A 72,089-nucleotide genomic window follows, 5' to 3' on the forward strand; every position below is an offset into this window, starting at 1 on the left:
GGTAGGCGAAACAACGAACAAACGCCACCTGCTGGAGGGAGACCCATTTTCCGCCAAGTTGGGCCTCTCTCTTCCTCTTCCTCTCCTGGTGATAAGAACAGTCGTTCGCGAAATGCAGCCCATGGAACGATTCGATCTAGAGTTTGAGTTTGTTAAGCAGAGGCTGTGTACGTTTTTGTTTTACAAAGCTTTGTCCATCACAATATTCAATAATAAATTAATTGCAGTCATTCTTGCACCATGCGATCAAATGTTAATTCTAAACATGTATTTTTCCTCTCTAACTCATTGTCTATTTTTTTGCGCGCATATGACAGACGGTGGTCTTCGCACGTCTCTGCAATCGAACGACTAAAATGATCCAGTCACGTAGAAAAACGAATCATGACTCTCGAGTCAGTAAAAAGAATCGTTAAAAAAGAACGAATCATTCGCGAACTGCACATCACTACCCTATAGTAACCTCGCCCGTCACTTCCATAAACGACCATCAGTTATGCAGTTAGGCTACTCTGCTGCATCCCACACCGCTGTCAATATGCGTGTTTTGTGGGGTGGATTTATCATCTATTTCATTGCAATTTAGAACAATGGTCTGGCATCCTTTTGCTAGGTAGAAGCAAGCTAATAGGCTATGAGTCAGAGAGCTATCCGTTTGAACAAAATGATTAAACATGGCATTCGACAGAATTTGCTATGCCTTAGCACCATCACAAACCAGTTGAGTGCTGAACATATTTGAATGAGAGGTAAGTCTCGAGGATTTGTGTAAATTTAGGCTATGTGCGTTTATAATTTAAGCATACACTATATATATATTATAATAGTTATTCTTTGACATTTAAAGGGAATGCTGCGGTTCGGCCAATGCGGCGTGAACTGGCCCATTCATGTTGTTGTTGGTTACATTGTTTTACATTAACATTATGTTGCATCGATTGACTGCATGATCTTTGATTATAATGCATCTGCCGTGTAATTGCAATATTACACGTTACGTCACAGCAGATGCTGCGATTAATAGCCTACATTTTGTTGGGTGATGATTTGCAAGTAAAGACCATGACATCCAACGTATCGCCACATTTAGCAACATGGTGGAAAAAAATCTGATTTGATATGCCCGACGCAAAATAGGTTTATCTAGAAAATAATGTAAAATAAGTAATAGTTTAATACATTTGCACCAATTGGCCAAAATATTGTGGGTGTTTTTATGTTTTGTGAACAAGAACCCCCCCCCCCCAAAAAAAAAACTGCTACCATGTGTTGTCTCATTGCTGAAAATGTTAACGTTTCCCTCATGACTGCCATGCACCCTCAAACCCCCATTACTTCTTCGTGTGGCCACTCCCATGACTTATTTGAAAATACATGTAAAAGTCATTTACACGTGCTTGAGGCAGTTTGTTTTAGTTTCCTCTACCTTGTTGAGGCAACCGCATGACCCTGGATGTATCTTGACCTAGGCCAATTCCAACCTATTCCAACAACTGTCATCAGCAGCGTTGACACACTGAGTGGTAGTTATATAGATTTCATAGTGAGGCAAAAACTGTTGCTCAATTGCGCTATGGACACCATTATGCGTCAGCTGTCTCTATATGTTGACATTTGACCTCAGACATCTATCTGCCCTAGGAAGCACTGTGTGTGTCTCTGTGTCAAACCAAATCATATAACTGCCCCTGCATGTGTTTCATGTGCTGCATCCAGTTGTGTAAAGTAAATAAGTAAAATACTTTGAAGTAGGCTACTAAAGTAGTTTTCTTGTGTATCTTTACTTTACTATTTATATTTTTGACAACTTTTACTCCACAACATTCCTAAATAAAATATGTACTTTTTACTCCCATACATTTTCCCTGACACCCAAAAGTAATCGATTGTATACAAGTTAAATCATTTATATAATCATTTATTTAAACCCACTCCCCCCATTGGTGTAATGTTAGCTAGAAACCGCAAGTGTCTATCCAGTTAATGAAAAGGCACCCGCAAAAGAAAGTTCAAGGAACTTGCATTTGCGTTGTGCATGATCACGAGCAAGGTCATTGTAGCCTATCATTTCTCTTCCCCTGTGAGAACCATGAGCACGGGCTGACTTGGATTTGCTGTGCCGCAGCCTGCCAGCAGCATACCTACTAAAGGCTGCACCATGTCCATACATGTAGAAAAAACAAAGACGTACACTGCTCAAAAAAATAAAGGGAACACTAAAATAACACATCCCAGATCTGAATGAATGAAATATTCTTATTAAATACTATTTTCTTTACATAGTTGAATGTGCTGACAACAAAATCACACAAAAATTATCAATGGAAATCAAATTTATCAACCCATGGAGGTCTGGATTTGGAGTCACACTCAAAATTAAAGTGGAAAACCACACTACAGGCTGATCCAACTTTGATGTAATGTCCTTAAAACAAGTCAAAATGAGGCTCAGTAGTGTGTGTGGCCTCTACGTGCCTGTATGACCTCCCTACAATGCCCGGGCATGCTCCTGATGAGGTGGCAGATGGTCTCCTGAGGGATCTCCTCCCAGACCTGGACTAAAGCATCCACCAACTCCTGGACAGTCTGTGGTGCAACGTGGCGTTGGTGGATGGAGCGAGACATGATGTCCCAGGTGTGCTCAATTGGATTCAGGTCTGGGGAACGGGCGGGCCAGTCCATAGCATCAATGCCTTCCTCTTGCAGGAACTGCTGACACACTCCAGCCACATGAGGTCTAGCATTGTCTTGCATTAGGAGGAACCCAGGGCCAACTGCACCAGCATATGGTCTCACAAGGGGTCTGAGGATCTCATCTCGGTACCTAATGGCAGTAAGGCTACCTCTGGCGAGCACATGGATGGCTGTGCGGCCCCCCAAAGAAATACCGACCCACCGCCAAACCGGTCATGCTGGAGGATGTTGCAGGCAGCAGAACGTTCTCCACGGCATCTCCAGACTCTGTCACGTGCTCCGTGTGAACCTGTTTTCATCTGTGAAGAGCACAGGGCGCCAGTGGCGAATTTGCCAATCTTGGTGTTCTCTGGCAAATGCCAAACGTCCTGCACGGTGTTGGGCTGTAAAGCACAACCCCCACCTGTGGACGTCGGGCCCTCATACCACCCTCATGGAGTCTGTTTCTGACCGTTTGAGCAGACACATGCACATTTGTGGCCTGCTGGAGGTAATTTTGCAGGGCTCTGGCAGTGCTCCTCCTGCTCCTCCTTGCACAAAGGCGGAGGTAGCGGTCCTGCTGCTGGGTTGTTGCCCTGCTACGGCCTCCTCCACATCTCCTAATGTACTGGCCTGTCTCCTGGTAGCGCCTCCATGCTCTGGATACTACGCTGACAGACACAGCAAACCTTCTTGCCACAGCTCGCATTGATGTGCCATCCTGGACGAGCTGCACTACCTGAGCCACTTGTGTGGGTTGTAGACTCCGTCTCATGCTACCTCTAGAGTGAAAGCACCGCCAGCATTCAAAAGTGACCAAAACATCAGCCAGGAAGCATAGGAACTGAGAAGTGGTCAATGGTCACCACCTGCAGAACCACTCCTTTATTGGGGGTGTCTTGCTAATTGCCTAAAATTTACACCTGTTGTCTATTCCATTTGCACAACAGCATGTGAAATTTATTGTCAATCAGTGTTGCTTCCTAAGTGGACAGTTTGATTTCACAGAAGTATGATTGACTTGGAGTTACATTGTGTTGTTTAAGTGTTCCCTTTATTTTTTTGAGCAGTGTATATACAGTGGGGCAAAAAAGTATTTAGTCAGCCACCAATTGTGCAAGTTCTCCCACTTAAAAAGATGAGAGGCCTGTAATTTTCATCATAGGTACACTTCAACTATGACAGACAAAATGAGAGAAAAAAAATCCAGAAAATTACATTGTAGGGTTTTTAATGAATGTATTTGCAAATTATGGTGGAAAATAAGTATTTGGTCAATAACAAAAGTTTATATCAATACTTTGTTATATACCCTTTGTTGGCAATGACAGAGGTCAAACGTTTTCTGTAAGTCTTCACAAGGTTTTCACACACTGTTGTTGGTATTTTGGCCCATTCCTCCATGCAGATCTCTTCTAGAGCAGTGATGTTTTGGGGCTGTTGCTGGGCAACACGGACTTTCAACTCCCTGCAAAGATTTTCTATGGGGTTGAGATCTGGAGACTGGCTAGGCCACTCCAGGATCTTGAAATGCTTCTTACGAAGCCACTCCTTCATTTCCCGGGCGGTGTGTTTGGGATCATTGTCATGCTGAAAGACCCAGCCACGTTTCATTTTCAATGCCCTTGCTGATGGAAGGAGGTTTTCACTCAAAATCTCACGATACATGGCCCCATTCATTCTTTCCTTTACACGGATCAGTCGTCCTGGTCCCTTTGCAGAAAAACAGCCCCAAAGCATGATGTTTCCACCCCCATGCTTCACAGTAGGTATGGTGTTCTTTGGATGCAACTCGGCATTCTTTGTCCTCCAAACACGACGAGTTGAGTTTTTACCAAAAAGTTATATTTTGATTTCATCTGACCATATGACATTCTCCCAATCTTCTTCTGGATCATCAAAATGCTCTCTAGCAAACTTCAGACGGGCCTGGACATGTACTGGCTTAAGCAGGGGGACACGTCTGGCACTGCAGGATTTGAGTAACTGGCGGCGTAGTGTGTTACTGATGGTAGGCTTTATTACTTTGGTCCCAGCTCTCTGCAGGTCATTCACTAGGTCCACCTGTGTGGTTCTGGGATTTTGCTCACCGTTCTTGTGATAATTTTGACCCCACGGGGTGCGATCTTGCGTGGAGCCCCAGATCGAGGGAGATTATCAGTGGTCTTGTATGTCTTCCATTTCCTAATAATTGCTCCCGCAGTTGATTTCTTCAAACCAAGCTGCTTACCTATTGCAGATTGTCTTCCCAGCCCGGTGCAGGTCTACAATTTTGTTTCTGGTGTCCTTTGACAGCTCTTTGATCTTGGCCATAGTGGAGTTTGGAGTGTGACTGTTTGAGGTTGTGGACAGGTGTCTTTTATACTGATAACAAGTTCAAACAAGTGCCATTAATACAGGTAACGAGTGGAGGACAGAGGAGCCTCTTAAAGAAGTCACAGGTCTGTGAGAGCCAGAAATCTCGTTTGTTTGTAGGTAACCAAATACTTATTTTTCCACCATAATTTGCAATAAATTCATTAAAAATCCTACAATGTGATTTTCTGGATTTCTTTTCTCGTTTTGTCTGTCATAGTTGAAGTGTACCTATGATGAAAATTACAGGCCCCTCTCATCTTTTTAAGTGGGAGAACTTGCACAATTGGTGGCTGACTAAATACTTTTTTGCCCCACTGTAAACCCTAGATTGCCAATGCTATGTATTGGTCAGTGGGAGGCTTTGAAGCCACCGGTCGGCCATATTGGCACTCCCCAGAAGGAGCAGTTCTCCATAGGAATGACTGTAATTCTACAGTATTTCAATGAAGTGTTTAAACAACAAAATTACATGTATGAGTTTTAGGATCTCATCACGGTATCTCTGCATTCAAATTGCATTCGATAAAATGCATTTGTGTTCATTGTCCGTAGCTTATGCCAGCACAAACCATAACCCTAACGCCACCATGGGGCACTCTGTTCACAACATTGACATCAGCAAACTGCTCACCCACACAAGGCTATACACGCTGTCTTCCATCTGCCATGTACAGTTGAAATTTGGATTAATCCTTGAAGAGCACACGTCTCTAGCGTGCCAGCGGAGGTGAGCATTTGTCCACTGAAGTCGATTACTAAGCCAAACTACAGTCAGGTCAAGACCCTGGTGAGGACAACGAGAACGCAGATAATCTTCCCTGAGACATTTCTGACAATTTGTGCAGAAATCGTTCAGTTGTGCAAACCCACAGTCTCATCAGCTGTCTAGATGGCTGGTCTCCGATGATCCCACAGGGGAAGAAGCTGGACGTGGAGGTTCTAGGCTGGCGTGGTTACACGTGGTCTGCGGTTGTGAGGCCGTTTGGACATACTGCCAAATTCTCTAAAACGACATGGTTTATGGTAGAGAAACTAACATTAAATTATCTGGCAACAGCTCTGGTAGACATTCCTGCAGTCAGCATGCCAATTGCGCGCTCCCTCAACTTGAGACGTGTGGCATTGTGTTGTCTGACACAAATGCATTTTATTGTCCCCAGCACAAGGTGCACCTGTGCAATGAACCTGCTTTTAATCAGTTTCTTGATATGCCACGTGTTTTAGGTGGATGGATTATCTTGGCAAAGGAGAAATGCTCACTAACAGAGATACAGTGCCTTACGAAAGTATTCGGCCCCCTTGAACTTTGCGACCTTTTGCCACATTTCAGGCTTCAAACATAAAGATATAAAACTGTATTTTTTTGTGAAGAATCAACAACAAGTGGGACACAATCATGAAGTGGAACGACATTTATTGGATATTTCAAACTTTTTTAACAAATCAAAAACTGAAAAATTGGGCGTGCAAAATTATTCAGCCCCCTTAAGTTAATACTTTGTAGCGCCACCTTTTGCTGCGATTTACAGCTGTAAGTCGCTTGGGGTATGTCTCTATCAGTTTTGCACATCGAGAGACTGACATTTTTTCCCATTCCTCCTTGCAAAACAGCTCAAGCTCAGTGAGGTTGGATGGAGAGCATTTGTGAACAGCAGTTTTCAGTTCTTTCCACAGATTCTCGATTGGATTCAGGTCTGGACTTTGACTTGGCCATTCTAACACCTGGATATGTTTATTTTTGAACCATTCCATTGTAGATTTTGCTTTATGTTTTGGATCATTGTCTTGTTGGAAGACAAATCTCCGTCCCAGTCTCAGGTCTTTTGCAGACTCCATCAGGTTTTCTTCCAGAATGGTCCTGTATTTGGCTCCATCCATCTTCCCATCAATTTTAACCATCTTCCCTGTCCCTGCTGAAGAAAAGCAGGCCCAAACCATGATGCTGCCTCCACCATGTTTGACAGTGGGGATGGTGTGTTCAGCTGTGTTGCTTTTACGCCACACATAACGTTTTGCATTGTTGCCAAAAAGTTCAATTTTGGTTTCATCTGACCAGAGCACCTTCTTCCACATGTTTGGTGTGTCTCCCAGGTGGCTTGTGGCAAACTTTAAACGACACTTTTTATGGATATCTTTAAGAAATGGCTTTCTTCTTGCCACTCTTCCATAAAGGCCAGATTTGTGCAATATACGACTGATTGTTGTCCTATGGACAGAGTCTCCCACCTCAGCTGTAGATCTCTGCAGTTCATCCAGAGTGATCATGGGCCTCTTGGCTACATCTCTGATCAGTCTTCTCCTTGTATGAGCTGAAAGTTTAGAGGGACGGCCAGGTCTTGGTAGATTTGCAGTGGTCTGACAGTGCTCCTTGGGATGTTTAAAGCTTGTGAAATCTTTTTGTATCCAAATCTGGCTTTAAACTTCTTCACAACAGTATCTCGGACCTGCCTGGTGTGTTCCTTGTTCTTCATGATGCTCTCTGCGCTTTTAACGGACCTCTGAGACTATCAGAGTGCAGGTGCATTTATACGGAGACTTGATTACACACAGGTGGATTGTATTTATCATCATTAGTCATTTAGGTCAACATTGGATCATTCAGAGATCCTCACTGAACTTCTGGAGAGAGTTTGCTGCACTGAAAGTAAAGGTGCTGAATAATTTTGCACGCCCAATTTTTCAGTTTTTGATTTGTTAAAAAAGTTTGAAATATCCAATAAATGTCGTTCCACTTCATGATTTTGTCCCACTTGTTGTTGATTCTTCACAAAAAAATACAGTTTTATATCTTTATGTTTGAAGCCTGAAATGTGGCAAACGGTTGCAAAGTTCAAGGGGGCCGAATACTTTCGCAAGGCACTGTATATAAATAAATGTGTGCACAAAATTTGACAGAAATAAGCTTTTTATGCGTATGCAAATTTCTGGGATCTTTTATTTTTAAATATTTTTTGGTCGAGTGGTTAGACCTCCTCACTATGGTAATAACCAATATGGCATTGGAGTCCTCTAAAATGGAACCCAGGCCAGAGAGAGAAGTAGAGATTGAGTGTTTTTCAGGAAGATAAGGTATATGTCTAGCCTAGCTGTTTCAGAGATGTACATCTTTGGAGTTCGACATGGAGGGTGGTTGACTTATCCAAAAGCCAATCAAATCAGCCCTTTATGCAAATTATTCAACTGTGACAGACAGGAAAAGAGTGCAGAGGGAGCCATGACTCCCACACCAACTGCAGTAGCCTGCTGTGGCTGACATGCACTTGTTAACATCAGCCATGACACTGCTTTGTTGGCTGGGACCTTTGTTGTGTTTGAGGGAGCTGGAATTGGAGAAAATCTAGGTGCACTGACTGACTAGGTATATTTGTGAAACTTTGTGTAGGCCCATCCCAAAGTATCACATTTAACAATTCCGTCATCCTTGTTTTGTATAAAGAGTAGTCCTCCGGTGGTGCGTGTATGCATAGGTTATACAAGTAGGTCTAAGCGTAGCAATAGGATAGCCATGTTTTACAGATTCAAAAGTGGAGCATGCCTCTGTTTTTGTTGACATTTTCTCGGTACTAGGCCCACATTGAACCATTTCCATTCCAATAAGTGTCCAAGTGTTCATAGCCTATATGATATGAATACACACACACACACACACACACACACACACACACACACCACTACTAGGGCTCCTTAGTGGCGCAGCGGTCTAAGGCACTGCATCTCAGTGCTTGAGGCGTCACTACAGACACCCTGGTTTGATTCCAGGCTGTATCACAACTGGCCGTGATTGGGCGGCACACAATTGGCCCAGCATCGTCCGGGTTTGGTCGGTGTAGGCCGTCATTGTCAATAAGAATTTGTTCTTAACTGACTTGCTTAGTTAAATAAAGGTTCAATTAAAAATAATAATTTACTAATGCTCTTGATTGTAAACCACACTGATTGAACTGGCTCACTGGGAAGGTATTCAGAAGGTATCAGGAGATGTCCTGTGTGAGTGTGTGCGTGTGTTTGCTTTGCTTTCTGCAGTGCTGATGAGTGTATCTCTGAGTGGCAGGATCGGGTTGGTTTACTGCCACACACCACTGCTGAGGCAGAGACAGGCTGTCTCCTGGGTCATAGCCCCAACCGACGTTCTGCTCTACTGCTGCTGGGATCTGAGCCCTTACGGTCATGGATTCACAGTGTACTAGCCCATTATCCTATCGACTGGTATAGGCAATAATAATAATAATGAAGTACATACAGTTGACATCGGAAGTCTACATACACTTAGGTTGGAGTCATTAAAACTCGTTTTTCAACCACTCCACACATTTCTTGTTAACAAACTATAGTTTTGGCAAGTCGGCTTGGACATTGTTCCAACAATTGTTTAAGATTATTTCACTTATAATTCACTGTATCGCAAATCCAGTGGGTCAGATGTATACATACACTAAGTTGACTGTGCCTTTAAACAGCTTGGAAAATTCCAGAAAATGATGTCATGGAGTTAGAAGCTTCTGATAGGCTAATTGACATCATTTGAGTCAATTTGAGGTGTACCTGTATATGTATTTCAAGGGCTACCTTCAAATCAGTGCCTCTTTGCTTGACATCATGGGAAATCAAAATTAAATCAGCCAAGACCTCAGAAAAACATTTGTAGACCTCCACAAGTCTGGTTCATCCTTGGGAGCAATTTCCAAACGCCTGAAGGTACTACGTTCATCTGTACAAACAATAGTACGCAAGTATAAACATCATGGGACCACGCAGCCGTCATACTGCTCAGGAAGGAGACACATTCTGTCTCCTAGAGATGAATGTACTTTGGTGCGAAAAGTGTAAATCAATCCCAGAACAACAGCAACTGACCTTGTGAAGATGCTGAAGGAAACAGGTACTAAAGTATCTATATCCACAGTAAAACGAGTCCTATACCGACCTAACCTGAAAGGCCGCTCAGCAAGGAAGAAGCCACTGCTCCAAAACCGCCATAAAAAAGCCAGACTACGGTTTGCAACTGCACATGGGGGCAAAGATTGAGAAATGTCCTCCAGTCTGATGAAACAAAAATAGAACTGTTTGGCCATAATGACCATTGTTATGTTTGGAGGAAAAAGGAGGAGGATTGCAAGCCGACGAACACCATCCCATCCGTTTAGCACGGTGGTGGCAGCATCATGTTGTGGGGGTGCTTTGCTGCAGGAGGGACTGGTGCTCTTCACAATATAAATGACATCATGAGGGAGGTAAATTATGTGGATATATATTGAAGCAACATCTCAAGTCATCAGTCAGGAAGTTAAAGCTTGGTCGCAAATGGGTCTTCCAAATGGACAATGACCCCAAGCATACTTCCAAAGTTGTGGCAAAATGGCTTAAGGACAACAAAGTCAAGGTATTGGAGTGGCCATCACAAAGCCTTGACCTCAATCCCATAGAAAATTTGTGGGCAGAACTGAAAAAGAGTGTGTGAGCGAGGAGGCCTACACACCTGACACAGTTACACCAGCTCTGTAAGGAGGAATGGGACAAAATTCACCCAACTTATTGTGGGAAGCTTGTGGAAGGCTACCTGAAGCGTTTGACCCAAGTTAAACAATTTAAAGGCAATGCTACACTCAATTAGTATTTGGTATGTAAACTTCTGACCCACTGGGTATGTGATGAAAGAAATAAAAGCTGAAATAAATAATTCTCTCTACTATTATTCTGACATTTCACATTATTAAAATAAAGTGGTGATCCTAACTGACCTAAGACAGGGAATTGTTACTAGGATTAAATGTCAGGAATTGTGAAACTGAGTTTAAATGTATTTGGCTAAGGTGTATGTAAACTTCCGACTTCAACTGTAACTGTCATGTGTATACAGTAGAATCATCTGGAGATCAAAACTAACATGCTGTGTTGCCGAGTAGAAAATGTAGGCCTAATTTTAGTAGCTGCATTTTACTGCATGAAAGGTATTGTCTGCATGCATTGATATTCATAATGTGGCAATATGGTACAGAATGAAATAAGAGCCAGAACATCAGGATGTTCAAGGGTGTCCAATCGCAGCAGCACCCAAGGCAGCATGACAATCTCCACAGCGCACTGTGTGTGTGTGTGTGTGTGTAATGGCTTCTGCTGGTCTGAGCTGGTGCTTGGTTGGCTGGTGATGTTTGAGCCAAAGGCTTATCTGTATGGATCAGTGCTTTCTCTACTCTGCACGGGTCAGAAAGGAAGATTCTACAGCAGAATCCATCTCTCTACTGTATGGGGACTAAATGTACAACTCCAGACATGACTGTTGTGTGCTAAAGTTTGCCTTCTAGAATCCTGACAATAGAGGTCAATAGAAACACGCACAATTTATGTTTGTTTGATGCATAGGCCTATATGGTCAGATTTCTGAAAATTTTGCCCCAGTTACACGCACCATATCTACACTGAGTATTCAAAACATTAAGAACACCTGCTCTTTCCATGGCCGACTGACCAGGTGAATCCAGGTGAAAGCTATGATCCCTTATTGATGTCACTGTAATATCCACCTCAATCAGTGTAGATGAAGGGAGACCGGTTAATGAAGGATTTTTAAGCCTTGAGACTAGAGGTCGACCGATTATGATTTTTCAACGCCGATACCGATTATTGGAGGAGCAAAAAAAGCCAATACCGATTTTAATCGGACGATTTAAAATTTAAAAAATATATATATATTTGTAAAAATGACAATTACAACAATACTGAATGAAAACTTAATATAATACATCAATAAAAATCAATTTAGCCTTGAATAAATAACGAAACATGTTCAATTTGGTTTAAATAATGCAAAAACAAAGTGTTGTAAAAGTGCAATATGTGCCATGTAAAAAAGCTAACGTTTGAGTTCCTTGCTCAGAACATGAGAACATATGAAAGTTGGTGGTTCCTTTTAACATGAGACTTCAATATTCCAAGGTAAGAGGTTTTAGGTTGTAGTTAATATAGTATTTATAGGACTATTTCTCTCTCTACCATTTTTGTATTTCATATACGTTTGACTATTGGATGTTCTTACAGGCACTTTAGTATTGCCAGGGTAACAGTATAGCTTCCATCCCTCTCCTTGCCCCTACCTGGGCTCGAACCAGGAACACATCGACAAGAGCCACACTCGAAGCAGCGTTAACCATCGCTCCACAAAAGCCGCGGCCCTTGCAGAGCAAGGGGAATAACTACTCCAAGTCTCAGAGCGAGTGACATTTGAAACACTATTAGCGCGCACCCCGCTAACTAGCTAGCCATTTCACATCTGTTACACCAGCCATTAGGCTGATAGGCTTGAAGTCATAAACAGCGCTGTGCTTGCGAAGAGCTGCTGGCAAAACGCACAAAAGTGCTGTTTGAATGAATGCTTACGAGCCTGCTGCTGCCTACCATCGCTCAGTCAGACCACTCTATCAAATCATAGACTTAATTATAACATAATAACACACAGAAATGTGAGCCTTTGGTCATTAATATGGTCGAATCCGGAAGCTATCATTTCGAAAACAAAACGTTTATTATTTCAGTGAAATACGGAACCGTTCGGTATTTTACGTAACGGGTGTCTAAATATTCTTGTTACATTGAACACCCTTCAATGTTATGTCATAATTATGTACAATTCTGGCAAATTAGTTCGCAATGAGCCAGGCTGCCCAAACTGTTGCATATACCCTGACTCAAGAGAAGTGACACAATTTCACCTGGTTAATATTGCCTGCTAACCTGGATTTCATTTAGCTAAATATGCAGGTTTAAAAATATATACTTCTGTGTATTGATTTTAAGAAAGACATTGGTGTTTATGGTTAGGTACAGTCGTCCAACGATTGTGCTTTTTTCGCAAATGCGCTTTTGTTAAATCATCCCCCAGCGTTGCATCGATTATATGCAACGCAGGACACGCTAGATAAACTAGTAATATCATCAACCATGTGTAGTTATAACTAGTGATTATGATTGATTGATTGTTTTTTATAAGATAAGTTTAATGCTAGCTAGCAACTTACCTTGGCTTCTACTGCATTCGCGTAACAGGCAGGCTCCTCGTGGAGTGCAATGAGCAGGTGGTTAGAGCGTTGGACTAGTTTACCGTAAAAGTTGCAAGATTGGCTCCCCCGAACTGACAAGGTGAAAATCTGTCGTTCTGCCCCTGAACAAGGCAGTTAACCCACCGTTAGGCTGTCATTAAAAATAAGAATGTTTTCTTAACTGACTTGCCTAGTTAACTAAAGGTATTAAAAAATAGGCAGAATCAGCGCCCAAAAATACAAATTTCCGATTGTTATGAAAACTTGAAATCGGCCCTAATTAATCGGCCATTCCGATTAATCGGTCGACCTCTACTTGAGACAATTGAGACATGGATTGTGTATGTGTGCCATATTAGAGGGTGAATGAGCATGACAAAATATTTAAGTGCCTTTGAACGAGGTATGGTAGTAGGTGCCAGGCGCGCTGGTTTGAGTGTGTCAAGAAATGCAACACTGTTTTTTCACACTCAACTTTTTCCCGTGTGTATCGAGTGGTCCACCGCCCAAAGGACATCTAGCCAACTTGACACAACTGTGGGAAGCATTGGAGTCGACATGGGTCAGCATCCCTGTGGAGCTCTTTCAACAGTTTGTATAGTCCATGCCCAGGCGAATTGAGGCTGTTCTGAGTGTAAAAGGGGGTGCAACTCAATATTAGGATGGTGTTCCTAATGTTTGGTATACACAGTGTATGCATGCCTTTGAACGAGGTATGGGGTGGCAGGTAGCCTAGTGGTTAGAACGTTGGACCAGTAACCGAAAGTTTGCTAGATCGAATCCCCAAACTGACATGGTAAAGATGTATTGTTCTGCTCCTGAACAAGTCAGTTAACCCACTGTTCCTAGGCTGTCATTGTAAATAAAGATTTGTCATTAGCTAACTTGCCTAGATAATTAAATGCCTTCACTTTTAATATTTAACCTACTCTGTGTTTATAGTCTGTCAGTCCATATTTACTACCCATATTGATCTACTACAGGGTCTCTGGAACAATTCCTGGGGGACATTCTAGGTAAATTATTTAGTTTATGCTTTGCCTGTCCCTGGCCATAACGTATGTCAGTATAGCCACAAACCTTATATTCTCCACAGCACAGCACCACAGCTTCCTCTGTTGGTGTCAGTATGTCTCTTTGGGCCAGTATGACGGTTCATTAGCCTAAAGCACCCGTCTTCTCCACTCCCTTAGTTTAGTCAAGCCAAAGGTGAGTTCTGTTAAACATTGACTGACTTTGGATTTCCCTGACTGACACACATTTAACACCATCACACTGAGACAGTCACACCACAGTCATGCCATGGACTTGCAAGAAGTGATTTGTCTGGTGCAATTCAAATGGATAAACACAGGCTGAAGAAAATAACTTTTCTAGGATAAATAGTAGGTGAGTGAAGATCAACTCTGTTGATTTGGATTTATAAGGTTGGGCCGAAAATGTTTGTGTTCCTTACTGCCTGTAACCTAAAACTTAGTATACTGCCTGTCTACCTAGTTGTTTCCACAGTTGTTCTTTGTTTTGCCTATATGTTTTCTCAATGCAACCTATATGTGTTTTGTTGAATCTATCCAACTCACCGTTCACCTTTCACCCTCTTTCTCCCTTCCTCTCTCTCCTCCCACTCTCTCCCTCCCTATCTTCAGTGGGCTTAGGCGGCCATGGACCTGTTCAGCCAGCTCATCCTTGTCATCTCGGTCACCAGTTTCCTCTCCTTCCAGTGGCTCTTCCACCGGGTCAGTCCCTGGGTCTCCACCCGTGTCAGCCCTGGCTTCTTACGCCTTGCAGACAAGCAGAAGGTGGAGTGGAACTCAAGGTATAGAACACTGGCTACTGGCTGCAACACACACTGATAATATACTTTGTGTCAGCACATTAATGCATACATTTTAGTGGATGTAGAATAGAGTCATCGTCCATATTTCCATAATGGGCACACTTGGTTAATGTTTTCGAACGTATCCCACAAAATTGTGGGTCGGAATATTTACAGTAAAGTGTCGACAGTCTGCTAAGTTGTTAATTTGTCGTGCAGTTGTTTAACACAGTTCATGACTTCCAGTTGTTTAACACAGTTCATGACTTCCAGTTGTTTTACACAGTTCATGACTTAATGTGCCGCCATATCTCACCAGATTTACTAATCAAAATATCGGACAAAAATACACTCTTATCACACCGCATGGTACACTGTGTACCATGCACAGTTATGATATAAAATCCTTATGGTGTCAGTTGTTGTTGTTGTTATTATTACAACTGTCCATAGTAGAGTACTGTATACTGCAAAGCCACAGCTGTCTTGAAGATTACAGATTACCCTCAGATGACCCTGTCTGTGAAGGTTTTGTAGTGGTCTTGTCTTTCTCTGGCAGACTGGCAGGGAGATGTTGATGTGGGTCGTTACAGGAGGAACACAGACCTGGCTTACAGTAGATACAGCCTAACTGAGTCCGCCTGGGCGCCTGATTTACTTGACAATCTGTCTAACTTTCTCGACTGACTGACTGGCTTTCTGCCTGTCTGACTGCCCGCTTGCCTGTCTGACTGCCTGATAGCCTGCCTGTCTGAGTGACCCCTGAACGGTGTTTAATCTCCTGTTCTAATTGGGCTTAATCTGTCTGCCGGTGGCCGTGCAACCAATCAATTAATTCCACCTGCACTGTGCACAGGAACGCTTTATCTGCATCACTTATTAAAGTGTTTTATCACAGATTTGACCAGGGGTGTGTGTGTTCTTTTAGGACAGTGTCCACGCTTCATGCCCTTGTGGTGGGACTCTTCTGTCTCTACATCCTGCTCTTTGATGACGCCATCAATGAAGACCCCGTCTGGTGAGGACTCTGTCGCTTTGTTGAAGTGCATGATGGAACCAGTGTGTTGTGTACATACTATTTACCCATTTTGTGTCTTGTCCTGTCTTTTTCTGCCAACAGGGGAGATCCCACACTTGTGAAGATAAATGTTGGCGTGACAACAGGCTACCTCATATCTGGTGAGAACAAAGACACTTTAGTCTCATACCCACTTGCAAAGGTCCTCATTCACTACAGGACGTCTTGGCAATCCCTAGCCACTCTTCGGCGACATTGGCAAAATCAGTTTTGTTTTGCCCTTTTTTGTCTGTACCAGAATTTTTGTTGTTGTTGCATTTCTTAACACTTTTGTTCACCTTGATGTAATATCTTCTGTTTAATATTGTGTTGTTCTTTTCGTCTGTTCCCAGATCTGCTGCTAATATTTTACTATTGGAAGGCGATAGGCGACAAGTTTTTTGTAGTGCACCACCTGGCAGCGTTATATGCTTACTACTATGTACTGGTGAGTTCCCTATTGTCCAATAGCAGAACATGCAGGCAAGATGGGAAAGAGACGACTAAAGGTGAACAGCTGTGCCATGTCATGCTGGGTGATTGTGATGACAGGGCCGGGAGATTGGGTGTAAGGAAAGTGTGAACGCGTAAGTGTAACGCGTGAACATAGTTCTGTTCCTATTAGCTCTGCTAGGACTCTGCTAGTGAGAACATGTGGCGCTAGCCTGCCGGCACTATTTTCACCTTCTTCTAATGCATCTCATTAGCTAATCCTCAGCTGTTGAATATATGTGTATGGGAATCAATAGTATAGGGCCATACTGTTGGCTTGATAGTATATCATTCACCCAGGAGCTGGACTCTTGTGATCTCGTGAAATGTGATAGCCTATGTGTTGGAAGTTATTGGGAATTGCTTTCGTTGGTAATGTTTTGTCTCACGTGAGGGATTGTGATTGAGTTCGAAAAGGGTTGAGGTTATGATACAAGAAGAGTGCATACATTTTGGTTAGGATGATTATTAGGGATAGTTTGGATTGAAAGAATGACTGATATGTTTGTTGATTGTCGGGTATTACCATGCTTAATCGGCACTGTCTAGTCAAGGAACATGCTTGTTTGTCTGGACAGTGACAATGGACCTGGTTATAACCACTGGTTATAATGGTGAAGCAGGTTGTATGCCCAGCCATCCAGGACACTGCTGTTCACCCTTGGTCTGTAGCCATCCAGATCACCAGGTTCTGTAGCTCATAACAATGTTGGTATTTTTTGCATGGAATGCTTAATGATGGTAATGGCCGACACCCTCCTTCCCTTCTTCCTCACCTTGCCCTTAAGTCCTGCATTTATTTCACTGATCCCTCAGCCTTTTATGGAGCTGGACTGAGCTGAGCTGTGCATGCCTCCATTTGTCCTGGCATTCCCATTGTTGGTGGAGGGGTCTCCAACTACTGTATGTGCATGCCAAAACAACGTTACTGCCTCTTACTGTTTTGTGGCAGAGATGAGCTCTGCCTCCTTTCTCTCAAACTCTTGTCCTCTGCCCCACTATTTCCAAAGCTGCTTCTTCCTAGACTGTTATGGCAGACGACCCTTGAGAATAACTGAAATGTTGATGATGATAATAACACTTTGCCATGAATAATGCTTAAGTGTGTCTCATCTATGAATGTGTCCTCACTGTAATGCTTTAGCTCTGTGAGGGCTTGCCTACTTAACTTCAAGCCTCACGTGTCCCTGTTTTAAGAGTGGCTTTGTTTCAAGCCAACCCATAACCTTAAATCTTTCTACAATAAGCTTAGTTGAGTTTATCCCTTAGCGTTGTATGCAAATTGTATTCATATCCAACTTGAAGGACCAAAAATGTACAGTGTATGCATTGCAAAGCTACTCTGAGGTACAATGCATTTCAATGTACATTTGAGAGAAAATGTGAAAGTAATTTTTTTTTTTTAAAGGCCATACTGGTGTAGGCCATACGGTCACTGGACACTCACGACTGCTTAGCACAGTCATGCTTGTTATTACAAAATACAAAAACCAAGTAACTTTGGGACATACTATACACATTTGCTACAATCTGTTCAACTTAAAAGCCCTTTATAACTTGTTATACTAGTTGATGGATTTTACTTTTTTGGTCTGGCTTTCTATCAAAGCTGTTATGTCAGTATGTTGTTAATTTGGTGACTATTATTAATTGATCCAGCTGTTTTATGTAGATGTAGATTATATTAGATCATTGTAAAAACAATAAGGCTATTATACCCAGAACAAGCAAACTAATTCATAGGCTAATATTTGATTGCTGTTTGATTTCTAAAGTGCATGTTATCAATGTTGTTGCTTCTTTATGCTTCTAACTATAGTTGCACCTTTCTCTCTAATCTGTCTGTCTCATAGAGATAGATAAGAGGACTCTAGTGCCCAAAAGCCAGTTTAAGAATGGGCAGCGCCATTAAGGACATTCAACATTTTGAAGTAGTCAACTGGGTTTCACTTCCTATGGGTTAGGGTATCAGCAATGAATTATACTTGTGAGCAAACATTCCATAATTGCAGGTGGCAGTAAATTGCCAACCTTGGTTTTATACCTGTTCAAACAACCCACTCCAGGTGGCAGTGTGCACCCTTTCCATTTGTTTACCAACTCATAGAAGTGGTAGAAGAGGTAAATTGACTACTTCAAAATGGAGATGGCCTCAATGGCGCTGCCCATACTCTCACATACGCCGTAATGGGCCAGATACAACGTTGCGACCTGTAACTTTCTCTATGGTCTGTCTCTCTATCCTTTGCTAATACAGTCTCTTAAAATAATATAGTCTCACAATTACCAGCAAAACATTCATGCAAAAACTACCCAATTCAAATTAGGTTGTGTAAAATGTAAACGCTTAAGATCAGGCCTGACTCCTCGAGACTGAATCCTTCCTGTCTTGTCTGCTGTTATTGCCTTTGTGCTACACTGAGCAGATATGACCTATCTGTCCAGTAACGGTATGGATTTACCAGTACCTAGAGGTCCTAGCATGGAGATGCTGGGAAAGTTCATATCCTCTCTGGTATAACTTGAACCATGTCCATACATGAGAGTAAGTATATGCCACGTATGAACTTTTGTTTCAGTCTTATAAGGTAAGTTTCCACTTTTGGTGTGTGCTATTTGGATAATCTTGCCCTGTGTTAAGCCTGAAATACCAATAGGATATGGAAATGAGACTTGTTTTTATGAGCAGATTTGTATACCACCCGGAAGAGAGCGAGCTGATACCAGCCCTTAGATCATACCAGCACTCATGTCCGAGGGTGATAATATAGGGTCGATACCTTCCTATAACAGCTTGTGATTATAAGCATTGCTCTTATATGCATGGCTAATCATTGCTCATTTGGCTAGTAGCTGAATGTCTACACGTCAAACCCTGGCTGTGCGTGCACACTATGTTGAGGTTTACTTAACACTATGCTATTAGAAATGTTGCCAACCCATTCATGTTGTGTGTGTGTGTGTGTGTGTGTGAAGGGACTGTAATTTAGCTGTTTCACCGACACCGTAATTTTACTGAGTCACTAACTTCGTGTTTTTTTTTAGTCCTGGAACCTCATTGCTGTCATCGAGGCTGTCATCGTAAATATACCCTCAGTGATATGAATGAGCACTCCGTATATTGGGTTCTACTGAAGATTAAATAAGAACACAGACTAAATGTGGACCCTTGAAAAGCCTGAAGACGTTAGCTGAGTCTCCTGAAAAATAGCCACGGAGCAGAACTATAATCAGAAAGTGATTTAAATGATTACATTTTAGATCCAAACCCCTCCAAAATGGCTCCTTAATTAATTAAACATTTCAGTATGGTAAAAGTGAGATCTTAAGTCGTTTCCCCCCCCAAAATGTTTTACCATCATCATGTGTTCTTTTGTTAATGATGTTGGATCCATCTTTCTGTACACACATGGTGTGAAGGCCTTCCTTTAACTATACTGATGTGATGTTTGATCAAATGAAAGTATTTTGAGTCCCTTTCTTTCCTGTTTCATTGTTTCTCTCCATTTTCCTCTTTTTACCCTGTTCTTCCAGGGACATGGAATGTTGCCTTATTTTGCTAACTTCCGTCTGCTTGCAGAGTTCTCCACGCCGTGTGTCAACCAGCGGTAGGTAGCAGATGTATATAAACTCATTGAATATGTCTATGGTAGGTACCAACCACACCAAGGCCTGAGTTTAGACAGGACAGTGACACTCATGACCAATTGGCTCAGAAGCCCTGCAAAGCAGCTGCTGAAAAAATAAACCCTATTCATTTGTTAAGTAACTGTCCAGTGAAAATCTCACTTAATATTTTTCTAACTCACACCCAAATAATGTTGTTTACTCATCCTAAAACATAAACTCCACCTCAAACTTGATTCTCAAACAAATTGTTTAAATGCTTTCTTTTTCCTCATAGAGGATGATGCGAACTGGGCGATCAGCGGTCGTCTCGCGTGAATATTTTTACTGACCGCTATACGCCCACACCATTCTGTTGTTTGGGGTACGCCCACACCATTCTGTTGTTTGGGGTACGCCCACACCATTCTGTTGTTTGGGGTACGCCCACACCATTCTGTTGTTTGGGGTACGCCCACACCATTCTGTTGTTTGGGGTACGCCCACACCATTCTGTTGTTTGGGGTACGCCCACACCCACCATTCTGTTGTTTGGGGTACGCCCACACACACCATTCTGTTGTTTGGGGTACGCCCACACACACCATTCTGTTGTTTGGGGTACGCCCACACACACCATTCTGTTGTTTGGGGTACGCCCACACACACCGTTCTGTTGTTTGGGGTACGCCCACACACACCGTTCTGTTGTTTGGGGTACGCCCACACACACCGTTCTGTTGTTTGGGGTACGCCCACACACACCGTTCTGTTGTTTGGGGTACGCCCACACACACCGTTCTGTTGTTTGGGGTACGCCCACACACACCGTTCTGTTGTTTGGGGTACGCCCACACACACCGTTCTGTTGTTTGGGGTACGCCCACACACCGTTCTGTTGTTTGGGGTACGCCCACACCATTCTGTTGTTTGGGGTACGTCCACACCATTCTGTTGTTTGGGGTACGCCCACACCATTCTGTTGTTTGGGGTACGCCCACACCATTCTGTTGTTTGGGGTACGCCCACACCATTCTGTTGTTTGGGGTACGCCCACACCATTCTGTTGTTTGGGGTACGCCCACACCATTCTGTTGTTTGGGGTACGCCCACACCATTCTGTTGTTTGGGGTACGCCCACACACACCATTTTGTTGTTTGGGGTACGCCCACACACACCATTTTGTTGTTTGGGGTACGCCCACACACACCATTTTGTTGTTTGGGGTACGCCCACACACACCATTTTGTTGTTTGGGGTACGCCCACACACACCATTTTGTTGTTTGGGGTACGCCCACACACACCATTTTGTTGTTTGGGGTACGCCCACACACACCATTTTGTTGTTTGGGGTACGCCCACACACACACCATGTTGTTGTTTGGGGTACGCCCACACACACACCATGTTGTTGTTTGGGGTACGCCCACACACACACCATTTTGTTGTTTGGGGTACGCCCACACACACACCATTTTGTTGTTTGGGGTACGCCCACACACACACCATTTTGTTGTTAGGGGTACGCCCATACCATTCCAACACAGAAAAGCTGCTTTTTAATTGTAAGGAAAAATTATTTCACTCATATTGTAATTATAGGTCATATTTCATACAAACCTGGAAACACTGGACAATTAATTTCATATATTGATTTCAATATATATGATTTTTTTGTTTTTATGTCCATCTGTGAGAGATTACCCTTTATATTGTTTGAATCCCATTAAGCCCAGAGTTGTGTTAACTTCAGTTTTTCTCCTCCTCTACTTCATTGTACTGACTGTCTTTCTTCCAGCTGGTTCTTTGAAGTGTTAGGTTACTCCAAGTCCTCCAGGCCCAACATCGCTAATGGGATGGCCATGGCCGTTGTCTTCTTCCTGGTTCGCATTGCCGTCATGCCCCTCTACTACAGCCGCATGTGGTCCGTGTATGGCACCGAAGCCTTCTACCGCGTCCCGCCGGAAGGCCGCGCTGCCTGGATCATCTCCAGCATCTGTCTGGATGTCATGAACGTCATGTGGATGCACAAGATTGCCCGCGGCTGCTACAAGGTCATGCGCTCGGCCCGACGACACAAAGTGGGGACACAGGAGAACGGAAAGGCTGAATAAAAAGCAAGAGGATGGTGGATGTTATGGGTAAGGAGAGCCCATTGAACCACTGTCCCCTTTTAGTGCACAATTCGATTAGTAACTTTACCTGACTGGGACTACTGTTTCAGTGTCAACTAACTTACAAAAAGCTAAGTCTTGCACTGACTGAATTTTATGGTAGTAGACGCAGGATATTGATGTGGACAAAGGGGCAATATCTTGGGCAGTGATGTGTATAACTGCCTCTTAGCAATACTTCCTGTGCATGGCAAATGTATTTTTCTGTTGCATTTTATCACAAAACAGCGTGTCTGGGATGAAGTCTGTTTTTCCCAAACGCTTCACCAAGTCGAACGTTTACTGCTTGTTCTAGACCATAGACTCAAATGTGTGAATGGTCCTGTGCTCCCCAAAACAACTTGAAGCACCTCCCTTTCATTTGGATTTTTATATACATTTGAAGTCGGAAGTTTACATACACCTTAACCAAATACATTTCAATTCAAGTGTATATAAGTTTAGGTTTTTCACAATTCCTGACATTTAATCCTAGTAAAAATTCCCTTTCTTAGATCAGTTAGAATCACCACTTTATTTTAAGAATGTGAAATGTCAGAATAATAGTAGAGCGATTTATTTCAGCTTTTATTTCTTTCATCACATTCCCAGTGGGTCAGAAATGTACATAGACTCAATTAGAGGTCGACCGATTATGATTTTTCAACGGCGATACCGATACCAATTATTGGAGGACAAAAAAAGCCGATACCGATTAAACGGACGATTTTTGAAATGTATTTGTAATAATGACAATTACAACAATACTGAATGAACACTTATTTTAACTTAATATAATACATCAATTAAATCAACTTAGCCTCAAATAAACAATGAAACATGTTCAATTTGGTTTAAATAATGCAAAAACAAAGTGTTGGAGAAGAAAGTAAAAGTGCAATCTGTGTCATGTAAGAAAGCTAATGTTTAAGTTCCTTGCTGAGAACATGAGAACATATGAAAGCTGGTGGTTCCTTTTAGCATGAGTCTTCAATATTCCCAGGTAAGAAGTTTTAGGTTGTAGATATTATAGGAATTATAGGACTATTTCTCTCTATACCATTTCTATTTCATATACCTTTGACTATTGGATGTTCTTATAGGCACTTTAGTATTGCCAGTGTAACAGTATAGCTTCTGTACCTCTCCTCGCTCCTACCTGGACTCGAACCAGGAACACAACGACAACAGCTACCCTCGAAGCAGCGTTACCCATGCAGAGCAAGGGGAACAACTTCTCCAAGTCTCAGAGCGAGTGACGTTTGAAACGCTATTAGTGTGCACCCCGCTAACTAGCTAGCCATTTCACATCGGTTACACCAGCCTAATCTCGAGAGTTGATAGGTTTGAAGTCATAAACAGCGCAATGCTTGACGCACAACGAAGAGCTGCTGGCAAAACGCACGAAAGTGCTGTTTGAATGAATGCTTATGAGCCTGCTGACACCATCGCTCAGTCAGACTGCTCTATCAAATCATAGACTTAATTATAACATAATAACACACATAAATGTGAGCCTTAGGTCATTAATATGGTCGAATCCGGAAGCTATCATCTCGAAAACAAGACATTTATTATTTCAGTGAAATACAGAACCGTTCTGTATTTTATCTAACGGGTGGCATCCATCAGTCTAAATATTCCTGTTACATTGCACAACCTTCAATGTTATGTCATAATTATGTAAAATTCAGGCAAATTAGTTCGCAATGAGCCAGGCGGCCCAAACTGTAGCATATACACTGACTCTGCGTACAATGAACGCAAGAGAAGTGACACAATTTCACCTGGTTAATATTGCCTGCTAACCTGGATTTCTTTTAGCTAAATATGCAGGTTTAATAATGTATACTTCTGTGTATTGATTTTAAGAAAGGCATTGGTGTTTATGGTTAGGTACACGTTGGAGCAACGACAGTCCTTTTTCGCGAATGCGCACTGCATCGATTATATGCAACGCAGGACACGCTAGGTAAACTAGTAATATCATCAACCATGATTAAGTTTAATGCTAGCTAGCAACTTACCTTGGCTTCTTACTGCATTCGCGTAACAGGCGGGCTCCTCGTAAGGCAGGTGGTTAGAGCGTTGGACGAGTTAACTGTAAGGTTGCAAGATTGAATCCCTGAGCTGACAAGATAAACATCTGTCGTTCTGCCCCTGAACAAGACAGTTAACCCACCATTCCTAGGCCGTCATTGAAAATAAGAATGTGTTCTTAACTGACTTGCCTAGTTAAATAAAGGTGTAAAAATATATTTTTGTAAATCAGCGTCCAAAATGACCGATTTCCGATTGTTATGAAAACTTGAAATCGGCCCTAATTAATCACCCATTCCGATTAATCGGTCGACCTCTACCCTCAATTAGTATTTGGTAGCATTGCCTTTAAATTGTTTAACTTGGGTCAAACGTTTCGGATAGCCTTCGACAAGCTTCCCACAATAAGTTGGGTGAAATTTGGCCCGTTCCTCCTGACAGAGCTGGTGTAACCAAGTCAGGTTTGTAGACATCATTGCTCGCACACGCTTTTTCAGTTCTGCCCACAAATATTATATAGGATTGAGGTCAGGGCCTTGTGATGGCCACAGCCATTTTTCCACAACTTTGGAAGTATGCTTGGGGTCATTGTCCATTTGGAAGATCCATTTGCGACCAAGCTTTAACCAAGCTTTTAATGTTGCTTCAATATATCCACATAATTTCCCCTCCCCATGATGCCATCTATTTTGTGAAGTGCACCCAGTCCCCCCTGCAGCAAAGCACCTCCACAACATGATGCTGCCACCCCCGTGCTAAACGGATGTGATGGTGTTCTTCGGCTTGCAAGCCTCTCCCTTTTTCCTCCAAACATAATTATGGCCAAACAGCTCTGTTTTTGTTTCATCAGACCAGAGGACATTTCTCCAAAAAGTACAATCTTTGTCCCCGTTTGTAGTTGCAAAACATATTCTGGCTTTTTTATGGCGGTTTTGGAGCAGTGGCTTCTTCCTTGCTAAGCGGCCTTTCAGGTTATGTCAATAAAGGACTCGTTTTACTGTGGATATAGATACTTTTACCTGTTTCCTCCAGCATCTTCACAAGGTCCTTTGCTGTTGTTCAGAGATTGATTTACACTTTTTGCACCAAAGTACGTTCATCTCTAGGAGACAAAACGCGTCTCCTTCCTGAGCGGTATGACGGCTGTGTTGTCCCATGATGTTTATACTTGCGTACTATTGTTTGTACAGATGAACGTGGTACCTTCAGGCATTTACAAATTGCTCCCAAGAATGAACCAGACTTGTGGAGGTCTACAATTGTTTTTCTGAGGTATTGGCAGATTTCTTCTGATTTTCCCATGATGTCAAGCAAAGAGGCACTGAGTTTGAAGGTGGGCCTTGAAATACATCCACAGGTACACCTCCAATTGACTCAAATGATGTCAATCAGCCTATCAGAAGCTTCTAATGCCATGACATACTTTTCTGGAATTTTCCAAGCTGTTTAAAGGCACAGTCAATTCGTGTATGTAAAGTTCTGACCCACTGGAATTGTGATTACAGTGAATTGTGAAATAATCTGTCTGTAAACAATTGTTGGAAAAATGACTTGTGTCATGTACAAAGTAGATGTCCTAACCGACTTGCCAAAACTATAGTTTGTTAACAAGACATTTGTGAAGCGGTTGAAAAAACGAGTTTTAATGACCTAGGAGGGAGGTTCCTTGATGTGCAGAAGGGCAAAAGACAAAGGAATGTGTAACATTGGGGAAAGTAGTGGTATGTGTTAATTGTAGGGGTGCCCATTGGGCACAAGTAGGGGTGCCCGAGGGGTCCAAGAAATTTGTGAAGTGGTTGAAAAACAAGGTTTAATGACTCCAAACTAAGTGTATGTAAACTTTCGACTTCAACTGTATATATTTTCTGGTTGCCTGAATCACAGAGGTTGAATATAAACATTTTGAACACAGAAGAACCAATGCAGGAAGTATTTCAGTAATGGTCTGTGTCATTAAAAAGCCCATGCTGCTGTCTGTCTGCTGAGGGAGGACAGGGTGTAGCAACTTCCCCTTTAAACCCAAACACAGTGTCTGTAAGAACTGGATGGACATCTACTGTAGTGCAATTAAACCTTGATTCCTTTCAGCTCTATCTCATTCACTCTCAAGGAGTCACTCTGAAACTGACCCAATGCTGAAGAAGACCTACCGTATATATCCTTGCTCAAATGGAATAAGGCCTCTCTCCACTCCATGGGAAAAAGGGAAAGTTAAAGAGGAAATGGATGAATCCATTCCTTATATTTGCCCAGCTGAGTTACAGATTTTGGGGGATTTTGAGTTTAAATATATTTTTAAAATATTTTTGTTTTACTCAAAAAGAGGACGGCGTCGGTTCATTTTGCTGGTATCGTCATAGGAAATGGCGTGCTGCTTGCCTGAGAAAGAGGATGTTGAAAGAGAACTTGAGAACGTGTCAGTTGAAGCGATAGCGAAATGCCTCGTGAGCATTGTTAGCTGGATTCTGACATTCTTCTCAGATTTGATTTGCTCAGATGTAATACATGAGCTTTTTGTCCTCAACATTTCAATAATTTGAGAGTTTAAATGCCATAATTTCATAATGTGTATGGTCACAAGTTGTTTTTCTCTTTCGAATTTACACACATACTGTCTGTCAACATACATGCACTGTCAACCGGGGCATGCTGTAATTAACTTTCAGTACTGGGTCTCAGATCAATATGAAACCAGAGTTTCCTCCATTTTTGGATGTGGGGCCATTGAGACAATATTATTGGATGAGTATGTCCCTTGTTCTAGGATCTTGGGGTAAGGAACTTCTTCTGAACTGTCTCAAATGTTATTTATTTTTTACCGGTTATATACTGGGGCAGCACGTCAATGTTTGTACCTACATATATTATTTAAGGAGATGTATGACAGAGGTATTGATGATGTACATTTATGAGGAAAAGCTTTCATGATACAGTGACATGCATTTATAATCAATGTTATATACCTGCTTTCTCACTGAGCAGTTGAGTATAGTGCGCACACACACACACACACACACAACATACGTGTACAGTCTTTGGAAAAGAGGGTGTGTCGTACTACATTAGTATTTTACTGACTGAATGACTATTTAACACAAAGGAGAATGATGACAAATGTTTGTGAGGATAAGGAACTACTAGCATTGTCCTCATCCAAATGAAAAGTAGACTTTTCAAAAACTTGTGTACTTGAATTTTGACTGTACTTTCATTTATATGGTGGACACAAATAAGCATATTTTTAATGGTCTGTGAAACAAAATAGGGAACTCAAGTCATCATATTTGGCCTTGTCATGCTCTCCAGTCTTCTTTTGTGATGGTTGCCTTTTTAAAATCAGATTTGAATTGCACAGTGAGCTTTTGTTACGGCTTTTCCAATGGAATGTCCAAAATATGTTCTCTCTACAGTGTTTGTTTTGATAAGCCCGCCTCAATGTAATTTCAACACATGTTCATTCTGAAAAGGATCGCATAATTATACACTATTGTGTGGGGTGGATTATGGCAATGAATGTACAGTAATCAACTATTTCTCAGTGAAACGTGTGCCAGTATAGAGCAGTGTTAACTGAAGCGCTATACATTTCCGTTGAACTAAACTGCACAAACCCTGACCATGTTCTACTGTCGTCTCCTCTCCTTATCAACTCTCCTCGATGTTCACTGATCTGAAAGGTTGGGGGGGGGGGGGATATGGTTACGGAGGGAGGGATTATGGAAAGGAAGCTATGGTAGAGTTTTGGTATATAGTCACAATGAGACCGTCAGCCCTCAGTACTGTGTGTTGTGGCCATACAGTCCGTCTATGGTTGTGGCGGTATGCTCATGCATGATCATGTTCCTCTCTTCACACACCCTCTATAAATGCATGTGGTATTGCATGGAGATCACTGTAAACAAATAGCAATTTTTATTGCAAGCTGTATTTTGTTTCTTGTTTTGAAATCCATGTACATGATGTCTAAACCCTATTAGTATTCTTCTGTACTTGTTGTTCATGATGTTATCCAGCGATGATGATTGTGAACATGTGAAACAACTGTGGCTAACACCCAGCACAGAAATATCCAATTAGGGAAATTATACTTGATAATAATCAGCACAGTTGCAATATGGGCAGTGCAAATACACATGAATACCTTAAGTCTCGCATTTTATTGTAATTGTGTATTTCTTCAAGTAATGGTCATGTTTATTAGTAAAAACCAATAGAAAGTACACACCACTGGTGATTGTACAAGATAGGCTTTCAAAAATACTAGTTCTCTCATTTTGCAAGTTTTTACTGAATGAAAGATGGGGAAATACATCCTACAGAGATGATTTAGTGAACTGAGCCCTGAATTGTTCCAAAAAATGTTTGGGTGATGGCTGTTGTTTACTTTTGTTGTTTGATCTTTTACAATACATGTCAAATCTGTGAAGATATGTGTTGCTTTTTTATGATTTGAATGTTTTTGTTTTTATTACCATGTTCCAAATGTAATGAAGATATGGGGTCCAATGTTCACCCAAAGAGAGAAATATACTAGAAAACACTCAGCAGCATCCCTGACCTGTTTGTGGAAAGGGAACGTTTACATGTTGGCAAAAACATGAACGTTTTAACATTTTAATTCACACTTGTTGTTCTTAATTTTACACACCTGATGCCATTTGCCTGAGTAAAGCAATATGCAGCATTTTAAGTGTCAATAAATATTCTGAATTTAATTGTTTTCTTACTGTCTGTTTGTGTGTTCTACTTTATGAAGGGGATTTGGGACATGAAATATTACAAATGAACATATGAGGCTATTGCCAAAACTTTTCTAAACCCAGAGGCCCAACATTGTATGACTTCTAGGAACGCACGCTTGTGAAGCAGACCAGAACGGGTTTGGGGTTAGAGAACTCAATGAGAAGTGGAAAATTCATCCTTAGTTAGGCACAACCTAGATTCAAGCCAATGTCTTAAGTAACAACACAAACTCAAAAAAGTTCTGGGACATTGTAAAGTCCATGGAGAATAAGAGCACCTCCTCCCAGCTGTCCACTGCACTGAGGATAGGAAACTCTGTTACCACCGATAAATCCACTATAATTGAGAATTTCAATAAGCATTTTTCTACAGCTGGCCATGTTTTCCACCTGGCCACCCCTACCCCGGTCAACAGCACTGCACCCCCCCCACAGCAACTCGCCCAAGCCTCGCTCCCATTTCTCCTTCTCCCAAATCCAGTCAGCTGATTTTCTTAAAGAGCTGCAAAATCTGGACCCCCACAAATCAGCCGGGCTAGACAATCTGGACCCTTTCTTTCTAAAATTATCTGCTGAAATTGTTGCAACCCCTATTCCTAGCCTGTTCAACCTCTCTTTCGTGTCGTCTGAGATTCCCATAGATTGGAAAGCAGCTGCGGTCATCCCCCTCTTCAAAGGGGGGGACACTCTTGACCCAAACAGCTACAGACCTATATCTATCCTACCCTGCCTTTCTAAGGTCTTCGAAAGCCAAATTAACAAACAGATCACCTACCATTTCGAATCCCACCATACCTTCTCCGCTATGTAATCTGGTTTCAGAGCTGGTCATGGGTGCACCTCAGCCACGCTCAAGGTCCTAAATTAGATCTTAACTGCCATCGATAAGAAACAATACTGTGCAGCCGTATTCATTGACCTGGCCAAGGCTTTCGACTCTGTCAATCACCACATCCTCATCGGCAGACAAAACGGCCTTGGTTTCTCAAATGATTGCCTCGCCTGGTTCACCAACTACTTCTCCGACAGAGTTCAGTGTGTCAAATCTGAGGGCCTGTTGTCCGGGCCTCTGGCAGTCTCTATGGGGGTGCCACAGTGTTCAATTCTTGGGCCGACTCCCTTCTCTGTATATATCAATGATGTCGCTCTTGCTACTGGTGAGTCTCTGATCCACCTCTAAGCAGACGACACTATTCTGTATACTTCTGGCCCTTCTTTGGACACTGTGTTAACAACCCTCCAGACGAGTTCAACGCCATACAACTCTCCTTCCGTGGCCTCCAACTGCTCTTAAATACAAGTAAAACTAAATGCATGCTCTTCAACCGATTGCTGCCTGCACGTGCCCGCCCGTCCAGCATCACTACTCTGGACGGTTCTGACTTAGAATATGTGGACAACTACAAATACCTAGGTGTCTGGTTAGACTGTAAACTCTCCTTCCAGACTCGCATAAAACATCTCCAATCCAAAGTTAAATCTAAAATTGGCCTCCTATTTCGCAACAAAGCATCCTTCACTCATGCTGCCAAACATACCCTCGTAAAACTGACCATCTTACCGATCCTTGACTTCGGCGACATCATTTACAAAATAGCCTCCAACAACCTACTCAACAAATTAAATGCAGTCTATCACAGTGCCATCCGTTTTGTCACCAACGCCCCATATACTACCCACCACTGCGACCTGTACGCTCTCGTTTCAAACTTGTCGCCAAACCCACTGGCTCCAGGTCATCTACAAGACCCTGCTAGGTAAAGTCCCGCCTTATCTCTGCTCGCTGGTCACCATAGCTGCACCCACCCGTAGCACGTGTTCCAGCAGGTATATCTCACTTGTCACCCCCAAAGCCAATTCCTCCTTTGGCCACCTCTCCTTCCAGTTCTCTGCTGCCAATGACTGGAACGAACTACAAAAATCTCTGAAACTGGAAACACTTAACTCCCTCACTAGCTTTAAGCACCAGCTGTCAGAGCTGCACCTGTACATAGCCCATCTATAAATAGCACAAACAACTACCTCTTCCCCTACTGTATTTATTTATTTAGCTCCTTTGCACCCCAGTATTTCTACTTTGCACACTCATCTACTGTCAAATCTACCATTCCAGTGTTTTAATTGCTCTATTGTATTTACTTCGCCACCATGGCCAATTTATTACCTTTACCTCCCTTATCTCACCTCATTTGCTCACATTGTATATAGACTTTTTTTCAACTGTATTATTGTCTCTGTTTGTTTTACTCCATGTGTAACTCTGTGTTGTTGTTTGAGTCTCACTGCTGTGCTTTATCTTGGCCAGGTCGCAGTTGTAAATGAGAACTTGTTCTCAACTTGCCTACCTGGTTAAATAAAGACAGTTCTTTCATGGTCTCAGCATTATAGTTTGCTGAGATAAATTCCTGAAGCTCCTTCTGATAGAAGGCCAGTGTTGCTGCTGAATTGCTAAGCGTTGCAGCTGTAGCAGTGCTGTCATGTGTCCTGCGTAGGAGGCGATCAGATGCCCTGCATAGTTTGTTAGGTAGCTCTTGGTCCGAACTGTGACAGAGAGAAACAGGCATAACAAGTGAAGCAAATTATTTGTCCATATGGGGGAAATGGCCAAAACCATTCTCATCTGCACCATGCTTGGCATGGCATGGGTTCTGTCGTTTGGCAAGTGCATTGGAGCTCACGCACAAAGTCTTTGAACAACGGAATGGATGTCGGTCATTGAAGAACTGAATTAATCAAATGTGGATGTGGCCGCCATGGCAGTAGGTGCATGTTCCTCGATGAGGTTTCTGCTTGCCCTCTCGAAGATTTCAGATGTGGATATTTTCTGGTTGACCATCACTGCCAGATCAGTAGGCTGAGACTGGATAATGCTAAAGCTGTGCTACATAGCATCATCATCAGAGTGATCATAGCCTGTGTCATAAAATTCAACAACCACACTTTGTTCAGAGGTAGGGTTGGGTTTGTTACCAGCGGGGGAAAGCTGGCCAGGATGTGCTCGAGAGCAGACTCAATGGTTGACATATGACTGTCCAGTAACTTAAGCTCCTTATGCATCTCACCGCGTTGAGATTTGTGCCCAGGCGATGGTGTTTATTGAGCAGTGGATCACAAGGGAAGTGAGACCAGTCATTAGACCTGGAGCTTTCTGAATAATCATTGATCTCTGTGGGAGACTCATCTGATGAGAATCCGGAGGCTTCGCCCTCAAAACGTGCAAGTTGAGATTTCAATGCTCTTGGTTTTAGCATTGAGGTCTAAAGCTGCTACCCGGTTGAGCATGTTCAGCTCCCAAGCAAAGAATGCAACATGTGTGCTCATCTATGGTTGGGAGTTGTGCTGCTGCCATGTTGCGTAGCTACCATGTTGTTGTCATGTTGTGTTGCTACCATGCTGTGTTTTTATGTGTTGCTGCCATGCTATGTTGTTATCTTAGGTCTCTCTTTATGTAGTGTTATGGTGTCTCACTTGTCATGATCTGTGTTTTGTCCTATATTTTTATTTTTATTTTATTTAGTATTTTTAATCCCCGCCCCTGTCCCCGCAGGAGGCCTTTTGCGTTCTGGTAGGCCTAAAAATTTGTTCTTAACTGACTTGCCTAGTTAAATTATTTTAAGTGTTCAAATAATACATTTTTACATAAGGGAAGTGTGTTCCAAGAAAAGGTAACAAAAAATGCCTTGTTTGTTTTGCTGAGTCTCATGTAAATCAAATCTAAATCAAATGGATTTATATAGCCCTTCGTACATCAACTGATATCTCAAAGTGCTGTACAGAAACCCAGACTAAAACCCCAAACAGAAAGCAATGCAGGTGATGAAGCACGTTGGGCTAGGAAAAACTCCCTAGAAAGGCCAAAACCTAGGAAGAAACCTAGAGAGGAACCAGGCTATGAGGGGTGGCCAGTCCTCTTCTGGCTGTGCCGGGTGGAGATTATAACAGAGCATGGCCAAGATGTTCAAATGTTCATAAATGACCAGCATGGTCAAATAATAGGTCTGGGACAGGTAGCACGTCCGGTGAACAGGTCAGGATTCCATAGCCGCAGGCAGAACAGTTGAAACTGGAGCAGCAGCACGGCCAGGTGGACTGGGGACAGCAAGGAGTCATCATGCCAGGTAGTCCTGAGGCATGGTCCTCGGGCTCATGTCCTTTGAGAGAGAGAAAGAAAGAGAGAATTAGTGAGAGCATACTTAAATTCACACAGGACACCGGATAAGACAAGACAGGAAAAGTACTCCAGATATAACAAACTGACCCTAGCCCCCCGACACATAAACTACTGCAGCATAAATACTGGAGGCTGAGACAGGAGAGGTCAGGAGACACTGTGGCCCCATCCGATGATACCCCCGGACAGGGCCAAACAGAAAGGATATAACCCCACCCACTCTGCCAAAGCACAGCCCCCACACCACTAGAGGGATAGCTTCAACCACCAACTTACCATCCTGAGACAAGGCCGAGTATAGCCCACAAAGATCTCCGCCACGGCACAACCCAAGGGGGGGCGCCAACCCAGATAGGATGATCACATCAGTGACTCAACCCACTCAAGTGACGCACCCCTCCTAGGGACGGCATGAAAGAGCACCAGTAAGCTAGTGACTCAGCCCCTGTAATAGGGTTAGAGGCAGAGAATCCCAGTGGAAAGAGGGGAACCGGCCAGGCAGAGACCACAAGTGCGGTTCGTTGCTCCAGAGCCTTTCCGTTCACCTTCCCACTCCTGGTCCAGACTACACTCAATCATATGACCCACTGAAGAGATGAGTCTTCAGTAAAGACTTAAAGGTTGAGACCGAGTTTGCGTCTCTCACATGGGTAGGCAGACCATTCCATAAAAATGGAGCTCTATAGGAGAAAGCCCTGCCTCCAGCTGTTTGCTTAGAAATTCTAGGGACAATTAGGAGGCCTGCGTCTTGTGACCGTAGCGTACGCGTAGGTATGTACGGCCGGATCAAATCAGAGAGATAGGTAGGAGCAAGCCCATGCAATGCTTTGTAGGTTAGCAGTAAACCTTGAAATCAGCCCTTGCCTTGACAGGAAGCCAGTGTAGGGGAGGCTAGCACTGGAGTAATATGATCAAATTTTTTGGTTCTAGTCAGGATTCTAGCAGCAGTATTTAGCACTAACTGAAGTTTATTTAGTGCTTTATCCGGGTAGCCAGAGAGTAGAGCATTGCAGTAGTCTAACCTAGAAGTAACAAAAGCATGGATTAATTTTTCTGCATCATTTTTGGACAGAAAGTTTCTGATTTTTGCAATGTTACGTAGATGGAAAAAAAGCTGTCCTTGAAACAGTCTTGATATGTTCGTCAAAAGAGAGATCAGGGTCCAGAGTAACGCTGAGGTCCTTCACAGTTTTATTTGAGACGACTGTACAACCATTAAGATTAATTGTCAGATTCAACAGAAGATCTCTTTGTTCCTTGGGACCTAGAACAAGCATCTCTGTTTTGTCCGAGTTTAAAAGTAGAACGTTTCCAGCCATCCACTTCCTTATGACTCTATGTGTATGCTTTGATTGCCTTGGTTAAGGCTTCGGAGGCTTCAAAATAAAGTTACACTTACCATTGGTTCCAACCCGTCGTGCTTCGGGGTTGAGACTCCCGCCTAAATATGTATCAAGGTCCAGGCTCGAAACTCCCACCAAGATGAAGCTATCTGACTGGCACAGTCAAGCGTGGACTGTCAGTCTCAGCTCTGGTGGACTTGGTCAAGTGAGGACCAGTAGCGGAATCAGTGGAATGGTATCAAATACATAAAACATGCGTTTTATAGTGACAGGTCACGTTGGTACAGTAAGGGTGTGCTGTGACTGTAAACATCTTGGACATTAATAAGCAACTCAATCACATAGTGTGAAGAGGAAGGAGTTCCCATAGGTCATTGGCAATCCATTTAAAAAATGAAAGAGAACAATTGATTTGATTACAAACCAGGTAGTTTGGGTACTGGATGCTGATTGGCTGAAAGCAGTGGTATATCAGTCAATACCACAGGGTATGAGTAAAATGACATGTTTACTGTTCTTATTAGGTTGGTAACCAGTTTATAATAGCAATAAGGACCCTTATTAATAATTAAAGCCTGAAGAGGTGTGGTATATGGCCAATATACCACCAGTAAGGGCTGCATCCAGGCACTCCTCGTTGCTTTCTGCATAAGAATAGCCCTTAGCTGTTGTATTTTAGCCATATACCACACCTCCTCTGGCTTTAATTATAATTTACAGTAGGAAGGGGACCACACACTAAACCATCTTTGGTAGGACTACTGTTTCGCAAACAAATCCCCTTGCATCCTAAATAACTACTCAATATTATTTATCAATTAGTCAGTCAGTCACAATTTACCCATGATACACCACGGCTTTGACGCTCACAAATATGGGCTATGACTTTGTGGCTGGACATCCTGAGGGGTTCATGCTGATTGTATAGAGATTGTGACAGCCAGATAAGTGGCGTCCCTTGAGAAGGCAAGAACAAGATGTTTGTAAGGAGAAGTGCAGTATTATCATAAGGAGACATATACTTGGAATATGAAGGAAGAGGCAGAGGAGATCTCAGAGAGAGAGGGAGGAAGAGAGTGAGCTTGAGTCGGTTAAAAATTGCGGGAAAAGGGGAGATGGTTTGTTAAAGAAGAATGGTAGAAAGTGTAAGCAGAGTGAGCTGAAGACAGGAGGAGAAATGGAAGGGAATGAGGTCGAAGTATCGGAGGTGGTAGTTGTGGTGAAGTTCTCTGAGGCCGAGGCTTGCACCCAGGGTCAGGATGAAGATGAGTCTGTGACAGTAGGAGTGAAGTTTTTGGAAAAAGTGTACCCTTGCCTTTTGGCTGATCGCTTTGTGGTTTCAGGGTGGGTGAAAACAGAGTTGGGTGCTGTGGAATCGGTGAGAGTAACCAGAAGTGGTCTGGTGATAATTGATTGTGTTTCTGCTGGTCAGAGGGAAACGAATGGGGGCAAGACATTCAAAAAATGTTGCTCTTAAGGAAAGGGTGCCATTGAAAGGTCTGATTACTGGGGTAGCAGTAAATGTGTAAGTTGACCAACTGAAGGGTAAGATTCCCGGTGTTTGTGATGCTCGTCATTTGGTGCGATGCAGACAGGGTGCTGTGAGTGGTGAAACATAGTCATTGTCTGTTCTTTTGAGTTTTGATGTTGAGTCTTTGCCCGACAAAGTGATGTTAGGATATATATAGTTGAAGTCGGAAGTTTACATACACCTTAGCCAAATACATTTTTAAACTCAGTTTTTCACATGACGTTTAATCCTAGTAAAAATTCCCTGTCTTAGGTCAGTTAGGATCACCACTTTATTTTAAGAATGTGAAATGTCAATCTAATAGTTGAGAGAACAATTTATTTCAGCTTTTATTTATTTCATCACATTCCCAGTGGGTCAGAAGTTTACATACACTCAATTAGTACTTGGTAGCACTGCCTTTAATTGTTTAACTTGGGTCAATAGTTTCAGATAGCCTTCCACAAGCTTCCCATATAATAAATTGGGTGAGTTTTGGCCCGTTCCTCCTGACAGAGCTGGTGTAACTGAGTCAGGTGTGTAGGCCTCCTCGCTCACACATTCTTTTTCAGTTCTGCCCACAAATTTTCTATGGGATTAAGGTCAGGGCTTTGTGATGGCCACTCCAATACCTTGACTTTGCCACAACTTTGGAAGTATGCTTGGGGTCATTGTCCATTTGGAAGACCCATTTGCGACCAAGCTTTAACTTCCTGACTGATGACTTGAGATGTTGCTTCAATATATCCATATAATTTTCCTCCCTCAAGATGCCATCTATTTTGGGAAGTGCACCAGTCCATCCTGCAGCAAAGCACCCCCACAACATGATGCTGCCACCCCCATGCTTCACAGTTGGGATGGTGTTCTTCAGCTTGCAAGCCTCCCCGTTTTCCCTCCAAACAGAACAACGGTCATTATGGCCAACCAGTTCTATTATTGTTTCATCAGACCAGAGGACATTTCTCCAAAAAGTATGATCTTTGTCCCCATGTGCAGTTGCAAACCGTAGTCTGGCTTTTTTATGGCAGTTTTGGAGCAGTGGCTTCTTCCTTGCTGAGCAGCCTTTCAGGTTATGTCCATATAGGACTCGTTTTACTGTGGATATATATACTTTGTACCTGTTTCCTCCAGCATCTTCACAAGGTTGTTCTGGGATTGATCTGCATTTTTCGCACTAAAGTATGATAATCTCAAGGACACAGAACACGTCTCCTTCCTGAGCGGTATGAAGGCTGCGTGGGTCCATGGTGTTAATACTTGCGTACTATTGTTTGTACAGAAGAACGTGATACCTTCAGGCGTTTAGAAATTGCTCCCAAGGATGAACCAGACTTGTGGAGGTCTACAATTGTTTTTCTAAGGTCTTGGCTGATTTCTTTTGATTTCCCATGATGTCAAGCAAAGAGGCACTGAGTTTAAAGGAAGGCCTTGAAATACATCCACAGGTACACCTCCAATTGACTCAAATGATGTCAATCAGCTTATCAGAAGCTTCTAATGCCATGACATCATTTTCATTTTCTGGAATTTTCCAAGAGTTTAAAGGCACAGTCAACTTAGTGTATGTAAACATCTGACCCACTGGAATTGTGATAAGTGAAATAATCTGTCTGTAAACAATTGTTGGAAAAATCACTTGTGTCATGCACAAAGTAGATGTCCTAACTGACTTGCCAAAACTGTAGTTTGTTAACAAGAAAATTGTGAAGTGGTTAAAAAAATGAGTTTTAATGACTTCAACTGTAAGTTATCATGTATGAGCTTTTGTGCCGAATACATTACGTTGTTACAGGTGTCAAGCTTATAGGCATGTAGCAGCAGTGTGTAGGTAGGAGGGAGGTTCCTTGATGTGAGAAGTGTGCAGAAGGGCATTAGACAAAGGAATGTGTAGCATTGGGGCAGGGAATCAGAAATGTCCTTTGCGAGAGAGGCAGGTTGAGGTTTCCAGGGTCAGAGTAGTGCAGAATATTTTGATGCAGTGAAGAAATTAGAGGAAGATAGGTCAAGGGGGAGGTATCCTGAGAGGAGTGGCGTGAGTAGTAGATCTGTACCAGTACAGAGGGATAGGCCAACAACAGATATATATTTATTTGTATTTTTAGCAATGGTTATCAACTCTACTGCAAGGATGGAACGTAAGTCACGGAAAATTGAATTTGTGGTGGCAGGTGCAGAGAGGTATTTGGGTGAGGTACAGGGTGTGTTAAGTGGTGGTGTCCCATACTTTCAGGTTGTTGGCCTGAGGTAGGACTAAATAGATTTAAATAGTAGAGTAGGGTGGTGTTAATCTGTTTTTTTTTTATTTATTTTTGTATTTTTTTGTGAATGTAGTGTTCGATTGTAGGGTATTTAAAAAATAATTATAATAATTCAAGCAACGTTTAAAACGTATAAGGGAGTTGTACTCCAGTCTAGTAGGTGGCAGTAATGTAACATTTATTGGATGCCAACCACCGTTAAACCTCATCGAAGAAGAAGACATACTGTTTCACAACTTCGGAGCAACACAGCAACCGATTGAACAACCAATGTGCCAAGTACATTGCATTGTGGGAAACGTATCCGCACGTTGACATTGGGGATACAGCGCCAGTGATTTCAAGGACCCAGGTAGGTGATTATGATGTTGGAAATTGTTCTTTTGAGTCTTTATGTTGATCAGATTGGTAAACTATACAGTGAGGACATATCCGATGGTGTGATACGCTTTGTTTTCAGTAACGTTACATCTATTTCTTAACACATAATTGAAGAAGTGCTAGCTAGCAGCTAATGCTAGCTTATAGGTATGTAACTGAATTACACTATTTTGTAACAAGTTCGGCTTTTTCTAGCTAGCGACATAACTGCATTTGCTGGCGTAGCTAGTTAGATCCTTTCTCCAGACTAGCTATCATTTATGAGACAGAAAAATAGCTGCTAGTAAACTACTGTATTATCAAGAAGCTAAGTAGTATTTTGGCTGATAGACTGATTCAGCTAGCTAACTAAACGTCTGACCACTTTTGTCCTCTAGCCCATCTTTCTGGACAAGGACAGATCAGTCCAGAAATGGGTGCCACTATGTCCAGTCCTGCTCCACCCACAGTCAAGGCCGAATCTATGATGGCCTCTCCCCCTCCTGCGTTTGTTGGCGGCGTGGCCCCACCACAGGGCTGTCCTATGCACCAGGCACAGGAACCAGTCAAAGGTAGGCTCCATCTCTGTTTCATCACCAGGACCGATGGCTTGCCGGTCTATATCGCTTTTTCTTGAGTTTTTCCTGAGCTTTGCTTACCATATACTATTGTTAGTAGGGTAAATCCATTTTAAATCATACACTTTTTCATAGCACCTCTTTTGATTTGATTGAAACTTTCCATATGTATTTGCCCAATGTAGAAGTGCTCAGAGGTGACTTTTTGGACCTGAATGCCAAAACCTTCAAAAGATAAAGCTTCTCCAAAGTATATAGTGTACAATTTGTTATCTGTGTAGTGATTGATTGTGTTGGTTGATCTTTGTTGTGTCTGACAGGTTGTGGTAACAATTTCCCTCTCTGAGGATGATAGAGGGTGTATCTATCACGTGGAGCTTTTCTCTTTGGGGAAGGAGTTATTCCTGACTGTGTGACCCACTTGACAAGGAACAACTCCTGTTCCTATTCCCTGGATCTGGGTTCTAACTTTTGTTTTGCCATAAATGCCCTCCGCAGTTGCCCCTCCATCAGAGTGCCCCATGCACCAGGCTACTGCTGCTGCCCCTACAGAAGAGAAGCTTGCTGCTGCAGCAGGGCCAGTGCACCAGGACCGGGCCTATGAGTTTGTGGCGTGTCCTATGAAGGCAGCAGCAGCCGGACAGGGCCAGACTGACATTGACCCCACTAACATGGTCAGTATGATGATAATGCATGTACATGTTCCATGTTAACTGTTCACTGCTGCGGGGACTTGCTTCCATTCAGCCATAAGTGCATTAATGAGGTCGGGCACTGATTTGGGCAATTACGCCTGGCTCGCAGAGTCGGGTTTCCAATTCATCCCAAAGGTGTTTGATGGGGTTGAGGTCAGGGCTCTGTGCAGGGAGTCAAGTTCTTTCAGACCGATCTCTACAAACCATTTCTGTATGGACCTCGCTTTGTGCACGGGGGCATTGTCATGCTGAAACAGGAAAGAGCCTTCCCCAAACTGTTGCCACAAAGTTGGAAGCACAGAATTGTCATTATATGCTGTAGTGTTAAGATTTTCCTTCACTGGAACTAAGGGGCCTAGCCCAAACCATGAAAAACAGCCACAGACCATTATTCCTCCTCCACCAAACTTTACAGTTAACACGGTGCTTTTGGGCTGGTAGTGTTCTTCTGGCATTCGCTAAACCCAGATTTGTCTTTTGGACTGCCAGATGGTGAAGTGTGATTCATAACTCCAGAGAATGTGTTTCCACTGCTCCAGAGTCCAATGGCGGCAAGCTTTACACCAGCCAACAAATGGCATTTGCGTGTGGTGATCTTAGGCTTGTGTGTCTGCTCGGCCATGGAAACCCATTTCATGACTCTCCCGACGAAGTTGTTGTGCTGACGTTGCTTCCAGGGGCAGTTTGGAACTCGGTAGTGAGTGTTGCCACTGAGGAAAGACCATTTTTATGCACTACGCACTTCAGCACTTGGTGGTCCCGTTTTGTGAGCTTGTGTGGCATACCACTTCGCGGCTGAGCCGTTGTTGCTCCTAGACGTTTCCACTTCACAATAACAGCACTTACAGTTAGTTGACCAGGGCAGAAATTTGACGAACTGACTTGTTGGAAAAAAGGCATCCTATGACAGTGACAGGCCATTCTCTGCCAATGTTTGTCTATGGAGATTGCATGACTGTGTGAGGGATTTTATATACCTGTAAGCACCGGGTGTGGCTGAAATAGCCAAATCCACTCATTTGAAGTGTTGTCTACATACTTTTGAAGTGTAGCTCTCTAAGAGGAAAACTGCCATTTACTACCAAATTTGGAAATTGCACATTCTGCGTGCTACTATTATAACTCTCACCAGCAGTAAGTTGAAAGCCCGACTCAGTTGATCTACATTTTTTTGGACGGGACCTGCAGTCACCCCGTTCTGGGGCAGTATGGCTGCTGTAGATCATATGTTTAGGGTTTTTTCTCACCATGATTTCAGCTGATTTGGTTGGTTGATATGTGCTCAACTAGAGTAGTGAATGGAAAAGTCACTTCATAAAAGTTGATAAACAGACCAAGGTTAAACATGTTGGCTAATGTTATTATCATCCTGTTCTGTCCAGATGCCTCCACCCAACCAGGTCCCTGCCCCAGACCAGCCCTTCCTTCTACCAGTGAACCGAGAGGAGTCTAAGATCCCGCGGGCTGGAACAGGCAAGAACTGGGTCTACCCCTCGGAACAGATGTTCTGGAACGCCATGCTCAGAAAGGGGTAAGGATACCCTCACTTTTGCTACAAAAATGTAGTTTTACAAAGGATACAATTGAGCAGATCTTGTTTCCTGAAAATGGTGGAATAGTAAGCTGTAAAATATAGGCTGGGCTATTGAAGTGCTGTGTATTGACTTTGCGAACACATTGTAATTGTGAGGTGTTTTGGTCTGACTTTTTATTTTGTCTTATTTAGTTGACATGCAAATACTCGTTATACATAACACTGCTTTCCAGAAGTAGGAGACGACACTGTACTGCACTGTCCTTTAGTGCTGAGCATTTATTTTTTTACATTAAATGCATTGTGGGTTGAATACTGTAACACAGAATAAAACCATTTTTAAAAGTCACATGATGGTAGTAACTGCCCATTACTGCTTATTAACTTATTAACCATTTATTCACATTACTTTACTTTAATAAATATTTCAGTTGTTGTGTATATTACATTTGACTGTTATTCAATTCCAAGTCATCATCTCATCTCTATAGAGCTGCTGTCTGACAAAATCACTATTTTGTAGTTCAACCTAAATAAGGCATACTTTTATGACTGCTGAAAACCAACTATAAATCACTTAGATTTTGTATTTTCAGGTAGAGATACCTCGCGAAGCAACAGCTGCTCTCTATATCACCTCACCATTGCACATGCTTCTCTCTTCCATAGCAGGCGTAAAAGAAACAGACCAGACAAGTAGATGCGCAGTGTATTATGGTCATTGTAGTTAATTGTCACATTTTATGCATTAAACTATGTCTAATATTGGCCTGTTGGAAACTACAACTCCCTGCTACATCGCACAGTTCAGACTGGTCTGATTTATCTCTAGAGAAAATGCTTTGTGTGCATTGAGCTCACAGAAAAAAACGTATGAGTTTAAAAACTGAAAAATAACTGCAATTTCAGTTAATCACTCAGCACTTCTGTCCTTTAAAGATGCACTATGCAGAAATTGCTCTGCCATTTCATTTCCTGTTTGCTAAAATTCTAATAGTTCGCCTAATTTCCGTTTGTATAGTATAGAGAATGATTTTACCATCTAAACTGCTGTGAAATATCCATTCTGTAACCTAAATGATTGTATTTTCAGCTTTTTGAAGCTGGTGTACAAAACCGAAAGCATAAGGCGCAAAAACTAAACCTGAGCGTGGGAAACAAAGAAATAGCGCACATAGGACAGATATACTGCTTCTTAGACTTGCTTTCAATGAGAATGACCGATCTAAAACTCATATTTCTATGTGAATTTAGTTGGGTCACCCAAAAAGATACATATTGCAGCTTTAAAACAGCAGAAAGGTTCCATTTCTCACCAGCCGTGTTAACCTCTTCATCACCAGGTGGCGCTGGAAGGAAGATGAACTGGGTCAGCAGGACATGTCCAACATCATAAAGATCCACAACACCAACAACGAGCAAGCATGGCAGGAGATTCTTAAGTGGGAGGCCCTCCATGCCGGGTGAGTAGAAAAAATACGAAACCGTTTCAGAGCCACTATACCAAGTGCTTTAGTTAATCACAGATTTAGTTATTCATAGTTGGTCATAGTTAATACTTAAGCTAATCATGGATTACATCATTTTAGAGGCCTTCCAGACTGACACATCAATAACCTGTCTGTCCCCCAGATCCACAAGCACCTCTTTTACTTTGTTATAAAATAGTTTTTTTAAATGGGGAAATAAATGTAAAAAATTGACCTGTTCCCCACTGACATGTTACTTGTTAGGGAATGTCCATGCGGTCCATCCCTGAAACGGTTTGGTGGCAAAGCTAAGGAGTTCTCCCCAAGGGCTCGAATGCGTCACTGGATGGGGTGAGGAGTTTATTTATTTCATTTTTTTTACTTTAAAATGTTTGTGCAAGATGTTATTTGTACAGAGTACATTCTGAATTGAAGCCTTAACATGATATGCTCATTTGAAAGTGGAAGTGGCTTGATATGCTTACACAGTTCCTTTCACAGTATAATGTATTTACGTAAATGTGTTTCTACAGATATGAATTGCCGTTTGACCGTCATGACTGGATCGTGGACCGCTGTGGGAAGGAAGTCCGCTACGTGATCGACTACTACGACGGAGAGATCAACAAGGACACCTATGAGTTCTCCATCCTGGACGTCCGCCCAGCTTTTGACTCTATAGGTGCAGTCTGGGACAGGATGAAGGTGGCCTGGTGGCGCTGGACCTCGTAAGCAGCAAGCAAAACACTGTAAAACAAGGTTTTACATTCTTCATTTCGATACTAAGATGTTATAAAAACAACAACAACAACAACAACCCCAGAAGACCCATTCAAAACTGCAGTAAATGCTTCATCACGTGACTGTAATATACCAGATTCTCCATCATAATCCTATTGATTTCACATTTGATTTCACTGTTTGATGTGTTTTGAGGTGTTTCGGTTCTAGATTCTTCTAGTGTAGCTTAAACGCCTTGGTGCACACATTATCCAGCGAGGGCGAGTGGCTTGCTTTAAGGGTTCGCTGGAGGTATGGTGCTTTGGTTCTATCCTCTCAGCCTTTCTAACATTGGTATAATTGCACAGAGAATGATTTGCTATAGCTAAATGCGATGGAGATGGATGGGCAACCCAGCAGGGATGTTGACCTTTAAACCAGACCAACTGCAGGATCCCCCCCTTCTATTTCCAGACTTTTTAGTTTAGATAATATGCCCTGTTTTGTTTTGGTGGTCAAATATTAAAAACTTCCGTTGAGTATTTCTAAAACAAAATAAGATGACCAAACCACTATCATTACATCTGTCTGGGTTTAATATACTGTAGAGCTTTGCAACACAGTGGGCTGTTTTTATTTGGATCATGCTTTCAAGCCTCATACTATTCAGTTGCATTTGTCACTTAACTGTCTATTAAAGTGAAAGTAAAACCGTAGTCAGCTCAGTCTTTTTAAATAGATGTTTTTTAGACTATTCTGTGGTCAAACCTTTTGAGTGTACTCCATTTTTGTCTCAAGATACCCTTCCTGGTTTTGTAGTGATCAGATACACGTTGGCCCTATTCAGAATTGTAGCTCGTTTTCTTTCTCTCTGTTCTGTCTAGTTGTATAGCCATGTCAAATTCCCCGTGGGCTACTGTGGGAAGCTATGCTGATTGATTGTATTTATTGTCTGTGAGGTTCATTTGTGTGTACAGCTGCTTGTTTTCTAAAATGATTTTATTCCTGATTATCCAAACGACCATTAAACTTGGTACTATTGGCTCTGAAACCATTTGTTCTCTATCTTGTCAGTTGTATTTTCAGCACCATCTTCTGGTTTGGTGATAAAACTGTAGCTGGGCTATATGAACTGCAGATGGCGCCATATCTCCCGGATATATCTCCTTCCATATCACTCATTTCTCGAGGACCTGCTTTGCACGCCAGGGCTCATTACGAGCCAGCCCAAAGGTCGGTGAATTTAAGTGTGGGTCACAGTGTGATGAACGTGAAAGAAAGGCACATGGTTTTTAAAAAGGAGATCTAAAGTAATTCAATAATCTCACCTGAAACCTTTTTTTTTACTAGGCGAGTCAGTTAAGCACAAACTCGTATTTACAATGACAGCCTACTGGAGAACAGTGGGTTAACTGCCTTGTTCAGGGGCAGAACGACAGATTTTTTCCTTGTCAGCTCAGGGATTCGATCTAGCAACCTTTCGGTTACTGGCCCAACACTCTAACCACTTGGCTACCTGCCTAGTAGCCTACACTTTATGGAAAGGAGAGTAAATGAGAATCTGTACAGAGAACCAACCACTCCACAGTCTGAAGATAGATTCATTTCCTGATACAGTATTGTGTCTGTTCAGCTGGGGAATTTTCTGTTGCCTTTTGAAGAGGGGTGAGCAGAGATGGACAGATGTAGAGAAGGCGAGATAGACAGACAAATGGATAAAGAGAAGGAGTACCAGTGCTCCTGCTGGTGCTGAGTGGGTGTGGGAAAGGGAACTAAGATCACACCCTGGTTAGCTCTATACTCCTGAGCTTCCTGCTTTTTCTGCTTTATTTTCAACTACTCTACCTGATAAAGATGGGGTGGGGGGTGTTGTCTGTTTGCTGTCTTTCACGGGTCAGCCAAAGAGAGAGAGATGGAGCTGGTTACACTGTCTGTTACCTGCTGGGACCTAGCCTTAACAATTGTCAGGGATGTTCTACTGCTTGAATCCCAATATTCTGGAATGACCTGCCCCCACAACACACACAGAAACCCCCCACAGCATGTGGACCCTAAACGCTCCACCACGAACACGTCTGCAAAATGTAATGTGCATCATTTTCTAACATTTCCACCAGGGCTGCTGCTTGGCAGGGTGCCATATAATTCCTGCTGTACGTAGCAGACAGACGCACAAACAGCCCGTGGCATTTTAGTAAATGGAGGATTTACTTTTTTTTTCATCCTATCTGGTCCCTCCAGTCTGTATTTACATGGCAAAGAATGCTTGTTCTGGTGTGTTTTGTGCGTGCACTACATTATAATGTCCACATGTCACCACTGTATCGTCGTTCGTGTCTGCTGATCACGTCCTGGTGTGGGTCCATGAATGTGCATGCGAGAGCGTGGGCCATGGATAGAGGAGACAAAGGGGGTCCATGTTAAAAAAAAAAAAACAGATTTTGAACTGCTTACTAATGTCTTACAGCACTATTGATCCCATCCTGTGACATTGATGGAAATGTATACACATTGTGTTTCATAACGAGTTCACCCAAATGACAAAATGACATAGGCTGCTTACAGAGTAAGGAAACCAATGTGTGACAGCAATGCGTTTTTGCCGTTGTGGCACAAATCCCATTCGTGTCATGGTACAGATATTAGCATTGTTTTAGTTTTTTCACGCGTCATGTTCAAATCGGTTATAAGTGACTTTGTTGAGCTTCACAATCAACTGTAGATACTTTCGGATGATTTGGACATGATGCGTGACAAATTATGTCCGTACCATAACTTGAATGGGATTTGTGCCACAAATGCTAAAATGTTAGCATTTGGAAACAGTACCAGGGAAATAAAACCAAAGAATGGATTACTGTCATACCTTGTCCAAAAGCACAATAAATAGTAAATGTGGAACATGATTTTGGCTGATAATCGTCGCACACGGTGTACATTGGCTTCAACAAAGCACTTATGAGGATAAAGCCATGCAAAGTGGGAGGCCTAATCTCCAAGGAATTCTCTGCATGGAACTCACTGCAAATGACAGTGAAATTTGGTCAGCTAATTCCCCTCCTGTTAGCTAACAAAAGGAAATAACTTTAGTTTGGTTTTGCCTGTGAAAAAGAGTTGCTGTGTTGTTGGCTAGAATTCATGCCTTTACTGAGTTAGCAACACGGAATAGTCTTTCCAGGCTAGAATTGTTCGTGTATACTTACATTTTAAGAATGTCAACATGTAGCTGTCCGGGAGTTCAGAACTAGAGATTTGACTACCAATGTTGAAACTGAGACGGACACTAGTGAACATGTTACTGACCCCGTCTACATCACAGAACATCAGGCCTCCTACAGAGTGGACAACAGAGGCAGTTACCCAAACAGCACCCAAACAACAGCCTGTGTAGTGCACTGCTTTTGACAAGGGCCCATGGGGAATAGATAAGAAATAGGATGCCATTTGGGACGAAGCAGGATAACTGCTACTATGCTGCTTCACAGGACCTTTACTCTACACAGATTTAGAGTGAAGGTCATGTGAAACGGGCCCTTGTCAAAAGCAGTGCACTACACAGGCAATTTGGGTAACTACCTCTGTTGTCTACTCTGTAGGAGGCCTGATGTTCTGTGATGTAGACAGGGTCAGTAACATGTTCACTAGTGTCCGTCCCTGTTTCAACATTGGTAGTCAAATCTCTAGTTTTTCATGAAGGTGTTCTGCACTACATTAACACCCAGCTACAAAGGCCCTGAAATCCCCTGCCTGGTTTAATTTATGCACTCTCTAAAACCGCCTGAAGGCATTTAAATACTTAAGCGTTTTTGCTTGAACCTAATACTCTGACATTGCCTAGTACAATTAGTCCTTATTGTGACACTCACTCTCTTTCTTGCTTTGTCTCTGTCCATCTCCTCTTTCACACACCTTTTTATTTCTTTCTCTCGCTTCTCATGCTATCATGTTTGTTTTTTTACTTCACTTCACATGAGGGATATACAGACCGGGAATACAACTGAGATGGAGGGAAGGAGACATTGAAGACAGACATTTTGTGTGTGAAGAGAGACAAATAGTTTTTTAGGTTGAGAGGGAGATTGGGAGAGTGAATGTGAAATGAGTGTCAGGGTTTCATGGCTCTATTGAGACGTAATCAGTCCGCTTTCCAATTTGTGCACTCAGCTTATCGCACAACAGGGAACAATGAGACTGACTTTTATGGTGTAGTCAACTGGCAAACACAGAGATGGGCTGGGCTCAACCATTGTTTTTTAATGAGATCTGATGGAAACAGGAGACCAGATGGGCAAAGAGGGGATAGAAGTTTGTGCATATAATTACTCGTACAATGATCACCCCATTTCTCTGCCCCTAAATTGGATCAATGGCACAGTCCATCCCCTTACGACTTACAAAATCTATACTTAATCTGACCTGAATCTCTTTTGAATATATCACCCTCAGAGAAGAGAGGGATAAAGGGAGAGCAACGGACTGTCTCGGTCTCTGGAGGGTGTAAGGACACTCGCCACTGGTTGTCTGTTTTTCTGTGTCTCTGGCACTCTATCTGTCGGTCTCTTTGTACAAAAACCCTATCCGTCTGGAAAGACCATAACGAAGATTTCACTCCCTTCTACATAGTGCTCTTCTATTTACGGTTCTTTATATCTGATCTGCGTTTGTGTCTCCTTGTCTCTCGCTGTGTCTCTTTCTGTCTCTCTGTGTTGCTTTTCTCTCACTGTGGCCCCTGCTGTGAGAAAGTCGGTACCAAGTTTAGCATAGAATCACAGGAGGATCAAAGCACATAACCAGCTCTCTGCATGATTCTCACAGGTTGTGTGTGTGTGTTGTTTAAATTATGGCAATTATGAGGTAGATAAATGGACACCCTGCAGTATGGCAACACGGGGAGATTCTGTGTAACAGTAGGGTGTAAACTATGCCGCTGCCACTAATTCCTTTTCCGTTTCCTAAAAAAATGGTCTAACGAGAGACCATCTTCCTGAACATCGTCCCTTATGAAACGTGGGTCTATGATTTAGGGATTGATTCTAGTATTACGGGAGCGTCATTACGTATGAATATGGACATAAAGAGAACAGAAAGGCTGAAGTCATCAGATCAGCCAATCAGCCAGACTCGGAGCCTGCATGGCTGGGGGCTTGACCTGTATGGGTGATGTAAAGGACGTCATGGGTTGCATCCCAAAATGTCACCCGATTCCCTATTTAGTGCACTAATTTTGACCTTGGACCCATAGGGCCCTGGTCAAAAGTAGTGCACTATATAGGGAATAGGGTGCTATTTGGGACATGGCCGTGGTTAGTAGGTGCCCCAGCTATAGAAGTGAGTGAACATTGTTGTTGTCATCTGTACTAACACGTCATCAGGGATGACATGACCTTTGGTCAGTTCCTCTAACTGCGTAGGTGTAATGCCCCTTTAGAGCCATTTCAGAACTGCTACAGAAACAGTTGATCTGTTATACATTCAAAAATAAGAATAAGAATCAGAGAGAGACAAGATATGTGGCCTTCTAATTGTTTTTATAGGTGAGGAAAATGTCAACAAAAAAAAAATGCGGAATTTGTTAATAAATGAGACGGATGCTTGAGGGACTATTCTAGATTGAAAAACACGCATTCCACACCTTTTTGTTGAAAATATGAACTCTTAATGAAATCCAGCATCACTTTATGCTGCGTTTTCTGCACGTTCTCCTATTAAATCTTCTAATATAGTGGGATGGCGGAATATGATTAGAGGATATTGAAAAATAATTTCTTGGTTGGTTATTCATTGTAGAATTCATTAAAATGTCATTTGGGGGGGAATTGGAATAAAAACAGGGCATTACTATGATAGACCTCATCCAAAACCTACTGAATGTAGAGCAAAAAGCCATGAAAATCTGGATAATGTATTATTATTTTTCATTTCTGAGCAAAACGTTCATATTTGGTCATATTAATATTATTGCACGCCGTATTGTTAGGCGTTAAGTTGTAAAGGCCGGAGTGTTTAAATGATTGTTTGATTTACAAGATGAAGTCACTACAGTCTTCCCTTAGAAAATGTAACACTTAACCCTGCAGATCTCATCATCCCTTTATGTCTGTAACGAGCCTCTCTTTACTGTGACCCACAGATTCAGAGGCACCTGCTTGTCTTCCCTGAGTCCCGCATGGCACTCTATTCCCTTTATAGTGCACTGCTTCAAACCAGAGGGCTCTAGTCAAAAGTAGTGCACAACATAAAGAATGGGGTGCCATTTGGGATGCATCCCTAGCCCTGATACTAGCCCTCCGTCCTCCATTACTGAGCATGGGCTCCTAATTGCAATAACAGCAAGAATACATTAGCTCATTAGCATGCTGTGACACGCACTCAGGAATAATGTATCAGAGGTACACAGGCCTCCCGTAATTACACTACACTAGCTGCTTTCTACGTGACAAATAAGCATGGCATCGCAATTAACACAGGGTGGGGCTGAAAGCTTTCGCTAAGACACTCTGATGTTGAGAATGTGTTGGTCATTAAGGAGAAGCCATGTAGCCAAATTGAAGCCAATCGGAATAGGGGCGACCAATATGGTAGTCTATGTAAATTACGGTATACATTATGGAGTTAATTTTGTATTTGGAGGTTGGGTCAATGAGACCTGACCACTTTGTCCGAAAACTCCAACGCATTAAGTTGAATGGAGGTTAGCTAGTCTTATACGAGTCAAATGGAATTTTAAAACAGCATAACTTCCTAATCGTGACTGATTTATTGATGTCTTTGTGATGTGACTGATGCTTCAGAATGCTTTTTAAAATGTATCCAAGGTCAGTCAGTCAGTGGACACGAGGGTTACATCCCAAATGGCACCCTATATTCCCTTTTCTAGCGCACGACTTTTAGCGGCTTTGGTCAAACGTAGTGCACTACACCGGGAATATTGGGAGCCATTTGGGACGCTTCCGAGGTCAACCGGAAGCTCAGAGAGAGTCCTCTGATGTTTCTGTTCTTCTTCTGAGCTCTGCCAGGCGACCACTTCGCTCCTGTTGTTGCCCATCTATAAATATGCAATCCTCGTTTCAATGGAGCCATCAACAAGTTTTCTTTTTTCTGTATTTCATTTGTGATGAATTGCTTTGATATTCACATGAAAGAACAGTTGGATTAAAGCAGCAGAGACATTCATGGAATTGACACACCTCATTTTTACCATCCAAAGTTAAAGTTAAAGAAAGCAGAAAGTTGTAGACTATGCTCACTACAATATTTCTGTTTATCTCAGCAAAGGAATGGCTCTCTGGACACTTAATGACATACCAGTATATTACACCGATATGATTCGTCTTCAATACGGCTTTGAGAGCCCCTATCGGAGGCGCCTGTGTTCCATGATGACGTGTGAGTACAGCAGAGGGTGGTGTTGCACTGCGAGAGAAGAAGAGAAGAGCCCTTCCTACACAGTTGGTGCAACACGTGGGAGGGCCTCATCATAACTGGTCTACACTTATTTTAGATATAAATGTTAATGAAAGACTGATTATGTTCAGAATTCAACTTAATTGGACTTCTTTAAATAACACAAGTGAGTAGGGGTGTGTGTGCCTGCGCCTGCACACGTTTTTACGTGCGTGCGCAAGAGAAAGAGGCAGAGCCGCCAGTGCATTCTATTTCAGCATCAACGCGAAGTGCTTGCTGTGAGACTCAATACTTTCATAGTATTAGTTGGCTGTCTGTCAGTACAGTTTATGCCCTTCAAATATCATACATAATGGAAACAGGGCTATTTTGTGAAATGTGAACATGGTTTCTTTATTTATAATAATATAATACAGTAATACACTTTATTAATTGAGCACATGTGGCAGACCACAACTCAATTGGGTCATATACGGGCATATAACTGAAGCATTAGTAGTACAATAAGGCATTTTATTTGTATGGCACATTTCAAACACAATGCAACACAAGTGATTCAGGCAGTATTGCCTTACAGTTAATCATTTGTGTGTGCTGTGGCATGTTGTGAGTTCTTGTGGTTTTTGATTCAGGATCAGATCAATTCTCTCTCCTCTAAATGGACAAAGGCCTGCTGTCTAATTGCTTTCACATCCAGACATTGACGATCTTAGCATTCATCTCTCTCTCTCTCTCCCTTCCTCTCTCTCTCTCTCTCTGTTTGTCGATCTCATTTCTACCTTTATCTTCTTTTTACTTCCACCCCTTGCTGGCTCGCTTGGCTAATGCCTCCTGGTTCTCTGCTTCTCTGGCTCTGTGCCATGCATGATGCGCTGCGCTGAGTGCCCAACTCTGCCCACACCAACTCAGCTGCCCTGGGGGCAGAGATCTGCGTTCATAAATCAACAGCCTCCAGCCAACCCTACCGACGGTCTCCCAGAGGACCATCCCATCCTCCTAGAAAGTTTTACCCAGGTTGCATACACTAGGACTTGGTTTAGGGAAGCCCTTAGTCCCCCTGTCTATATCTCTGTCTGTCTACAATTGCTCTGTTTGTCTTTCTAGACAGCACCATTTGGAAGGCTGTTTATTCATCTCAGCAGTTTGCTGCAGGGGTCTACTGCATAGATGCACACACAGAGAGATGTGCAAGGCATTGGAATCCAGTGAAGGGATAGTGAGAGATGAATAAATACAGCCCATTCTGTTTCCTATTCATTAGAATACACAAGACTCCCCTGGATGTCTCCAACTGTTTCCACCACACGAGCCAAGGCATGAACACTAGGTCTGCTCTGATGCTGTTTTAAACTTGCGGGGGGAAAAGAATTGCCACTGGTTTTCTTCCAATTCTTTTTATTCTAGAATCTCTTTGAGAAGTAAGAAAGAAAAAAAAGGTCAGCAGACATTGCTAGCACCTTAAGGCATGAACAATCTGCTGACTGTATGCATGTACTTTGAATGCCAAACAGAGGTCAAAAAAGCACAATAGTGCCATGTGCATGGTTTGGTTTGGTTTGGTCTGGTCTGGTCTGGTCTGGTCTGGTCACTCAATAGAGCTGCTTTCACACAGACGGGAATTCTGTGATGTGGCCCCAGCAACCTGCGTTCATTGCCTCTGACGGACACACACACACACACACACACCCTGCGTTCATTACCTCTGACGGATGGCCTGTGTCTAGGGGGTCAGCGTCCTTACCCATCATGCATCAGCAACCGGACAGCGGCTCTTGAAACAATCAATGACTATCCAATTAAGCCCAGCTTCATTTGACTATCTTCCTTCTCCTTTACTGCCTCACTGCCAGACTGTAGCCTTTTAGCTTTCGCATAATATGGCTGCTGTATTCTGTTGTAAAAGCCCAATGACACGCGCACACACACACACACACACATTTCTATAACTCGCCCTGGCCCTGTAAAGGCCCCGGTGGGGGCCATCGTGTGTGAATTTACATCACAATAGAGGTGTAATTCCTTCAAAATAAACAAACACTCTGAAGAATTATTACAATGTTGGGTAAAAAGCTTGCTTTCACCCCACCCTGCTCTCTCACTTCCCACTTCCCACCCATCTTATCTCGTCCTTCGCCCTCAAATACACAAGTTATTTATTTCTTGTTGGAGATTCATTACTTGTTTCTGGCATACTTTGAATTGTAGTCTAAACTTAATAAATCCACCCTCTTTCTCCAATACCCACCCTCCTCCCCCAAAAAGTGCACGCTCCATTCCTCCTTCCCCCGCTCTGAGTGGTGTGGTTTATTGTTGATCGTGCCTGCAGCTTGCAGAAGAAAGCACCAGAGAGGAAGAGCTAAGGAAAGAGAGGAAGAGAAAGAAAGAGAGAGAGAGAGTTGAAGAGAGACAGAGACCTGAAGAGAGAAAGAGAAATGAAGAGAGCGAGGGAGAGAGAGTCCTGAAGAGAGTGATAGAGAGAGCTGCAGAGAGAAAGAGAGTTGAAGAGAGAAAGAGACCTGAAGAGAGTGATAGAGAGAGCTGAAGAGAGAAAGAGACCTGAAGAGAGACAGAGTTGAAGAGAGAAAGAGACCTGAATAAAGTGATAGAGAGAGCTAAAGAGAGAGAGACCTGAAGAGAGAGAGCTGAAGAAAGAAAGAGACCTGAAGAGAGAGAGAGAGCTGAAGAGAGAAAGAGTCCTGAAGATAGATAGATAGACAGAGAGATCTGAAGAGAGAAAGAGACCTGAAGAGAGCGAGAGAGAGAACTGAAGAAAGAAAGAGACCTGAAGAAAGCGAGAGAGAGCTGAAGAGAGAAAGAGACCTGAATAGAGTGATAGAGAGAGCTGAAGAGAGAGAGCTGAAGAGAGAAAGAGACCTGAAGAGAGTGAGAGAGAGAGAGCTGAAGAGAGAAAGAGACCTGAATAGAGTGATAGAGAGAGCTGAAGAGAGAGAGACCTGAAAAGAGAGAGAGAGCTGAAGAGAGAAATAGTCCTGTAGATAGATAGACAGAGAGCTGAAGAGAGAGACAGGGAGAGAGCTGAAGATAGAAAGAGACCTGAAAAGAGAGAGAGCTGAAGAGAGAAAGAGTCCTGTAGATAAATAGAGAGAGAGCTGAAGAGAGAGACAGTGAGAGAGCTGAAGAGAGAAAGAGTCCTGAAGAGAGAAAGAGTCCTGTAGATAGACAGAGAGCTGAAGAGAGAGACAGGGAGAGAGCTGAAGAGAGAAAGTCCTGAAGATAGATAGAGACAGAGAGCTGAAGAGGGAAAGAGACCTGAAGAGAGCGAGAGAGACAGAGGGAGAGAAAGAGATAGAGCTGAAGAAAGTGAGGGAGAGAGAGAGAGAGAGAGAGAGAGAGAGAGAGAGAGAGAGATGGCACTGTCTCAGGAATAACACTGCACAGTCTGATTAATCAGCAGGCAGGTTGTGAGCTGGTCTAATAGCTCCTATTACCACCAGCGACTAGGAGAAGATGGAAACTATTTTATTTCCTGGCCCTTACATTATTGAGCTTACAAGCTTATTCTGAATAGCACATATTTAATTCCAGAACGAACACATATCTCATCAGCAACTTTGCCCCCCGTCTGTCTGTCTGTCTCTCTCTCTGTCTACAGTTCACTTCTGTCTGTCTCTCTGTCTACAGTTCAATTCTCTGTCTGGCTCTCTCTCTGTCTACAGTTCACTTCTGTCTGTCTCTCTGTCTACAGTTCACTTCTGTCTGTCTGTCTACAGTTCACTTCTGTCTGTCTCTCTGTCTACAGTTCACTTCTCTGTCTGTCTCTCTGTCTACAGTTCACTTCTCTGTCTGTCTCTCTGTCTACAGTTCACTTCTGTCTACAGTTCACTTCTCTCTGTCTCTCTGTCTACAGTTCACTTCTCTGTCTGTCTCTCTGTCTACAGTTCACTTCTCTCTGTCTCTCTGTCTTCAGTTCACTTCTCTGTCTGTCTCTCTGTCTACAGTTCACTTCTCTGTCTCTCTGTCTACAGTTCACTTCTGTCTACAGTTCACTTCTCTGTCTGTCTCTCTGTCTACAGTTCACTTCTCTGTCTGTCTCTCTGTCTACAGTTCACTTCTCTGTCTGTCTCTCTGTCTACAGTTCACTTCTCTCTGTCTCTCTGTCTTCAGTTCACTTCTCTGTCTGTCTCTCTGTCTACAGTTCACTTCTCTGTCTCTCTGTCTACAGTTCACTTCTGTCTACAGTTCACTTCTCTGTCTGTCTCTCTGTCTACAGTTCACTTCTCTGTCTGTCTCTCTGTCTACAGTTCACTTCTGTCTACAGTTCACTTCTCTGTCTGTCTCTCTGTCTACAGTTCACTTCTGTCTACAGTTCACGTCTCTGTCTGTCTCTCTGTCTACAGTTCACTTCTGTCTACAGTTCACTTCTCTGTCTGTCTCTCTGTCTACAGTTCACTTCTCTGTCTGTCTCTCTGTCTACAGTTCACTTCTCTGTCTGTCTCTCTGTCTACAGTTAACTTCTCTGTCTGTCTCTCTGTCTACAGTTCACTTCTGTCTACAGTTCACTTCTCTGTCTGTCTCTCTGTCTACAGTTCACTTCTCTGTCTCTCTCTCTGTCTACAGTTCACTTCTCTGTCTGTCTCTGTCTACAGTTCACTTCTCTGTCTCTCTCTCTGTCTACAGTTCACTTCTCTGTCTGTCTCTCTGTCTACAGTTCACTTCTCTGTCTGTCTCTCTGTCTACAGTTCACCTATGTCTGTCTCTCTGTCTACAGTTCACTTCTCTGTCTGTCTCTCTGTCTACAGTTCACTTCTGTCTACACTTCACTTCTCTGTCTGTCTCTCTGTCTACAGTTCACTTCTGTCTACAGTTCACTTCTCTGTCTGTCTCTGTCTACAGTTCACTTCTGTCTACAGTTCACTTCTCTGTCTGTCTCTCTGTCTACAGTTCACTTCTCTGTCTGTCTCTCTGTCTACAGTTCACTTCTGTCTACAGTTCACTTCTCTGTCTGTCTCTCTGTCTACAGTTCACTTCTCTGTCTGTCTCTCTGTCTTCAGTTCACTTCTCTGTCTGTCTCTCTGTCTACAGTTCACTTCTCTGTCTCTCTCTCTGTCTACAGTTCACTTCTCTGTCTGTCTCTCTGTCTACAGTTCACTTCTCTGTCTCTCTCTCTGTCTACAGTTCACTTCTCTGTCTGTCTCTCTGTCTACAGTTCACTTCTCTGTCTGTCTCTCTGTCTACAGTTCACTTCTCTGTCTGTCTCTCTGTCTACAGTTCACTTCTGTCTACAGTTCACTTCTCTGTCTGTCTCTTTTTTTTACAGAGGTCTCATTTAAAAGTGGAGATGAAAAGTCTAGTTTAGAATTTTCTTGGAAGTATGGTTGAAAGTTGTTGAAATGCAGCATAAATGTAAATCTTTGGTACACTTGTGGATCTACAACACAGTAGAAGAGAAACAGAGGAATATACTGTAGGTAAGAGGTGAATATCTGGAGGCTTCCCTAGCCTGTTAACATTTTGGTTCTTGTTCTGCGATGCTTTTTTAAAAATTATTATTATTTTATTACCTCTAAGGCAAAATAAAAAATAAAAAAGCGAGATTTTGCCCAGGGTTTGTATTCTGACCCTGCCCTTTCCCAGGGTGTGCATTCTGACCCTGCCCTGGCACATACAACATCAAACTGAACCTCTTCTCTTCTCCCACGGCTCAACTTCACTACCTGTAGACCTTGAGGATGGGATGTAAAAATAAAAAACGGAGTAATTCTTTATACTCACAGAGGGTTGCAAAAATGTGGTAACTTCCCAAAATTCCCAGATTTTCCAGAAATCCTGTTTGGAGTATCCCAGATTTTCGAAATACTGGGAATATTCCAACCAGGATTTCTGGAAAACCTGGGAATTTTTGGAAAGTTTGCAACCCTACCACTCATATATTGGATGAATGAAAAATGGCTGTATGCTGTGGCCGCGTTACCATTTTGTAGAGATAAGCAAACACATTCCTTACTTGCAATGCACACTATGTCTGTAGACATAGCCTAAATGTTTTACAGTTTCCCTCAAGCTGACCACTTCTGATGCACAGATAAAACACAGAGAAACAGAGAGTGGGCAGAGCAATATGTTCCCTATGGGCTGTGTGTGTGTGTGTTTGGTGTGTGTGTTCGCCTGTGAGTGTATATTACTCTGAGTGTGTGACTGTGTGTGTGTGTGTGTGTGTGTGTCAGTGTTTTTGTGTGTGTGTGTGTCAGTGTTTTTGTGTGTGTGTGTGTCAGTGTTTTTGTGTGTGTGTGTGTGTCAGTGTTTTTGTGTGTGTGCATGTGTGTCAGTGTGTGTGCCTGACCGCTCCCCCTTCTCCTTAGGCAGTAATCAGAGACTGGGCCCGGCTGGGCTGTAACTCTGAGAGGTTACTCTGCTCACACAAAGAGCTCTACCTACCGCTCTCCTCTCCTCTCCACCCACCAGAGCCTGGTGATTATACAGCCTAGCCCCCCACGCAGTGGACCTGACCAGGGAAGGGATGGGGCTGGGGCTGGGGGCAGTGTGCTAGCTCAATCATATATGGGAGGGGAGGTGGAGGTACTGGGGCCATGGAGAGGACAAACCCACACTACAACACCACTTCCTTTCCCACTTCCCACCGCTTCCCTTTACAGCCACACACAAGTGCCTGATCATAACACAGTTCTTCAGAGCAATGTTCCACAGCATGACGCAAGTAGCTGAACATGACATGGAATGATTGTCAGAACACAATAGGCCATACTCTCCCACAGCGTATCATATCGTACAGAAAAGCACTCAGTGATACCACCAACGAGGCAAGGAAACATTTACATGTAAATAAAACCACTACTATCCCAGCTCAGTAAAACAACCAATTTCACAACATATACTGTACATGCTGAAAAGGCACTCTCCTTTTCTTATGTTTTGTCAATGGGGAATAGGATTGAATCCCTTCTGACCCCAAATTACAGGAAAACCCTTGAGTTGAAATTGCACGCCTAAATTGCAAGTCTCTCTCTGACACACTGCAGTGTGACGTGTGTGTGTGTGTGGGAAACTAGGGATCTCTCTAGATACTGTATAATGTGAACAGACAATAGAAAACATGGTGTGTATCTGAATATTCATGTGAGTATCATTTACCATGTACATGTCCTATGCAGTACAGCCATTTGCTTACATTTTGAAACTGAGGTGGGGGGGAGAAAATCAATATGTTGTCAAGACAGCTGGAATCATTCATGCATTTCCTAAACATTTGATGGTAAATGTGCCATATCTTTAGTTGAATATCATTTGTTCATACCTTGAAGCACTCCTTGAATATGCCATATTTGAATACCTGTGGACCATGCAGGCTAAACTTGAATCACCCCAGACTTAACCAAGCCTACAACATCCTACCATCATACCATTAGAACATCATACCATTAGAACATCATACCATTAGAACAACGCCAACCTCACCAGGGCAATTGGCCACATTGTAAAATAAAAATAAAAAATCCTGTTGTTTTCATGGTAACTTAAAAGATAATCCTGTTATTTTTACAGTAACTTACTGGCAGCCAGTTACCTGTAATTTACTTGGAAATGTTTTAAAAAAGTACAGTATGGCACTGTAAATTCTGTACTTTTTTACAGTAACTTACAGGTAACTGGCTGGCAGTAAGTTACTGTAAAAATAACAGGATTTGTTTTTTTTTACAGTGCACATAAACAGCTTTCCACCATTAGAGTGAATAAAAATGCTCTCTAGTTTCATTCAGTGTAGTGGTCTGTCTGGAGACTGAGTTGTGCTGTTTGAATCCTTAACCGACACCATTAGTCAGTGTTTGATATGACAGGTGGGGCTAAGTGATATCTGGTCTGTCCTGTGCCGACAGACTCTCTGTGGTCTCCGAGGGTGACTGGACTAAACACCTCCTTCCACACAGATTAGTGTTCCATGCACTGTGCAGTCTGGGGTTGTGTCTCAAATGGTACCCTATTCCCTATATAGTGCGCTACTTTTGACCAGGGCCCATAGTGCATTCGAGAGGGAATAGTGTACCTTTTGGGACAGACAGGGAGTGTTGGACTGAAATTGGGTCTGGAGCTGGCTCAGGGCCGGGAGAGAATCAGATGAACAAGGAACAAGGGATGGTCTGGAATTCACTCCTCTTATTAAAAGCCTGCCAAACAGATTGATCAGGGGATGGTTTACGGGAGTTAGGGGGTGTTCTTTGGCCTGGATGGGGGACGATTTCCATCTCCCTGCTCCTAACTGGCAGGTCATCTCGTACAAGGATCTCCTGACTGTATTCAGAATTCCATTTTCAGATGTGTGTACAGTGTATGCATGTGTGTATTTGGGGCATGGGGATTAATCCGTAGCATAGTCCTTTCCCTTTTCTTCTCTGTGCGTGTGTGTGTGTGTGTGCTCGCAACACAGTGCCAGAAAAGGGTGTAGTAGGGGATTACAGCACTTTTTCAATTTCCGACGCAAAGTATCATAAGCTATTTCTGAAAGCACACATAGGCCGTTTGTGAAAGCAGGCTTTGGGGAGTCAGGTTTTTGCCAGGCTGAATAACAATCAGCCTGTGGCCCCCACCTGCTTGCTGCTTCTGCTGCTCCTTGCTTCCTAGTGGTGTCCCAAATGGCACCTTGTTCCCTATGGGCCCTTGTCAAAAGTAGTGTACAACATAGAGTGCTATTTGGGACAGAGAACCATTGTCTAATGCCCTAGCTCCTGTCCTGTCCTAGCTAATGTCTCTTGTGCCCTAGCTCTAGTCTCAAGTGCCCTAACTCCAGTCTCTAGTGCCCTAGCCCTGGTCTCTAGTGCCCTAGCTCCAGTCTCTAGTGCCCTAGCTCCAGTCTAGTGCCCTAGCTCCAGTGCTCTAGCTCCTGTCTCTAGTGACCTAGCTCCAGTCTCTAGTGCTCTAGCTCCAGTCTCTAGTGTCCTAGCTCCAGTCTCCATTTCTATAGCTCATATCTCTAGTGCCCTAGCTCCAGTTTCTAGTTCCCTAGCTCCAGTCTCTTGTGCCCTAGCTCTAGTTCCAGTTTCTAGTTCCTTAGCTCCTGTCTCTAGTGCCCTAGCTCCAGTCTCTAGTGCCCCATCTCCAGTCTCTAGTGTCCTAGCTCCATTCTCCATTTCCATAGCTCCTGTCTCTAGTGACCTAGCTCCAGTCTCTAGTGCCCTAGCTCCTGTCTCTAGTGCCCTAGCTCCTGTCTCTAGTGCCCTAGCTCCTGTCTCTAGTGCCCTAGCTCCAGTCTCTAGTGCCCTAGCTCCAGTCTCTAGAGCCCTAGCTCCAGTCTCTAGTGTCCTAGCTCCAGTCTCCATTTCCGTAGCTCATATCTCTAGTGCCCTAGAGCTCCAGTTTCTAGTGCCCTAGCTCTAGTTCCAGTTTCTAGTGCCCTAGCTCCAGTCTCCATTTCCATAGCTCATATCTCTAGTGCCCTAGAGCTCCAGTTTCTAGTGCTCTAGTTCCAGTCTCTAATGTCCTAGCTCCAGTCTCCATTTCCATAGCTCATATCTCTAGTACCCTAGAGCTCCAGTTTCTAGTGCCCTAACTCTAGTCTCTAGTGTCCTAGCTCCAGTCTCCATTTCCATAGCTCATATCTCTAGTGCCCTAGAGCTCCAGTTTCTAGTGCTCTAGTTCCAGTTTCTAGTGCCCTAGAGCTCCAGTTTTTAGTGCCCTAGAGCTCCAGTTTCTAGTGCCCTAGCTCCAGTGCTCTAGTTCCAGTTTCTAGTGCCCTAGCGCCTGGCTCCAGTGTCTAGCCTCGACATTTAGACTTCTAAGCAGCCCACTGCCTCCTCAGTGGTAGGAGTAGGCTCCACACACAGTGCTGTTCATATACTGTATATAACGTTCCGTTTCTAATCACACTGGACTCCAAGTGTATTGGCCAATCAATCAATCACTCCAATCTTAATTCCAACCCTCAGATGTCCACAGACTAACCCATCTTTCCCAGTACACTACCATTTTACTCTTTCCTTTTTCAATACATCCTTCTATTTCATGGGCTGACTGTTATCACACGAGTGCACAGACATATGCACCCACACGCATGAGTACACTGACACACTTAAAGGTTTTCAGATTTCAATTTCAGTTCTATTTGCGGTGCATTCAGAAAGCATTCGGATCCCTTGACCACATTTTGTTACGTTATAGCCGTATTCTGGAATCAATAAATGGTGTTTTCCCCTCCGAAATCTACACACAATACCCCATAATGACAAAGCAAATGTGTTTATTTTAAATACCTTTTTAAAAAAAAATTGTATTACAAATAAAAAACAGTAATATGACATTTACATAAGTCTTCAGACTGTTTAATCAGTACTTTGTTGATGCACCTTTGGCAGAGATTACAGCCTTGAGTCTTCTTGGGTATGACGCTTGGCACACCTGTATATGGGGAGTTTCTCTCATTGTTCTCTGCAGATCCTCCAAGCTCTGTCAGGTTGGATGGATAGTGTCCCTGCACAGTTATTTTCAGGTCTCTCCAGAAATGTTAGATCAGGTTCATGTCCGGGCTCTGGCTGGGCCACTCAAGGACATTCAGAGCCTTAGATAGAAGCCATTAATGCATTGTCTTGGCTCTGTGCTTAGGGTCATTGTCCTGTTAGAAGGTGAACCTTTCTCCCCAGTCTGAGGTCCTGAGAGCTCTGGAACAGGTTATCATCAAGAATCTCTCTGTATTTTGCTCTGTTCATCTTTCCCTTGATCCTGACTAGTGTCCCAGTCCCTGCTGCTGAAAAACACCCCCACAGCATGATGCTGCCACCACCATGCTTCACCGTAGGGATGGTGCCAGATTTCCTCCAGATGTGAAGCTTGACATTCAGGCCAAAGAGTTAAATCTTGGTTTTCATGGTCTGAGAGTCCTTTAGGGGCCTTTTGGCAAACTCCAAGCGGGCTGTCATGTGCCTTTTACTGAGGAGTGACTTCCGTCTTGCCACTCTTCCAAAAAGGTCTGATTGGTAGAGTTCTGTAGAAATGGTTGTCCTTCTGGAAGGTTCTCCCATCTCCACAGAGGAACTCTGGAGCTCTGCCAGAGTGACCATCGGGTTCTTAGTCACCTCTCTGACCAATGGCCTTTTCCCCCGATTGCTCAGTTTGGCCGGGCAGCCAGCTCTTGGAAGAGTCTTGGTGGTTCCAAACTTCTTCCATTTAACAATGATGGAGGCCACTGTGTTCTTGGGGACTTTCAATGCTGCAGACATTTGTTGGTACCCTTCCCCAGATATGTACCTCGATGCAATCCTGTCTCGGAGCTCTACGAACAATTCCTTCGATCTTATGGCTTGGTCTTTGCTCTGACATGCACTGTCAACTGTGGGACCTTATAGACAAATGTGGGCTTTTCCACGTCATGTCCAATCAATTGAATTTACCACAGGTGGACTCCAATCAAGTTGTTAAAAGATCTTAAGGATTACATATGGAAACAGGATGCACCTTAGCTCAATTTTGAGTCTCATAGCAAAGGGTCTGAATATTTATGTAAATAAGGTATTCATGTTTTTTTTATATATGTACATTTGCAAACATTTCTAAAAACCGAGTAATGACAAAGCAAAAACTTGCTTAGTCATAATGTGTGTAGATTGAATTGAATACATTTTAGAATGAGGCTATAACGTAACAAAATGTGGAAAAACGTCAAGGGGTCTGAATACTTTCCGAATGCACTGTAGGTGTGGACGCACACTGATTGGAATCATCCTTATTGGTCAGGATGTGTTGCACCTGTCGCCTCATAAGTCAGTCATTAGTTTCACCTGTGCTGGCACAGCTGATATTTAAGACTTGCAGAGCCAATGCTACAGTTGGAATTAGAAATGTTGGAAGAGCTAGACCACTGTTTAGCTCTCCCGTTTTCTGTTGAGCGAGGATTTTTTGTTTCTTATTGGGGAATGTAACAAAATGGGGGCTCGTTCTGGATCTTGTGTCCCAGGAATGTGATATGTGCTCAAATCCCTCTGAAGCAGTGGAACTTTGCACAAAAAAAAAAAAATGATGGACTTCGATTTGGGAGCGTTTGTGGTGACCCTTACTCGGGAGATACTGGATAAATGTACAAAGGATAATCTGTTCATCATTGCAATGCATGTCCTGCAAACTGGACAGAACTGAGTACTGCAACTTTATTTTGCCGCGGTCACAACATGAACACTCTCTGAAAGGCACAACAGTTCACAAGAGTGAACGTAATGGCCTGTCTGGCCTTGTGCTCCTTCTCAATTGAGTCTCCTCCATACAGAATCAGACACTGTATTTGTAATGGGTTGTGATGAACAGATGCCTTGGCCATACAATGAAACTGTGTGCGAAGGATGTGAGTGCAATAAAATACTCTATTGTATGGAACTGGCTTGACTCCTTCAAGAGAGATGTGTGGGGTTTGGTTAAATATCCTTGTGTGGACCAGAAGTCCTCACAAGGATCGTAAAACAAGGACCATTCAGACAAGTGAGGACATTTTGCAGGTCCACACAATGAAAAATGCATTTTTAGCGGTTAGGGTTCAAATTAGGGTTATGTTTAGTTTTGGGGTTAAGGTAAGCGTTAGGTTAGGGGTTAGGGAAAATAGGATTTTGAATGGGAATCAATTGTTTGGTCCCCACAAGGATAGTAAAACAAACTAAACCAAAGGTTATTGGTCGTATACACATTTTTCAGATGTTATCGCTGGTGCAGCAAAATGCTTATGCTTCTAGCTCCAACAGTGTAGTATACCTAACAATACACACACAAGTAAGGAATTAAGAAATATAAGAACGAGCGATAATATATGATGATGTGTATGGACATTATTCAGTATGAATAGAAAAGGTGTGTACAGCAGTAGTTATATAGGATGAGTCTTGACTAAAATACAGTGTACACAGATGAAGTGAGTAAAACAGTTTGCAAACATTACACATTGTGGGTGTGTGTGCGCGCCCGTGCATGCTTGCGTGCAAGACAGAGAGAGTGAGAGAGGATATAGCCTAGCCATGCCACTCGTTTTGCTTTTGGCATATTGTTGATATTAAAAGTTAATTGTTCTGGCAATTTCATCTTCCCGGCTACGTGCAGGGTTGCCTTTAGCCGGCGTGTCATTACTGCCCCTGTCATACGGAATCTTCCTGCACCTATCAGGGGGAGCTCACCTTTGAACCTGGGAGATAATAGGATGATGAAAACTGAAAAGACATGACAAACTTAAAGATTTTCCCCCCTCCACCTGAATAGCCTCTGTGACCCTGACAGGCAAAAAAATGGGCCAGGCTGACATTTGAGATTTAACAACAGAGGCGGGCTCTTTCAAGGCATGCTTTTCTCCTCCTGTGTCTTAGCCTACTACTGCACATAATTCAGCCAAAGAATCAACGGCTAAAGAAGAGAACTGGAGCCCCATTCCTCCTTCGTCTTGAGCAGTGTTAAGACTACATTCCACGAGTGCAATAGAAATCACTGCCGCTTATTTCATGAAAATAATCCTCCAACATGATTCTTCTCAGTGTACTGTACTCCCTGATTAGTTAAGGACTCTTTGCAGCAGGTCGGTTTGTGGATGAATGTTGATTTCCAGACCTGCGGAATGAGTTGGACCACATGGGTTACGTTGTTCGCTGCTCCTTGATTTGTTGAATTGCTCCGTTTTCTCTGTGAACAAGGTGGTCGGGCACTTCAGTCGACATGCAGGCAAGGGCTAATAAAGCATTCACATTGATATATGCTGTGCTATGCTCCAGCCAGCCTGGGCTGCCAGTGTTTTTAACGAATTCATTGGGTCTGCGTGTTACTGTGGTAAAAACAACAACACCATATCATTAGGTACATGTAATGAGGCCTCCCCATCAGGACTGCTTTTAAATAATTCACCAATCAATGGCATTTTCAAAAGAGCACACAGTTTAAATGCCTTGTAGACAAGATACTTTACATTCTCATATATGTGATGATCTCATTTTAATTGCATGTCCCCAAGGCCATGGCTGACTGGATAGGTAGCAGTGGAGAAGCATTGAATGTCTTATTATGAGCCGTGTGTTACAGCAGTACAGATGTAGGATTTTAATTTGATCACCTTTTTGCAAGAGAAATTTCCTGCAATGCAGGGAATTTAAAGCACATAGTGTATGTGAGTTTAAAGGCTTTTGGAATTTGTAATTTCAGACTTGATTTTCCCTAATGAAAAATCTATCATACTGAACAAAAATGTCCATTGATTATGATCTACATAATACAGTGGGGCAAAAAAGTATTTAGTCAGCCACCAATTGTGCAAGTTCTCCCACTTAAAAAGATGAGGCCTGTAATTTTCATCATAGGTACACTTCAACTATGACAGACAAAATGAGAAAAAAAATCCAGAAAATCACATTGTAGGATTTTTAATGAATTTATTTGCAAATTATGGTGGAAAATAAGTATTTGGTCACCTACAAACAAGCAATATTTCTGGCTCTCACAGACTTGTAACTTCTTCTTTAAGAGGCTCCTCTGTCCTCCACTCGTTATCTGTATTAATGGCACCTGTGTGAACTTGTTATCAGTATAAAAGACACCTGTCCACAACCTCAAACAGTCACACTCCAAACTCCACTATGGCCAAGACCAAAGAGCTGTCAAAGGACACCAGAAACAAAATTGTAGACCTGCACCAGGCTGGGAAGACTGAATCTGCAATAGGTAAGCAGCTTGGTTTAAAGAAATCAACTGTGGGAGCAAATATTAGGAAATGGAAGACATACAAGACCACTGATAATCTCCCTCGATCTGGGGCTCCACGCAAGATCTCACCCCGTGGGGTCAAAATGATCACAAGAACGGTGAGCAAAAATCCCAGAACCACACGGGGGGACCTAGTGAATGACCTGCAGAGAGCTGGGACCAAAGTAACAAAGCCTACCATCAATAACACACTACGCCGCCAGGGACTCAAATCCTGCAGTGCTAGACGTGTCCTCCTGCTTAAGCCAGTACATGTCCAGGCCCGTCTGAAGTTTGCTAGAGAGCATTTGGATGATCCAGAAGAAGATTGGGAGAATGTCATATGGTCAGATGAAACCAAAATATAACTTTTTGGTAAACACTCAACTCGTCGTGTTTGGAGGACAAAGAATGCTGAGTTGCATCCAAAGAACACCATATCTACTGTGAAGCATGGGGGTGGAAACATCATGATTTGGGGCTGTTTTTCTGCAAAGGGACCAGGACGACTGATCCGTGTAAAGGAAAGAATGAGTGGGGCCATGAATCGTGAGATTTTGAGTGAAAACCTCCTTCCATCAGCAAGGGCATTGAAGATGAAACGTGGCTGGGTCTTTCAGCATGCCAATGATCCCAAACACACCGCCCCGGCAACGAAGGAGTGGCTTCGTAAGAAGCATTTCAAGGTCCTGGAGTGGCCTAGTCAGTCTCCAGATCTCAACCCCATAGAAAATCTTTGGAGGGAGTTGAAAGTCCGTGTTGCCCAGCAACAGCCCTAAAACATCACTGCTCTAGAGGAGATCTGCATGGAGGAATGGGCCAAAATACCAGCAACAGTGTGTGAAAACCTTGTGAAGACTTACAGAAAACATTTGACCTCTGTCATTGCCAACAAAGGGTATATAACAAAGTATTGAGATAAACTTTTGTTATTGACCAAATACTTGTTTTCCACCATAATTTGCAAATAAATTCATAAAAAATCCTACAATGTGATTTTCTGGATTTAAAAAAAAAATTTAAGTGGGAGAACTTGCACAATTGGTGGCTGACTAAATACTTTTTTGCCCCACTGTAATTCACATTTCCTGTTGCTGCGTGATTATTTTCCTGCTGTAGCAAACTGACTCAAAAGAAGATCCTACATCTGTACCTCACATAGAAATCTGGTCCGGTTTCCTAAAGTATCTTAAGGCTTAAAACCTTCATAGGAGCATCGTTAAATCTCCGAGCTGTTTCCCAAAACAAAAACAAAAAAAGTTGCACTTTAAAAACGCTCATAATCTAACGCTGCCTCAGACCACTCGTAGAACAGCTAAGTGCATCTCTAGATGCTTCTTTAACCTCCCGTGTCACTTTATAAACAGAAGGTCACCGCTAAACATAGAGATGGATAAACTGTGTGATTCCATGTGACCACCGATAACGTCAGAATCAAGTTGACTACAGTACAAATACAACGTTGCCAATGTCTTTGCAATTGATACAAACCACTGACATATAAAAATATGCTTGAAATGAAAACTAAGATGACATGAACAGTAGGCTATAGGCCTATTTCAGTCACATTGAAATACATTTCCTCTTCAATCAATTGAGTTCTATTTTGCTACTTGTAGGCTACTGTCTAAGTTGCCTCCATATATTTCATGATGTCTAGCCAAACATGTGCACAATAAATTGGTGATTTAGTGCCTTTTTATTGTGTAACCATTAGAATAAGCCGCCTCAATATTTGCAGCCGTAGGTGATAACATTTCTCTAGGAGCTGATCCCTCGTCAGTATTGTGAAATAATTATAATGTTAAGGAAATATTTGAATGGCGAAAGCTGATCGGAGAGCAGCGATCCCTTTTTTCTCTCTCGATCCTATCAGTATCGACACATGCTCGAACGACGCACGTAGTGACTGTTCATTCTCTCTGTGTGGTGTTTTGGGAAACACACGTTACACCTTCGGCCGTTGTAGAAAAGATGCATTGTTAAAACACTCGTAAGCCTAAGTTCCATCGCTATCGGCTGTGTTTTGCATCATATGATTCTAATCAAATCAAATCAAATTTTATTTGTCACGTACACATGGTTAGCAGATGTTAGTGCGAGTGTAGCGAAATGCTTGTGCTTTTAGTTCCGACCATGCAGTAATATCTAACAAGTAACCTAACAATTTCACAACAATTACCTTTTACACACAAGTGTAAAGGAAGGAATAAGAATATGTACATATAAATATATGGATGAGCGATGGCCGAACGACATAGGCAAGATGCCGTAGATGGTATAGAGTACAGTATATGCATATGAGATGAGTAATGTAGGGTATGAAAACATTATATAAAGTGGCATTGTTTAAAGTGACTAGTGATACATTTATTACATCCAATTGAACATTTTTAAAGTGGCTAGAGATTTGAGTCAGTACGTTGGCAGCAGCCACTCAATGTTAGTGATGGCTGTTTGGCCTTGAGATAGAAGCTGTTTTCAGTCTCTTGGTCCCAGCTTTCATGTACCTGTACTGACCTCGCCTTCTGGATGATAGCGGGGTGAACAGGCAGTAGCTCGGGTGGTTGTTGTCCTTGATGATCTTCCTGTGACATCGGGAGGTGTAGGTGTCCTGGAGGGCAGATAGTTTGCCCCCGGTGATGCAGACCTCACTACCCTCTGGAGAGCCTTATGGTTGTGGGCAGAGCAGTTCCCGTACCAGGTAGTGATACAGCCCGACACGATGCTCTCGATTGTGCATCTGTAAAAGTTAGTGAGTGTTTTTGGTGACAAGCCAAATTTCTTCAGCCTCCTAAGGTTGAAGAGGCGCTATTGCGCCTTCTTCACCACGCTGTCTGTGTGGGTGGATCATTTCAGTTTGTCTGTGATGTGTACGCCAAGAAACTTAAAACTTTCCACCTTCTCCACTACTGTCCCGCCGATGTGGATAGGCGGGTGCTCCATCTGCTGTTTCCTGAAGTCCACGATCATCTCCTTTGTTTTGTTGATGTTGAGTGTGAGGTTATTTTCCTGACACCACACTCTAAGGGCCCTCACCTCCTCCCTGTAGGCTGTCTCGTCGTTGTTGGTAATCAAGCCTACGACTGTATTGTCGTCTGCAAACTTGATTGAGCTGGAGGTGTGCATGGCCACGTAGTCATGGGTGAACAGGGAGTACAGGAGAGAGCTGAGAATGCACCCTTGTGGGGCCCAAGTGTTGAGGATCAGCGGGGTGGAGATGTTGTTTCCTGCCCTCACCACCTGTGGGCGTCCCGTCAGAAAGTCGAGGACCCAGCTCCTCTTGTCCAGATGGGTTAGGGCAGTGTGATTCGATTGCGTCGTCTGTGGACCTATTGGGGCGGTAAGCAAATTGGGGTGTCCGGTAGGGTGGAGGTGATATGATCCTTGACTAGTCTCTCAAAGCACTTCATGATGACGGAAGTGAGTGCTAGTCGTTTAGCTCAGTTACCTTAGCTTTCTTGGGAACAGGAACAATGGTGGCCCTCTTGAAGCATGTGTGAACAGCAGACGGGGATAGGGATTGATTGAATATGTCCGTAAACACACCAGCCAGCTGGTCTGAGCATGCTCTGAGGACGCAGCTAGGGATGCTGTCTGGGCCGGCATCATACAGGGATGATATCTGTATTTTGGAAGTTAAATATCTTGAAAACTTGATTGATGACAAGCAAAACATTTTGGGACTATGCCAACAATGGACTAATGAAACAAATACACAAAACTAATTTTGGGGTGCAATTTTCCTTAACCACTAGACTACCTGTGTCACGACTTCCGCTGAAGTCGGTCCCTCTGCTTGTTCGGGCGGCGTTCGGCGGTCGACTTCACCGGCCTTCTAGCCATCGCCGATCCACTTTTCATTTTCCATTTGTTTTGTCCTTGTTTGTTTGTGAGTGATTGTTTATTGTATTGCGGTCCGTTATTCGTGGCCTTGGATTTATTGACGTGTATTGTGATTATTGTTGAGTAAAATTGCATACATGACTCATATCTTCTGTCCTGCACCTGACTCATCTACACCAGCTACACACAGACGCATTACAGAATCACTCACCCGAAATGGAGTCAGCAGGGGCAGACGGCCCCCCTTTGGTGGTCGAGGAGCGCGTCCAGCAGTACGCGACCATGTTGCAACGTCTGGGCACCGCCATGGATCGCGTGCTGCAGACGATGGATAGATAGATGGGAGAGAGAAGGAGGTCTTCCAAAGCCTCCACCAGCCCCACTACAGCAGGCCTCACTGTCCACCCCTCCTTCACCCGGTCCCAGGATTCGGCTCGCGCTTCTGAGTGAGTATGATGGGACGGCTGCCGGATGCCAGGGGTTACTACTCCAGCTGGAACTCAACATGGCGACCGTCCACCCGGCTCCATCGGGACATGAGAGCGTGTCCGCCCTCGTCTCCTGCCTCTCAAGCAAAGCCCTGGAGTGGGCCAACGGCGTGTGGAGTGAGGGAGATGCGGCATTGGACCATTACGCAGAGTGAACGTCTGTTCCACCTGAGGCATGGGACGAGGAGCGTGCAGGATTTCGCTTTGGACTTCCGGACCCTGGCAGCCAGTGCAGGATGGTACAACAGGGCCCTGATCGATCACTACTGGTGCAGTCTGCGCGAGGACGTCCATCGGGAGTTGGCCTGCCAAGACACCACCCTCACGTTGGACCAGCTGGTGGACCTGTCCATCCAGCTGGACAACCTGCTGGCTACCCACGGACGTCCGGATCGGGGCCTGTCAGTTCCATCCCCCAGCAACTCCACTCCGATGCCCATTACCTGTACCATCTGTGGCCACGGAGGGCACACTCCTGGTTGGTGCTGGGGGGGGTTCCTCAGGGAGTCGAGGCAGCAGGCAGGGCACTATTTTGTCACCCCACGTGAGTCGGCACCAGGTTCACCCAGAGCCCCCTGTTGCTCACATGTATGCGTTTATTACATTTCCTGAGTTTTCCCCGCATTCCCAGCATAAGGCGCTCGTTGATTCAGGCGCAGCTGTGAATTTTATTGACCGTTCATTTGCCCATAGTTTAGGGATCCCCCTTGTTCCTGTGGATTTGCCCTTCCCTGTGCATGCCCTAGATAGTCGACCATTAGGGCCAGGGCTGATTAGGGAGGCCACTGCTCCATTAGGCATAGTTACGCAGGAGGGTCACAGGAGAGAATCAGTCTCTTCCTTAAGGATTCTCCTGCGTTTCCCGTGGTGCTGGGCCTACCCTGGTTGGCCTGTCATGACCCCACTATTTCGTAGCAGCAGAGGGCTCTCAAGGAGAACCTTCGCCAGGCAAGGTCGGCCATGTTTTTTTTACCTGTTTTGTGTTCACCCTGTCCTACCGACCAGGTTCCCAGAACGCTAAGGCAGACGCACTGTCCAGGATGTATGACACAGAGGAGCGGTCCATGGATCACACTCCCATACTCCTGGCCTCTTGTCTGGTGGCACTGGTAGTGTGGGAGCTGGACGCGGACATCGAGTGGGCATTACGTACAGAGCCCACTCCACTCCAGTGTCCAGCTGCGAGTCTGTACGTTCCATCTGCTGTCCGCGACCGGTTGATCTATTGGGCCCACACGTCACCCTTCTCTGGTCATCCTGGCATCGGTTGGAAAGTGAGCTCTCTTAGTGGGAAGTACTGGTGGTCCACCTTAGCCAAGGACTTGAGGGTTTATGTTTCCTCCTGCTTGGTGTGCAGCCAGTGCAAGGCTCCCAGGCACCTGCTCAGAGGGAAGTTACAACCCCTACCCGTTCCACAACGGCCGTGGTCACACCTGTCGGTGGACTTCCTGACGGATCTTCCTCCCTCACAGGGCAACACCACGATCCTGGTCTTTGTGGATCGGTTTTCTAAGTCCTGCCGTCTCCTCCCTTTGCCCGGTCTCCCTACGGCCCTACAGACTGCGGAGGACCTGTTCACTCATGTCTTCCGGCACTACGGGGTGCCTGAGGACGGTCTCTGATCGGGGTCCCCAGTTCACGTCCAGGGTCTGGAGGGCGTTCATGGAACATCTGGGGGTCTCAGCCTCACCTCAGGTTTTCACCCCGAGAGTAACAGGCAGGTGGAGAGAGTAAACCAGGATGTGGGTAGGTTTCTGCGGTCATTATGCCAGGACTGGGTAGTGGTCGGCATTCATCCCCTGGGCAGAGATGGGCCAAAACTCACTCCGCCACTCCTCCACTAACCTCTCCCCCTTCCAGTGCGTACTGGGGTATCAGCCGGTTCTGGCTCCTTGGCATCAGAGCCAGACCGAGGCTCCGGCGGTGGAAGAATGGTTTAAGCGCTCGGAGGAGACCTGGGATGCCACCCATCTGCAACGGGCCGTGGGGCGGCAGAAGAATCAACAACAAGTGGGACACAATCATGAAGTGGAACGACATTTATTGGATATTTCAAACTTTTTTAACAAATCAAAA

General features: G+C 43.4%; 2 protein-coding genes across 5 annotated transcripts; both read left to right on the plus strand.

The window, feature by feature from the left end:
- The first annotated feature begins 429 nt into the window (after positions 1 to 429).
- On the plus strand, positions 430 to 28,946 carry tlcd4a (TLC domain containing 4a). Of its 4 annotated transcripts, none has more exons than XM_090189752.1 (7): positions 430 to 749; positions 14,711 to 14,880; positions 15,809 to 15,898; positions 16,001 to 16,059; positions 16,291 to 16,385; positions 19,964 to 20,037; positions 21,837 to 28,946. In XM_090189752.1, exons 2-7 carry the CDS (start codon positions 14,726 to 14,728, stop codon positions 22,150 to 22,152), a joined length of 789 nt encoding a protein of 262 aa, XP_090045878.1. In that variant the 5' UTR covers positions 430 to 749; positions 14,711 to 14,725; the 3' UTR covers positions 22,153 to 28,946. The 4 variants fall into 4 exon arrangements, with proteins under 4 accessions (XP_090045878.1, XP_090045880.1, XP_090045879.1 ...); XM_021620516.3 differs by lacking the exon at positions 430 to 749 and adding an exon at positions 14,313 to 14,453; XM_090189754.1 differs by lacking the exon at positions 21,837 to 28,946 and having other exon boundaries at positions 19,964 to 20,177.
- A 9,383-nt stretch (positions 28,947 to 38,329) lies between these two features.
- Positions 38,330 to 44,665, plus strand: hccsb (holocytochrome c synthase b). Its single transcript, XM_021620518.3, has 7 exons — positions 38,330 to 38,610; positions 39,017 to 39,190; positions 39,695 to 39,870; positions 41,274 to 41,422; positions 42,769 to 42,888; positions 43,159 to 43,245; positions 43,428 to 44,665. The coding sequence occupies exons 2-7, from the start codon at positions 39,052 to 39,054 to the stop codon at positions 43,624 to 43,626; spliced, it is 870 nt and encodes a 289-aa protein (XP_021476193.2). The 5' UTR covers positions 38,330 to 38,610; positions 39,017 to 39,051; the 3' UTR covers positions 43,627 to 44,665.
- Positions 44,666 to 72,089: the final 27,424 nt, after the last annotated feature.

This window comes from Oncorhynchus mykiss, chromosome 11, assembly GCF_057628025.1.
Source record: "Oncorhynchus mykiss isolate SJ-2025 chromosome 11, ASM5762802v1, whole genome shotgun sequence".
NCBI classification, from domain to species: Eukaryota; Metazoa; Chordata; class Actinopteri; order Salmoniformes; family Salmonidae; genus Oncorhynchus; species Oncorhynchus mykiss.

Coding starts and splice junctions, on each gene's coding strand:
- tlcd4a (XM_090189752.1), top strand. CDS start 14,726: ATGGACCTGTTCAGCCAGCTCATCCTTGTCATCTCGGTCACCAGTTTC. Junction 15,899..16,000: donor ATCAATGAAGACCCCGTCTG/GTGAGGACTCTG, acceptor TTCTGCCAACAG/GGGAGATCCCACACTTGTGA. Junction 16,060..16,290: donor AACAGGCTACCTCATATCTG/GTGAGAACAAAG, acceptor GTCTGTTCCCAG/ATCTGCTGCTAATATTTTAC.
- hccsb (XM_021620518.3), top strand. CDS start 39,052: ATGGGTGCCACTATGTCCAGTCCTGCTCCACCCACAGTCAAGGCCGAA. Junction 39,871..41,273: donor ACATTGACCCCACTAACATG/GTCAGTATGATG, acceptor TGTTCTGTCCAG/ATGCCTCCACCCAACCAGGT. Junction 41,423..42,768: donor AACGCCATGCTCAGAAAGGG/GTAAGGATACCC, acceptor CTTCATCACCAG/GTGGCGCTGGAAGGAAGATG.